The 72,089-nt window shown below is 39.7% G+C and overlaps 2 long non-coding RNA genes across 3 annotated transcripts; both read right to left on the reverse strand.

The window, feature by feature from the left end:
• Window positions 1-2,979: 2,979 nt before the first annotated feature.
• Window positions 2,980-24,048, reverse strand: LOC129051638 (uncharacterized). 2 transcript variants are annotated; one of them, XR_008516039.2, is made up of 6 exons: window positions 22,618-24,048; window positions 13,992-14,117; window positions 5,763-5,951; window positions 4,495-4,589; window positions 4,035-4,181; window positions 2,980-3,158 (listed from the first exon to the last, which is right to left on the reverse strand). It is a non-coding gene; the product is annotated as an uncharacterized LOC129051638 (long non-coding RNA). The 2 variants fall into 2 exon arrangements; XR_008516037.2 differs by lacking the exon at window positions 22,618-24,048 and having other exon boundaries at window positions 3,021-3,158; window positions 4,035-4,245; window positions 13,992-14,282.
• A 29,301-nt stretch (window positions 24,049-53,349) lies between these two features.
• LOC134760311 (uncharacterized) lies at window positions 53,350-56,407 on the reverse strand. The gene is made up of 2 exons (XR_010137634.1): window positions 56,059-56,407; window positions 53,350-55,687 (listed from the first exon to the last, which is right to left on the reverse strand). It is a non-coding gene; the product is annotated as an uncharacterized LOC134760311 (long non-coding RNA).
• Between the last annotated feature and the right edge of the window lie 15,682 nt (window positions 56,408-72,089).

Consider the following 72,089-nt stretch of genomic DNA (forward strand, 5'->3'; position numbering starts at 1 on the left):
AGAAAATATACATATGAAAAACAAACCTTTTCTTTATACCAGTAAAATTCTAGCAGAAGATATTACTAAAAAGAGATCCCTATCACAATTCCAACCAAAACATATGCCACCAAGAAATAAAACATAAAATTTTAAAATTCTGAAGATTTTAAAAAGCCTTGAAATACATAAAATTTTGAAAAAAGGAAAACATACAGATCGTGTTTATCTATGGGATGCATGAACGTTTGAAATGATATGCCATTTTCCCACAAATTAAAGCAATTGAAATCAAAATTATAAATTACCTAGGGAATAATAAACAGGTGAAAATATAAAGAATATTTTGGGAACAAAAGTATGAGGGAGGCATACAAATGACTTTGCCAAACATCAGTTGATAGTCTTAAGGCAGGACAGGCATAATAATGGAACAGAACGGAAGGCCATGAGCAGGTCAGATTCTCTGTATACTTTAGCACTTAACAAGGCATGCATTTCTCATCATTGAAGAGACTATCAGTTAATTAAGGAGAATAAATGTACTGTGTACCATATTCCACAATAAACAAAAGAAGGACCAAATAGTTCATTGTAAACCAAGAAAACAAAGATATAACAATTTAAAACAGCTAGAAGAGTTTAAGGAGAAAAGGGCTTTTTAGCATACGATTAAAGGAAGAATTAATAAATGAGGCCAGGCGCGGTGGCTCTGTAACCCCAGCACTTTGGGAGGCCGAGGCGGGTGGATCACCTGAGGTCGGGAGTTTGAGACCAGCCTGAGCAACATGGTGAAACTCCATTTCTACTAAAAATACAAAACTTAGCTGGGTGTGGTGGTGGGCACTTGTAATCCCAACTACTCGGGAGGCTGAGGCAGGAGAATCGCTTGAACCCAGGAGGCGGAGGTTGCAGTGAGCCGAGATCACACCATTGCACTCCAGCCTGGGTGAAAAAAGCAAAAGTCTATCTCAAAAAAAAATAAAAATAATTAATAAAGGAATACAAACATCACAAACATTTGGTTGCAATGTTTTTAATTAGCCCCCCAAAAAAATCCCAATATGAACAAAAATAGAATGTAAATGGCAAACCTAAAAGTTGTAAAAATTTTTGACAAATTGAATTGTTTCCTTAATATATAAAAGATTTTACAAATCAAAGGCCAGGGAAATAAAAAAATATAACAATTGAAAAAATAATGATTACCAAATTGCATCTTTTTTATGTTAATTTTATTTTAAGTTCCAGACATGCAGGTTTGTTACATAGGTAATCGTGTGCCATTGTGCCATGGTGGTTTGCTGCACCTACCAACCCATCACCTAGGTACTAAGCCCCACATGCATTAGCTATTTCTCCCTCCCACTGTGCCCCAAACCAGCCCAATGTGTATTGTTCTCCTGCCTGTATCCATGTGTTCTCATTGTTAAACTCCTAGTTATAAGTGATAACATGCGGTGTTTGGTTTTCTGTTCTTGTGTTAGTTTCCAGAGGATAATAGCTTCCAGCTCCATCCATGTTCCTGGAAAGGACATGATCTCATTCCTTTTTATGGCTGCATAGTATTCTATGGTGTATGCGTACCACCTAGAACCAGAAATACCATTTGACTCAGCAATCCCATAACTGGGTATATACCCAAAGGAATAAAAATCATTTTATTATAAAAAGACATGCACGGTATGTTCATTGCAACACTATTCACAATAACAAAGACATGGAATCAACCTAAATGCCCATCAATGATAAGCCAAATGGCATCTTTTTTAAAATTGGCATTTTTAAAACAAATCTAGAGTATTACAATTATCAAAATATAATTAATTTGAAATTAAACAAATATTACATGCATGTATGTGTACATACACATATACATATAGATATATATGCATGTTTACATATATATATTTAATATTATACAAAGTTTGTATCTTAAATATAACCAGGGACCACAGCATTTTACTAAATGACAAGGGTAAAAATTATTGTAATTGATAAAGTCCAAAAATGATACAATTCAAAAAGAAAATATCCTAAATGTGTCGTGACTATTGCTGCGGTGTTGAGGAGGAGTTGGTGTCAGATGGTACAACAGGGTTGTATTTTCTCCTGTTGAGTAATTGTGTTGCTGGTGGACCCTGATCCCCCTGGGTGCCAGCTTAGGTGACACATTGGAATCACAACCCAAAAAGAGTGACTCCATCAAGCTGTGGGTCCCCATGTCCAGGCAGCAGAGATAAGATGCCACAATGAGCTGCTAGAAAGTGAAATCCTTAGACTGTTCATGCAATGCCAAGTGGCCAGTTTGTCCCTTTACTTTGCACCCATAGCCTCCATGAGGACAGAGGCTGCACATTCTCATTTTGCCTTCTCACCAGGAGGATCCTGGATTCCCTGACATTCTGGGCCCAGACCCTTGCACCCTCTCTTGTTTCTCATTGCGTGCATTGACTATTCCTTTTTTCTTTTCTTTTCTCTTTTTTTTTTTCTGTGTGTGAGACAGAGTGTTTCACTCTGTCACCCAGGTTGGAGTGCAGTGGTGCAATGTCAGCTCACTGCAACCTCTGCCTCCTAGGCTCAAGCAATTCTCCTGCCTCAGCCTCCCAAGTAGCTAGGATTGCAGGCACCTGCCACCACACCCAGCTAATTTTCATATTTTTAGTAAAGATGGGGTTTCACCATGTTGGCCAGGCTGGTCTCGAACTCCTGACCTCAAGTGATCCTCCTGCCTTGGCTTCCCAAAGTGCTGGGATTACAGGCATGAGCCACTGTGCCCGGTGCATTGAATATTTCAATATTATCTCTGTCAAGTATGAAACTTCCTCTCCAGTTATTTTTACCTATTTTACCAATTAAAAAATGCTATGTTTTAAAACATGTCCCTATATAAACACAAGCCAAAATATATTTTGGTTCTTTTAAGTATCCTATGCTTATATAAAGTTTTTATTTTAAAAGTAGAAAATGAATGGAAATAGAGAAACAGTAATTTGTTCTCCTATAAACACAAGAACTGGATATTATTTTATTGTATAATGGTAGGAATAAAATAATTTACTCATCACGGTCATCGTAGCCTTTCAGACGAACACTTCTGCACTCCAGGTTTTTCCACATGGCTCCTTCTCTTCGTGTCTTATCTTTTCCTTCCTGCTCCTTCCTTTCACCTTCCACACCTGTTAGAAATGACACAGGAGGCACTTGGCAGCCCGGACTCTTATGAGACACCACACAGGTGCATTTAGAGAATCTTCCATGGAGTTTGAAAGCACTATAAACAAGGGAGCAGCCGCGAGATGGGAGAAAGTTGTTCGTCTGTCAGTTTGTACCTGACTGCACATCGTAATCGAACCCAGATTTTAGAAATAACTCTTGGTGGCGCCGGCTGTCTGCAACACAGCCCATTTCCTGCTGTTGCTGGAGTCTCAGCTCTTGCCCATTCCCCCACCCCCGCTCTCTCTCTGGAGGCTGCCTGGTCGCACGTCAGCCAGGAGAGTTACAGGTGCGGGCTGGCCTCCCGTGAGCCTTTAGATATGTCATGAGAGTCAAAGCTTCCTCCACGGAGATCTGCCAGGCCGTGGGGTTTGTGACACATGACACACAGTTTCAGCCGGTCTGGTCACGATCGTAACATGCTTCCTTTTCCCCCTAGCTGTCCCCCCCTCTTCTCTTCATGACTGCCAGGCTGGCCCACAGCTGACATCACACGCAGGAGGAGGACAGATTTCAGCTGTCAGCTCAACAGTGCAGAAACATGCTCACCAAAAAGAAGAAGAAAAAAAGAACTATAAACTTTTAGTAGGATAGGAAATGCTAGTTTCTCGGTGAAAAAATGGTGACCAAGACAAGGAGAAGAATTTCTTTATTGCAAGTAAATTCACCCATTAAATCTGCTCCCCACCTCCACACCCCTTGCCCCTGGGTATTGACACACCTGGGGCAGGAGCTGTCGTGGGAGAGAGTGAACAGATGCACGGACCTCATCAATCAGCTCCCTTTTATGCTCTTGATGGAGATCCCTGAACACCATCAGGGGCTCATCCCTGGCTTACCTCACCAGCAGAGCGTTGGCAAAGTTAGCTCAAAGCAGCCTCGTTCCCATACACTCGCCGTGCGGAACAGCATAGCTAGAGGGGCCAACCGGAATCTCATCCGTCTGACCTTCCTTGCACAACAGGGTTTCCTTGCAAAAAAAGAGGCTGCAGAGAACAGAAAGCATAATGGGAGTGCTTCACGTTTTTTTCCATCAAGGATAGAGAACAACTGGCAGGGGACAACAGAAAAAAAATAGAAAAAAAGAGAGGTAAGTTACTGAAATCTAGCAGAGACAAGTACAAATCAATTATACAAAAAAGCACATGTAAAATGAGGCCGCATAAATATATAAGGCACTTGCACTGTATTAAAATAATGCTGAAATTATAGAGCTGTCATCCACAGACTGTCGAGGTGCCTCTCCCTTCTTGATGTACCTCTCAGGGAAGGATGGGGTGAGGATGACATAAGACTCACCTGGGTAGGCCAGGTGCGGTGGCTCATCACTGTTAGTCCAGCACTTTGGGAGGCCAAAGTGGAGGATGGCTTGAGCCCAGGCATTCGAGACCAACCTAGGCAACATAGAGAGACCACATGTCTATGAAAAACTAAAAAATTAGCTGGGTGTGGTGGCATGCAACTGTCCTCTTAGCTACCTAGGAGGCCGACACAGGGGGATTGCTTGAGCCCAGGAGATCAAGGCTGCAGTGAGCTGTGATCGTGCCACTCCAGCCTGGGCGACACAGGGAGATTCTGTCTCTAAAAAAATGATTTTAAAAAAAAGTTGAAAAGGCTCACTGGGCAGTGGTGATTGGGAAGCCAGGTGGGGCGTGCCCCTCCACTGAACTCCAAGATCAGGTGTGAAGGGCCCCACATGGCGGCCATACCTCAACACCAGATAACGCTTTCTGCCAGCCAGTAGAACACCCTACTTGAGATGAGCCGATCCACAGCCCCCACCAAGAAAAACAAAATAAAAATAATTAAAAATAAACCCACAACTCAGCCATGAAGCTTGAGGAAGGTAACATTGTGGAAGTGCTATTTTCTTAGGGAGGAGAAAAAGGGTTCTTGTGAAAAGGGACCATTGTTTTCTTTCTCGAAATTTAAGTGCAAACGAAAAGGACAAAAAAGAGGTTAAGGATCTGACACAAAGACGAACACGTTCCCTTCTCAACTATCAAAAGCAAGAGGAAAATTTTTAGACCTCCCAGAGATAATGTTTCTAAGTTTTATTTTCCAAACTTCACTCTAATTAAAACAACCCTGGCAGATCATTTTCAAAGTGAAGTTTTTTATATTCTCTTCACTGTTTGAAAAGAAAATATCACGCTTAGTTTTCCAATAAGTAATCTTTAGTCAGAGAAACAACTCTGTCATTGAGACTAAGGGAAATGATGCTCCTCTCACGAAGGACCTGCCAAGTGTTGCTTTTAGGGAGCCAGGTGATCGCTGGGCTCCACTGCGGAGAGGACATCCAAATTCCACAACCCGGGGAAAAGCTCCGTCTACCCTGACACACGCAGCCTGCTTTGTGCTGCACAGATGTCTCCCTGACTGGCTGCGGTGTTATTGTTCAATGAAGAACTGGTTTACAGATAAAGGTGGCCCTGTCAGTTCTGAATAGCTCCAAGCTAATTGCTGACCCTAGCAGGCCCAATTAGCTGTTACACACTCAGCAAAGCGGCCCCTGGGACCCGCCCCTTCTAACATGCCACATTGTGAAACTCTCCCTGCGTCGGTACCTTGGCTATCAGCTTTGTAGTCACCTTTCAGCAGATCAAAGATTTCTTGGAAAGAATGACGGCTGTATCAGCCCCAACAGGCCCATATACAGCTGCACACACATCACAGTGAAACCCAAAGCATTCGTGCGGGTGAGCAAGGACTGGACGCGGTATTCCAGTGCAGGTCTCAGAACAATGCCTTGATTGCTGTAATTTGAAGAAATAATCCGAAACATTTAGTTCCAGTAAACTCCCTGAGAAGCAACATTCGCGACAGCTCACTCACAGGCTCTGTCGCTGACACTGGATGTGCATGTCTTAGGGTGGGATGGTTTTCCCATCACCAGACCCTCCTGACCTAGAGGACACGCTCATCTACACAAACACACACTCGGGTGCTGGCTTTCCTTCTCCTCAAAACTATGCATGTTCTTGTTCTAGAAGTCACCCAGGATCATGTTAGACAATGTGGAAAACAGACGGGTAGAAATAGAAAGGGAAGGAAGCAAACCCCAATGTCCTCTTGCAACAGGTAGACTTTGGTGATGGAATTTCCTCCTGTTATAGAAGATGCCTTGTAAACGTCATGGGCAGTGACGACACAATATTCTGTCCTGTGCTCGTTCATTTCCTATTCTCTAATGCTTGTGGCCACTTAGATAGTAGTCAATGTTGTTTTGCCATTATGAGCATTATTATACATAAAATTTTCCCCATATTTTTGGGTAACTTCTTAGGATTTATTTCAAAAGCAAAATCAGGTCGAATTTTAACCTAATCAAAACTAGGTCAAAAGATGCTAAGTCAAAGGATATTGATGCATGTCACTAAATTGTTCTCCAACGTAATTGAAACAGTCTAGCAATCTTTAACACTGGTTACCAGATGTTCACCTGCAAAGTATTATCATTTTTTGGAAATATTTATAAAATTTTATTAGATTATTATCATAGTTGAACTTTCCCCATGTGTTTGTTCGTAGGTTATAAAAATTTTCCATGTGCTTCCTCCATTTACCAACAATGTTTATGATGGTTTTTCTAATTGCTTGCATGATTTCTTTATATAGTATAAATATTTCTCCTTTGCTGCTATTAAATGTATCAACATGTTTCGTTCAATTTTGATTTATTTTGTACGTGCATCTCTTTTTACATTTTTGGGTAGTCAACTATATCAGTTTCTGTATTTATTGTCTTACTTTATATACTAACCTATATTTCCTCTTGGTTATTTGTTAATTTTATTTATTTATTTATTTATTTTGCTTTGCAAATGTATCTGGAGTCAAATTTGTGAAGATTCTGTTTTACAAATACCAAAGCAATGAACATTGCACGTGTCTTTTCAGTTGACTTATTTAATTATTTATTGGAGTATATACCCAGTAGTGGGATTGCTGGATCAAATGGCAGTTCTGTTTAAGTTCTTTGAGAAATCTCCAAACTGCTTTCCACAATGGCTGAACTAATTTGCATTCCCACCAATACTGAATAAATGTTTCCTTTTCCCCTCAACCTCACTAGTGTCTCTTGTTTTTTGGTTTTTTCATAATAGCCATTCTGACTGCTGTGAAATGGTATCTCATTGTGGTTTTGATTTGCATTTCTCTGATGATTAGTGATGTTGAGTATTTTTTCATATGTTTCTTGGCTCCTTGTATGTCTTCTTTTGAGAAGTGTCTCTTCATGTCTTTTGCCCACTTCTTAATGGGTTTATTTGGGTTTTGCTTGTTGAATTAACTTCCCTATAGATGCTGGATATTAGACCTTTATTGGATGCATAGTTCGTGAATATTTTTTCACATTCCGTAGGTTGTCTGTTTACTGTATTACTAGTTTCTTTTGCTATGCAGAAGCTCTTAGTTTAATTAGGTACCATTTGTCAATTTTTTGTTTTTATTGCAATTGCTTTTGAAGACCTAGTCATAAATTCTTTCCTGGGGCCAGTTGTGCCCAGAATGGTGTTTCCTAGGTTTTCTTCTAGGATTCCTATACATTCCTTACATTTAAATCTTTAATCCATCTTGGGTTAATTTTTGTATATGGTGAAAGGTAGGGGTCCAGTATCATTCTTCTGCATATGGCTAGCCAGCTGTCCCAGCACCATCTATTTATTAAGTAGTCTTTTCCCTATTGCTTATTTTTGTTGACTTTATCAAAGATCAGATAGCTGTAGGTGTGCAGCTTTATTTCTTGGTTCTCTAACCTGTTCCATTGGTCTGTGTTTTTGATTTTTTGTTCGTTTGTTTGTTTGTTTTTTACCAGTACTATGCTGTTTTGGTATAGTTTGAAGTTGGGTAATGTGACACTTCCAGCTTTGTTCTTTTTGCTTAGGATTGCTTTGGCTATTTGGGCTCTTTTTTGGTGTCATATGAATAATTTTAGAATATCAACCTAGGTTCCCATCAATGGTACACTGGATAAAGAAAATGTGGTACATATAAACCATGGAATACAACACAGTCATTAAAAAATAATGAAGTCGTGTCTTTTGCAGTAACATGGATGCAACTAGAAGCCATTATCCTAAGCAAATTAACACAGGAACAGAAAACCAAATACTGTATGTTCTTACTTATAAGTGGAAGCTAAACACTGGGTATTCATGGACATAAGGATGGCAACAATAGACAGTGGGAACTAATAGAAGGGGAAAGGCTGGAGAGGGATAAAGGCTGAAAAACTAACTGTTGAGTACTATCCTCACTACCTGGGTGACACTTGCACTGTATTAAAATAATGCTGAAATTATAGAGCTGTCATCCACAGACTGTTGAGGTGCCTCTCCCTTCTTGATGTACCTCTCAGGGAAGGATGGGGTGAGGCTGACATAAGACTCACCTGGGCAGGCCAGGTGTGGTGGCTCATCACTGTTAGTCCAGCACTTTGGGAGGCCAAAGTGGAGGATGGCTTGAGCCCAGGCATTCGAGACCAACCTAGGCAACATAGAGAGACCACATGTCTATGAAAAACTAAAAAATTAGCTGGGTGTGGTGGCATGCAACTGTCCTCTTAGCTACCTAGGAGGCCGACACAGGGGGATTGCTTGAGCCCAGGAGATCAAGGCTGCAGTGAGCTATGATCATGCCACTCCAGCCTGGGTGACACAGGGAGATTCTCTTTCTAAAAAAATAATTTAAAAAATAAAAGTTGAAAAGGCTCACTGGGCAGTCGTGGTAAGCATCACACAATATACCCATGTAATAAACCTACACATATACTCCCTGAATCTAAAATAAAAGTTGATATTGTTTTTAAAAATTGTTGAAAGGAAAAAAATAATAAACAAATAAATACAAAGAAAATTTCTTAACAGTACTGTGTAGTCCACTTTTTCCTCCACTGATGTGGATTACTTTCTTTAAAATACCATAAGTATTTACATGAACTATACTCCATCTCTGAATGATCTGTTCTCTTCCAATAGCTGTCTGTTTAGTCTCATACCATATCATCTTAATAATTATCTCATAAATTTTAATACCTAATTAGTATGACTTCTTTACTCTTCTTTTAAACTTTTATAAATATTTTAATTTTAATTATTTAAGACAACTTTTAGAATCATTTCATCATATTCAAATAAAATTATTGTTTGGATTTTGCCAAAATTACTTTTAAACAAACACATTGATTGTAGATAGGTTGCTCACAACCATAATGAATGATTCCCTCTCTACGTCCATACCTCCTTTGCAATTGACTTTGCTGTTCCCCATATTAAGGGGTAGGGGCTACTTCCTCACTCTGAATTTTGGCTGACTTGTGACATGCTTTGACCAATACCATTTGGTGGAAGTGGCCCTGTGGCAGTTCCAAGCCTAGACTCCTGGAAGAGACTTTGAGTGCTTCTACACTTCTCCTTGGAACCTGTTCAGTTGCAATGTGATCAAGCCCAAACTAGCCTGCTGGAAGATGAGAGACTCCATGGAGCAGAATGGAACTGCTCCAGCTAAGGCCATCCTGGACCAACCTGCTCCAGCTGACCTGGAAACTGGCTTCAGATATGTGAGTTAGCCCCATGAGACAAGATAAGCCACCCACTGAGCCCCACCCAAATTACACACATAACAGTAAGGAAAATAAATGGTGGTTGTTTAAATCTTCTGCAATTTGCAGTAGTTTGCTTTTCTGCACAAGATAACTGATACATATAAAATATTTTATATTCCCATTATGGATTGAATTATGTCCACCCAAAATTCATATGTAGAAGCCCTAATTCCCACAGGGATTATGTTTGGAGATAAGGGTCTTTAAAGACGTAATTAAAGTTAAATGAAGTCAGAAGGGCAGAACACTAATCCAATATGACTGGTGTCATTATAAAAAGAGATGCCAGGGATGTACGTGCACAGAGGAAAGGCCACATGAGGACACCCCGAAACGGCACCATCTCAACCAAGAAGAGAGGCCTTAGGAGAAACCAACCCTGCTGGCACCATGATCGTGGACTTTCAGCCTCCAGAACTGAGAAAATAAATTGGTGCAAATAAAACATCCAATGTATGATCTTTTGCTATGCAGCCATAGCAAACCAATAAAATTTTCTGTCAGAGCATTCTGTGCCTCTAAAGTTGTTGAAGTCTTCTTTTCTATTTCTCATTAATTCTGGCAGGCATCTTTTATGGGTTCTTAATGTTCCTAAAACTATTAATAGACATTTTATGCTTTTTCTTGCTTTCTGAATGGAATCCAGTGGATTTTTTGATTGGTCAATGCTTGAATGTAGAAAAGTTAAGGAAATTCCCATTATATTAGGGATAAAACAAGGTTATCACCATTATTCATTAACATTTCTGGAAGTTTTGGCCAAAGCAGTAAGAACCAAAACAAATAAAAGATGAATAAATACTTGAAAGATATGTGTAGATGACAAGGTTCATTTTGATATGTTTATCTTGGTAACATGCTACTTTAGTAAACGTCTACATTTGAACATCATGTAATTCTTTTCTTGAATTTTCTAGGTACACAACTGATATAGTTTGGCCGTGTCCCCACCCAAAATCTCATCTTGAATTGTAATCCAAATTGTAATCCCCACATGTTGGGTTGAGGGATCTCAACGGAGGTGATTAGATCATGGTGGCAGTTTCCCCCATGCTGTGCTCATGATAGTGAATGAGTTCTCATGAGATCTCATGGTTTTATAAGGGGCTTCTCTGCCCACCCCCCTTTGCTTGGCACTTCTCTCTCCTGCGACCATGTGAAGAAAGATGTGTTTGGTTTCCCTTCTGCCATGATTGTAAGTTTGCTGAGGCCTCCGAAGTCATGCAGAACTGTGAGTCAATTAAACCTCTTCCTTTACAAATCACCCAGTCTTGGGTATTTCTTCATAGCAGCGTGAGGAAGGACTAATACAACGAACTTGTCGTCTACACGTATCTTTCAAGTATTTATACATTTTCTATTTGTCTTGGTTCTTATTGCTTTGGCCAAAACTTCTAGAAAATTTTACTGAATAATGTTGGTAATCTGTTTTTCACCCCTTAATGTAACAAAAATTTCTCTAGAGATTCTACTGTAAAACATTATGATAGAGAGAGTGCAAGGATTAAACCAGCAGACTCCAGTGTCAGACAAGCAGGATCTGAACTTGGACTGAAGTTTCCCACAACTACGTGCTTTTTTCTCCTTGCCAGGTCAAGCATTAGTAATTCAAATTCTTCCAGCTATGACCAACATTATCCTGGGAAAGTCCCTGAACCTTTCCATTTTGTGATTTCCCTCCAAGGGTGGAATCAGCCCACACCCAAATTTGGTGTGGAGGTTGTATTAGTTTCCGAGGGTTGTCATAGTGAATCATTTTGTCACCCTAACCCTTCTTTGGTTAGTAATGCATCTGTTTTTTCTTCTCTTTTGTAGTTTTGTAAATTTTAATTTTTGAAAAAAGTTTCCTTTTTAACAAGACTATAACTTGTTAGGCTATAGTTTTGCATAGTACTTTCCTGTAACAGCTAAACGTCTCCCATGTATCTATTTCTTTTTCATCATTTTTTCATAATTTTATGATCACTGCATTTGTGAAACTTAAGCTTTTCCATTCATCACTATACCACAAACCAGATGGCTTAAACAACACAGATCATTTTCTCAGCGTTCTGGAATATAGAAGACCAAAATCAAGGTGTTGGCAAAGCAATGCCCTCTCCACAGCCCCTACAGGAGGATCCTTTCTTGAGTCTTCCAGCTTCTGGGTGCCCTGAGTGCTCCTTGGCTTGTGGTCACACCACTGCAGTCTTTGCCTCCACTGTCACATGGCCATTTTCCTTCAGTGTCTGTATTTTCCTCTTCCCATGATGACAAAATTCATGTTAGATTAGGGCACACTCTAATGATGTCTTCCTATCTTGATTATGCCTGTAAAGACCCTCTTTCTGCATAAGGTCACCTTCACAGGTCTAGGAGTTAAGATTTTCATGTATCTTTCTCAGGGACACAAATTCAGCTCAAAACAGAGATGGAAACTGGGGATGCCACACGCACATCAAACATGCATGGCAATGTGTGCCACTTACACAATGGGACTCACAGCAGGGCAACCACCCGCACTTGTCCAGAGAGGTGAAGGAAGCGATGAGTGGCTGTAGCTTTTACTGTAGTTGGGGCTGGAGTCTTGGCAAGGGCTCCTGAGTGCCGAGTGGTTTGCATGGTTTGAACTTCCCACCAGTACCAAAGCATGGGGCACATAGACTTCATGATGGCATTGCCAAACGTGAGGTACAGAGGGAAAAAGAAGGAGTGGGCCACGTTTTGTCAACAAACAAGAAGGAACATTTCCCTAGCCTATAAGGTCGAGTTAGCTATATTACCTTAGACCCTATTTGTGATGGTTAAAGGAGCTGATGCCTGTGAAACCCAGCATTGCTCCTCTGCCCCTCAGAGCAAGTGCTCAGTCAAGTAAAGCCATCAGCCATTATTATTGCATGTTAATTATGAGTTTAGATATCCTAGATAACATCAAGGAAGGATTTTTTGTTCCAACATATTTAACATTTTTAAACATGGGTACAGATCATGTATATTTCACTCTATATTCTGAAAAAAAGTTGAAGTTTCTGAGATTTATCAGTTTCCTAAATCTTGAAGTGATCTCCTTTATCACTTGTGAACTTTTCCTATTTCTTCTTTGGTTATTAATGCGTCTGTCTTTTCTTCCCTTCTTCTGCAGTCAGTTCTGTAAATTTTGATTTTTGAAAAACGTTTCCTTTCTAACAAGACTATAATTGCTTAGAATATAGTTTTTCATAGTGCCTTCCCGTAACATGTAAAAGTCTCCCACATATCAAATTCATTTCTTTTTAGTTATTTTTTCATAATTTTATCATCACTGCATTTGCAAAACTTGAGCTTTTCCATTCCTCACAAGTTATTCCCAAAGACCAGTTATTGAATTTATCATTTCTACCGTCTTACTATTTTTCAGTTTATTGGGTTTTTCCCTGTCTCTTTTTCCTTGTTATTTGTTTTAGGTGTTGTTTGTTTGTTTGTTTGCTTGTTTTGAAAGCCTGAAACAAAATCTTGGTCCATTTATATTGATCCTTTTCTTTCTCTAAAGTAAAATAATAAAAAGAAAATAAAACAGGTACTTCAGTCTGAAAACTGTGTAAGCAGCTTTTGAAAATGTCTCTCCGATGTTATTATCATTGTCATAATTCAAATACTCCAATGACCATCTTTTCAACTGCCTGCTTGATCCAGAGTACATTCAGAATATTATTTATTTCCAAGTGCTTTCAATTACTTTAACAATCACCATTTCCTTCTACATTTTGCATCTAAATCTTACCCTGGAGAGATGCAGAAAAATAAAAATTCCTCAGTGCTCAACACCCTCCCCCCACCCCAGAACTTCCCTTTACTCTTCAGCGGGTTCTGAGTGGAATTCCGTCCTCTCCAACCCCGGAAGTGCTCTTGCCAGGCCCATCAGGGGTCTCGAGGCTGCTCCTCATTCTACCTTAACTTTCTGAACTTTCCTTCCTTCTCTTCTTTTTCCTTTCTCCTGTAGGCTCCCATGAGGACAGGAGACTACATCGAACGGTTTCCCCTCCTCCCCAGCTGGTTCCCCCCTCTCACCGGCTTTTCCTCCTCTAGCTGCCTTCCATGGCGGGCTGCCTTCCATGGCGGGCTGCCTGGGCAGGCTCATTCCCAGCTCTCCTGAGGTAACTCTACCTGCCTCTGTGGTCCCTGCCTACGCAATTCTTCTCTAGAGACTCAGCGTCATCGTCAACTCTGAACTCACCCGCTCCACGGGGATACAACTCCCTCCAAAGGTCTTCACAGACCACGCCGTGAACAATTTCCTCAATCGCCAATTGCTCTACATCTTGTTACCTGCTCTCTTATTCCCTCCATGGCATTTGGCCCCCTGCAAAAGCAAATGAAAGCAGGGGTGATTTTCTCCTATTTACTACAGCGTCTTCAGCGCCTAGTGCAGTGTCTGCCGTAAAGCACAAGTCCAATAAATGAAACAATAAATGGGTACAAAAGACCTAGGTGGAAATTGCACAGGGATATTCTTAAAATTCTTTTCCAGGTAATTCCAATACAGAGGTAACTAAGGAAGCTACCAGCCTGAACTATCTCAGAATTTTGAAATTTATCGAGCCTTCTCTGTCATGTAACACACGATTAATTGTTGTAAATAATTAACAGATGCCAAAAAAGAAGCTATGATCTGTCTAGGTTAAAAATTTCTGTATATTTCTATTGATTCAGTATGTTTAATTAATTAAATAGTTTAAGTCATTTCTTCTTTTTTTATTACCTGTGTGATTTATTATAAATGGTTATTAGAGGTATTCTTTTAAATGCTTCCATAAGAATTGTGTACCTAGGCCAGGCATGGTGGCTCACACCTGTAATCCCAGCACTTTGGGAGGCCAAGGCAGGTGGATCACCTGAGGTCTAGAGTTCGAGACCAGCCCAGCCAACATGGTGAAACCCGTCTCTACTAAAAATACAAAAGTTAGCTGGGCATAGTGGCAGGCGCCTGTAATCCCAGCTACTCGGGAGGCTGAGGCAGGAGAATCGCTTGAATCTGAGGGGGTGGAGGTTGCAGTAATCTGAGATTGCGCCATTGCACTCCAGCCTGGGTGACAAGAGCGAAACTCCATGAAAGAAAGAAAGAAAGAAAAGAAAGAAAGGAGAGAAAGAAAGAGAAAGAGAAAGAGAAAGAAAGAGAAAGAGAAAGAAAGAAAGAAAGAAAAAAGAAAGAAAGAAAGAGAAAGAAAGAAAGAAAGAAAAGAACGAACGAACGGAGGGAGGGAGAGAAAGGAAGAAAGAACGGAGGGAGGGAGAGGAAGGAAGGAAGGAAATGTGTACCTACTCATTTCTCTTTGCTGTACATATTTTGATGCTTACTTGTATAAATGTTCATAACTAATATGTCTTCTTACACATTTTACTTTTTGGTAAAATAAAGAGTACAAATGGGTATTCTTATTCATACCTAATGCTTTTGGCTTTAGATATCAATATTATAATTCTTGGGTATTTGTTTTTCGTTTATTGGTTGTTTGTCTCTTGGTTGGTCTCTACTTTGTCTCCTGTATTTCCAGACATCTTTTTAAAGTATTTCTGAATTATTTCATTTTGATATACTCACTGAAAATGGTACAGTGTAAGACATTGTACTTCATTTTTTCACATAAAATATTTACATATGTACTCATTTCCTGGGCTGCCCTAGCAGAGCACCACATACTGAGTGGCTTAAACAACAGAAACTGATTGACTCAGAGATCTGGAGGCCAGAAGGCTGAGCTTAAGCTGTCAACTGGGAGGGTTCCTTACAAAGGCTGTAAGGGAGAATCTGCCCCACACCTCTCACCCAGCTTCTGGTGGTTGCCAGCACTCTTGGGTGTCTCTTGGTTTGTGGGAAGATCATCCCAGTCCTTGCCTATACTTTCACGTGTGTTCTCCCTGTAGCATGCTCTGTGTCTCAACTGCCCCTTTATAGAAGTGCATCAGTCATGTTGGATTAGGGAGCCATCCAACTACAGTTTGACCTCATTTTAACTTAACTAACGCCATCTGAAGTGATCCTATTTCCAAATATGGTCACATTCTAAAGTACTGGTGGTTAGGATTTCAACATGTGTAGGGGCACCATTAAACACATAACGAAACTCTCAGATTTGATCTGACTCTGATCCTCATGTTTTATGAATTTGCATTTTATAATTCCTTCTAGTTTTCAATCTAATACTTAGATTCTTGTTTGGTTTTGGCTTTATTTTTCTGTAGAGACCTGGTGGCTATTACATTTCTGCATTGATTTGGGAAGTAGACATCTGTTACTGGTAGACTAATTTACAACAGCTTATATTCAAGTTTTTAAAGAATACATTTAAACCAATATTTGACTAATTATAGGAGTCAATCATAGACAAACATCCCATGTTTGTCTAAAATCATAAAACAATATTTTTGTTCATCTTAGGAAAATGAGTTAGGCACTTTTATTATTTTCTCTTCTTCTTTATTAATTTTAGCTGATTTGTAAATCTTATCTCTCTTTTTCTTTATTTTTTTAAAAATAGATAATTTAATAAAAATAATGGTGGAGACAATATATTTTAATCATGTTTAAAATAATTGTTTTAACATTTAATAGTATCTTGACAAGTTCTTTTTATAATTGAAATATTGTTGAGATATTTGTAGATTCACACGCAGTTCTAAGAAATATTATGAAGAAATTATTTGTCTACTTTACCCAGTCTTCCCAATGGTAACATTTTGCAAAGTCATAGCATAGTATCATAACTAGGATACTGACAATGTAACAGTTTCACTTGTACCCATTTGTGAGTGTGAATGAAGTTCTGTGTAGGTCATCCATGCACCATCTCTGTCAAGACTGATCAGGTCCAAATCACAAGCACCACAAGGGCCTCCAACTTGCTCTTTCGTAACTCCATCCACCTAACATCTTCCAGCTCCTACTTCCCCAACATGTCCTCCACTTATAAAATGCTGGCATTACAAAAATGTTTTATAAATGGGATCATAGGATATGTTACTGTTAGGGATTGACTTTTTTCACTCAACATAAATCCCTAGAGGTTCATCCAAGTTATACACACACACACACACACACACACACACACACACACATCTATATAATCACATATTTGCAAACTATATCTGACAAAGGACTAGCCATGTTAACAATTGAGTCCCTTTTTGCAGAGTAGTATTTTATGTACAACAGTTTGTTTAGTCATTCACCTGTTGAAGACCATCAGGGCCAATTCCAGTTTTTTACCATCACAAATAAAGATACTATAGACATTCCCATACATATTTTTATGTTAACATAAGCTTTCATTTCTCTGGGATAGAGTCCAGAGAGTACAATAGCTAGATCATATGGTAATTGCATGTTCAGTTTTACAAGCAACTGCCAAACTATATTTCAGAGTGGCTGTAACATTTTACATTCCCACCAGAAATGTCAGTGACTCTGTTTCTCTGCATCCTCACCATCACCTGGTGTCACCATTTTTTATTTTAGCCATTTTGTTGAGTTTACCATAATATCTCATTGTGGTTTTAACTTGCATCTTCCTGATAACTGATGATACTGAGCATCTTCTCATGTGTCTATTTGCATCCGTGTATCCAAAACATGAAATGCCTCTTCATGGCTTTTGCCCATTTCCAATTGGATTACTTTTGTTTTTATGATTGATGGGGATTTTTACTGTTCTGCATATATTCTAGTCCTTCATCAGACATAGTTTGCAAATGTATAACAATATATATAATAACAAAACCAAAATCAATGAAGCAAGAACTGATGGAACTAAATAAAAAATTGAAATATCCACAATCATGGGCAGAGATTTAATTATTTTTCTCTCTGTGCAGCTGAAAGATCAATGTAAAATAACTTAAAAGGATATTTACAAATCTAAACATGACTATCAATCAACTTGACCTAACAGACGTATGCAAATCTCCCGCAAACTACTCAGAATAAGCATCCTTTGCAAGTGCAGGTGCACAGATGTATGCTGAGCCAAAAAATAAGCTTAGTAACATTCAAAATATTTAACTCTGCAAAATATAATTTCTGACTTAAACAAAATCAAGCCATAGTTTAATAACAATGAGAAATCTAGAAAATTCAAAAAACATGAAAAATAATAAATATACTTCTAATTAACCATTGGAACAAAGAAAAAAATCTACAGTAAATTTAAAAATCCTTCAAACTAAGCAATAAGTAAAAAAAGTAGATCAAAATTTGTGAGATGAAGCTAAAGTATTTCTTAGAGGGAAATGCATAGCTCTAAATGCCTGTATTAGAAAAGATGAATTTAATCATCTGAGTTCTCACCATGAAGGTAGAGCAGAATGAGAGTTATCAAAGGCTGGGCAGGGAGGTATGAAGAGAGGTTGATTAATGGGTACAAACCTACAGTTAGATTGAAGGAATAAGTTCTAGTGTTTGATAGTACAATAGAAGGACTGGAGTTAATAATAATTTATTATATATTTCAAAATAACCAGGAGAGAAGATTTGAAATGTTCCCAACCCAAAGAAATAATCAACGTTTGAGGTGAGAGATATTCTAAATACCCTGATTTGATCATTACACATTGTATGGTGTGTGTATCAAAATATCACATGCATTCCATAAATATGGACAATTATTATGTATCAATAATAAATAAATTTTTAAAAAGAAGAAAAATCTAGAAAACAAAAAATCAAACAAAACCCAAAGTTGAAGGGTATACATAATAAAGCTTCTGAATGGAAATCATTGAAATAAAAATCAAGAGAAAATTAGTAATTATTCAAGATGATTTCCAGAGAATTAATAAAATTGTTAGGCTCCAAGTAAAAGTAACCAAGAAAAGGAGAGAATATGTAAATTACTAATATCAGAAATGAGAGTGTTCATCACTACTGATTCCATGAATATAAAGAAAGTAAAAGAATATTATTAACAACCGTATACCTACGAATACAGTAACTGAGGTGAAATGAATCAATTCCTTGAAAGACACAAGCTATCAAAACTCACACAAGGAAAAATAGATCATCTAAATAGGCCTATAACTATTAAATAAATTAAATCACTAATCTTCTAAAAAGGAAAGCAGCAGGTCCAGATGATTTTTTTTTTTTTGGTGAATTCAACTGAACAGTTTTTTAAAAGATGATTCAAATTTTTGTAATTTTTTCCAGAACATAGAAACAGAGCAATTCCTAATGCATTCTATGAAGGCACCATTGGCTTAATGCAAAAATCAAATAAAGACATTATAAGAAAGAAAAGCTACAGACCAACATTGCTAATGCACACGAATACAAAAATCCTGAACAAAATATTAACAAATCAAATCTAATGATGTGTAAAAAGAATTACACACCATGACTAAGGGATTTGTTCCAGGTGTGCAAGTCTAGTTCAACAATTGAGGAATCAGTGAATGTAGCCCATGACATCAACAGGCTCAGAAAGAAAAATTACATAATCATATCAATGCATGCATAAAAAATATTTGAAAAAAAATTCAACACCTTTTTATGATAAAAACTCTCAGCAAATTAGGAATAGAGTGGAACTTCTTTAACTTAACAAAGGGTATCTACAAAAACCTAGAGATAACACCATATTTAATTAAGAGAAACTAGATGCTTTCCCTTAAGAGTGGAAACAAGGCAAAGATCTCATTTCACCACTTTTGTTTAACATCAAAATGATAGTAGAAGTTAATGCAATAAGATAAAAGGAAATAAAAGGCATACAGACTGGCAAGCATGAAATAAAACTGTCTTTGCTGACAGATGACATAATTTTTTTATGTAGAAAATTCTTTTTTTTTTTAAAAAAAAAGCCCCAGAACCAATAAGCAATTATAGAAACATTGCAGAATACAGACTAATACACAAAAGTCAGTTGTGTTCCTATATACCAGCAATGAACAACAGAAATTTAACATTTAAAATGCAATACCATTTATGTGAGCACCAAAAAATGAAATATTTAGGTATAAATATAGGATACTATGTATGGAATCTACATAAGGATAACTACAAAACCTGATGAAAAAAATCAAGGAAGATATAAATAAACAGGAGCTATTCCATGTTCATGTATAAAAAGACTCAATACTATTAAGATGTCAATTCTTTAGATGCAGTGGAATCTCAACCAAAGTCTCATCAGGTTATTTTGTGAATATCAACAAACTGATTCTAAAGCCTATATGGACAAGGGAAAGAAAGAAGAGTCAACACAACCCTGAAGAAGAAAAAAGTTAGCAAACTAACACTACCCAACTTCAAAAATTACTATAAAGCTATAGTAATCAAAACAGTGTGGCATTGGTGAAAGAACACACAAGTATATCAGTGAAACAGAATAGAGAGTCCCAGAAGTAGATCAATATAAATATAGTCAACAAGTCTTTGGCCAGGGGGGAATAAAAACAATGAAGAAAGGATAGTCTCTTCAACAAATGGTGTTGGACCAACTGGACATCCATATGAAAAAAAAATCTAGACACAGAACTTATACCTTTCACAAATATTAACTCAAAATTGATGATAGATTTAAATGTAAAACATGAAACTATAAAACTTCTAGAAGATAACAGGAGAAAATGCAGCTGTCTTTGGGTTTGATGATGAATATTTAGATACAACACTAAAGCATAATCCACGAACAATGTTAGTTTATACTTACTAAAACTGAAAACTTTTGCACTGCAAAATGCACTGTTAAGAAAATGTAAAGACAAACCACAGATTGGGAGAGAACATTTGCAAAACACCTATCTGTTAAAGGATTTGCATTCAAAATATACAAAGAACACTTAAAAAAAATACTCAATAAAAACATGGACAAAAGATCTGTGCAGACATCTCACCTAAGAAGACGGACAAATGACAAATAACCATGTAAATGATGCTCAGAATTATGTTATTAGGTAATTGCAAATAAACAAACAAGATATCAGTAAACAAATATTAGAATGGGTGAAATCCAAACAACTGATAACACAAATACTGACCAGGATGTAGAGTTACCAATTAGCTTGTTTTTTTGGATTTTTCTGCATTTTCTAGTTAATTTCAGTGGGATCATTAGTCTACAGCAAGTTCCTTTATATAGCTAACGGGTGGCACGATTTTGCTGACTTGAAAGTGCTACTTTAAAGTTTTATTTCATCATGTACTTACTAAGTAACTAGTAATTGGGAAAGAATTGTCTATGATATCTAATGAATTGAGCAGTAACCAATAAGACCACCCAAGTTACATTTATTTATAATGTTTTTCTTTCAGGTCAGTTCAATAAATGTTCATTGACTGCTCACTATGGCATTATTTCCAGGACTATTTGTAGTCCAACCATGAAATCAGACCCACGCATTTAGTTAATGTTACAACATTAAAATGTCATGAACAGACAGACGCCTTTCTCCACTGTGAGCTCCAGCTCCACTTCTTGCCCTATTTCTCAGATGGACTATACAGACTCCATTTTCCACAGCATGATTTATTCTGCAACCCAAGTAGCCAGTGAAGTCAGAGCTTCCCAGAAAAAAAAGAAAGCATTTTCAGGTTTTGTATTATTGAGTTCCCATTTTCAGTATTAGGAAAGGAGAGAGCAACAAAGATTCAACTTCTTTTTGCATCACTCATTCTTGTTTATCTGAATCTCTCAAGACTGGACAGTATGTACATAACCAATAAGGCACTTTTCCTTTACACCTTTTGGGTTTGGATATCTGAGAGAAGGAAACGGTCATCACTGTAAGGACACAATTATGAAACAATGTGGAAAAAATCTATAGCAATGAAACTAGAGCGCTTCCTCCTGACCTAATAAAAAGATACTCTCTGTGTAGAAGAAAGAGTTTAGTTTATGAAGTCAAACATGTCAAGTTCAAATGCTATCAAGTTAAAATGCTAGCTCTAGAACTTCCAAAATAACAACTTTGAACAACTATTTAACTTTCAATTGATTATTTACCCATCTGTATGGTGGGAATAGCAACATCCACCTCACAGCATTTTTCTTACTATCATCTTTTACTTGAGGAGTGAAAATAATCACCAAGGTTAACTTTGGTTGAATTAAAAATAGTAATTTGAAAAGTCAAAGTGCTGTTAGGTTTACTTTCAGCTGCTTTGGAGAGCTGCCATGTTTGATTATATAGAAGGAGAAAGGTCATACACATCTCCAGGCCAATCAGATTTTTCCCGAGATGCAAGACTTTCCCCTGTTGTGGGTCAACTTTTAGGGAAAAATGAAAGCTGTTGTTCGCTTGGCCATCTCAGTGCCCCTAGGAGTATTCCGGAGTTTTCTGTTTCCGATGCTGGATTCAAGACAAGACTAAATAATTCACAATGTTACACCAACAAAATCAAAGACTTTTCAAAAATTTATAAGGATGAGATATTTGTTGCACTTAAAGTATCTTTTTATTGGATGTTGGCGTATGCATAGAAGCAATCAATAGTAGAGAGAAATAATTTCTCTAACTAGGCTTCTACAGAAAAGTGAAAGCATTCTTAAATATTTCGATTATACTAACAAGATTAATATACCTCAAAATACTAACAGTTACATAACAAATACCAGTTTCAACTGAAAACATATAGAAGCAATATTTTTCCATCTACTATCTGAGCAGTTCTACCATAAACTGTGTAAAGAAGTAATCATGTTTCACTAAGACTTGCAGGATCAAACCAATTGTATCCTCTGCATTGTCAGTATGTCTGAATACATGTGTTTCAAATTTATATTAAAAATAAGAAGCATAATTTACTTATTTTCTGATTCAAAGCAGTGGATTCTTAGTAATCTGTCTGCCTTGGAAGCTGTACTAACCTTTGGACTGATAATAAATTGTGGAAGCAAGAATTTAACTTGAGGGTTTCAATATAAGAATATTCTAATCCACAAGCCCCCTCCTACTTGAACAAACGTTGATCTCTGAGATTTCCAATAATTCTTTAAGAATACAAACTATGGCCTAATCTTGCTCCTCAAAAGAGGAGCCTACTTCCACCAGCTCTATTTCTACAAGAACACCTTGAAATGTGACTTTCAATTCACACTCTCCTGAAACTAGTGTCTCGTTAGTCCCGGGACTTCTCACTCCCATGACACTAATAACGTTTTCTTAGCGTTCATTCTCCTGCCTCTGTGATAAAGATGGCCTCCAGTCTTCCGTAAAGATGGCCTCCAGTCCTCCGTAAAGATGGCCTCCAGTCTTCCGTAAAGATGGCCTCCAGTCCTCCGCTGCCCCTCTCATCTGGGAGTGACATCGAGTTCCCCTCCTTCTGAATCTGCACTAGCTCCCTGTGTCTCTACCAGCAGGAGAGATGGAATGAGGCTTGGCCAGGTCCAGGCTGTCCTGGGAGCGAGCTGCAGCTACCGCCTTGGTGCTCGGGAGTCCTGAGGAGCTACGTAAGGAATCTGGCTACACTGTTGGAGAGGCCTGAGGGAGAGGCCAGAGGATGTGTGAGAGGGACCCAGGGGAGCCCGCCCTCCGCCCTCTTCACCACAGTGCCAGGCATGAGTGTGAAGCTGCCTGGGGCACTCTGGACTATGCTAGCTGCCAACTAAATGGTGTCGAGCACCCCATAATGAGGTATTAAAAACGGTTGTTGTTTTCAAACCATTAGGTTTTGGGGTAGTTTCTTAGACAGCATAAGATAACAGGAACAACGCTATGCAGCCTGTGACCCTACTGGACAGACACTACTTTAAGCTGTCATTGCTGCTGCGTTGATTATGGTAATAACTCCAAATGATTTCTTCCCTACAGTTCCTTCCGCTCTGTTCTTAATGATGAAACTCCCAAGGCTGCCACATAGGTTTAAACTTTAAACTTGGCTGTCCCAATCCCTGATGTAGTCATCAGCCCCATCCCTTAGCACCAGGGAGCTTCCAGATGATTCCTTAGTTGGGAACTGTCTCTGGAACATTTCATTCCATTTTCATAGAATTTTGACTATATAACAAGATGTGTCTGTTTGCTTTTGGTATTTATACCTATTCTGAAGTGTAAAGCCCACTGCAAATTGAAAAACATGGCTTCATTTTTCTAGATAGGATTCTTCCAGTAATAAAGACTAAATGCTCTTATCTTTAATCCTGTTAGCTACGTTGCATTTCAGATTGTTTTTTTGGATTTGTGTTGTTGTTGTTACTCTTGTTGCTGAAATGACTGCTGTCTCGTACTATTTCTTCCTTCTTTGCTTGCAATGTACTTTATTTGTATCAATGAACAACGTTATGTTTCTGTTAAAGTGAATAGATCAAATTAATCTTATTGTCCCAAATTTTTAAACTTTTTTTATCTTAATTTCATTATGTATCATGCATTCCTTTAATGATGTAAGTTCTATATCAAGTCATTAGAAATATATGAACAAGATAAAACCTATGGTCTTACACCAAGAAACTCTCAAAAAGTTAGTATAAATATGTTCTACATATATATCCATTCAATATCTGTGTATTCATTTACTTACGTATAATAAGCCTGATTTCTGAAAGTTTCTAAGCCACTTAAATTAGCACGTGTATAAGTAAAGCTGTCTTAACAATGTGATCCAGCGGCTCAAACAAATAAAGGAGCTTTTCTTTCTTTAAATAGAGCAGTCACCCCATATGTGTGCAGGATGCATTCCAGGACTTCTAGTGGGTGCCTGAAACCATGGCTAGTACAGAATCCTATATATATCATGTTTTTTTCCTGCACACACATATCTATGATAAAATCTAATGTATAAATTAGGCACAATAAGAAATTAACAACTTCTCTTAGGCATATATTTGGCTTTTCTTTGGCATATCCAAATTGCCAGCATCACTACTCTTGTGCTTTGGGGCCATTATGAAGTCAAATAAGGGTTACGTGAACATAAGCACTGCGATATCACAACAGTGGATCTGATGACTGAGACAGCAGCTAAGTGACTAATAGGCAAGGAGCCCATACAGCGAGGACATGCTGGACACAGGGAGGAGACATGTCCTAGGTGGGACAGAACAGGACAGTGCGAGACTTCATCACGCTACTCAGAACAGTGCACGGTTTAAAATTTATGAGTTGTTTATTTCTGGAATTTTTATTTAATACTTTCTGACCATGGTTGACCTCAGAAAACTGAAGCCATGGAGAGCAAAACCTCAGATAAGGGGGGACAGCTGTGAACAGCTTAGCAAAGGAGGCAGGTGATCCCCTGCCATCAGGCAGGGCTCCTCGGGTCATGCTGTGTCACTCCTTGTGCTAGGTGAAAGCTGACTCACCTGGTCACATGCGTGGAAAGAAGAGGTTAAAAGCAAACACTTTCCTTTCTAAGGAAGTGATCGTGAGTTTGCTCACGTGGCTTCCTTTCACGTTCTGCTGGATGCAACTCAATCACATGGTCTCACTACACTGGAGGGAGATGGGAACATTCCTTCTCCAGGTGGGAGAAGGCAAAGCAGCAGGGGGCCTATTGTTAAAGAACAGTCTTCTGTCTGAAAGACAGGCAATAATAAGTGCTAGCAAAGATGTGGAGAAAAGGGAACCCTCATACCCTGTGGGAATGTTCACTGATACAACCACTATGGAGAACAGTTTGGAGGTTCCTCAAAAAACTAAAAATTGAGCTATCCTATGATCCAGCAACCTCACTGCTGGGTACATACCCCTCAAAAAAGAGATCAGTCTATCAAAGAGATATCTGCACTCCCATGTTTGTTGCAGCTCTGTTCACAATAGCTAAGATTTAGAAGCAACCTAAGTGTCCATCAACAGATGAATGGATAAAGAAAATGTGGTACATATACACAATGGAGTACTATTCAACCATGAAAAAGAATGAGATCCTGTCACTTGCAACAACAGGGATGGAACTGACGGCTGTTATCTTAGGTGAAATAAACCAGGCACAGAGAGACAAATATCACATGTTCTCACTTATTTGTGAGATCTAAAAATCAAATCAATTGAACTCATGGACATAGAGAGTGAAAGGATGGTTACCAGAGACTGGGAAGGGTATTGGGAGGTGGGGTTGGGTGGATAGGTGAGGAAGGTAAATGGGTACAAAAAAAAATAGAAAGAATGAATAAAACCTGCCAGGCATGGTGGCTCACACCTATAATCCCAACACTTTGGGAGGCCAAGGCAGGTGGATCACTTGAGGTCAGGAGTTCGAGACCAGCTTGGCCAACATGGTGAAACCCCGTCTCTACTAAAACTACAAAACTTAGCCAAGCATGGTGGCACACGCCTGTAATCCCAGCTACTCAGAAGGCTGAAGCACAAGAATAGCTTGAATCCAGCAGGCGAACTTTGCAGTGAGCCGAGATTGCACCACTGCACTCCAGCCTGGGCAACAGAGCAAAACTCTGTCTCAAAAGAAAAAAAAGGATGAATAATGAATAAAACCTATTATTTAATAGAACAACAGGGTGACTATAATCAATAATAACTTCATAGCATATTTTAAAGTAGCTTAAGAAACATAGTTGGATTGTTTGTAACTCGAAGGATAAATGCTTGAGGAGATGAATACCCCATTCTCCATGATGTGCTTATTTCACATTGCATGCCTGTATCAAAACATCTCATGTACCTGTAAATATATACACCTACCATATACCCACACAAATTTTAAAAATAATTTTAAAAAATCAGTTTTTAAAAAACAAAGAGGAGCAGGAGGGAGACTGTGGGATGCTCTTTCATCTCTGCCACAAACCGTTCATTCAATCATCACCTGATGTAGCTCATTTTCCTGGGAAGCAGTTGCAGTTTCCCCATGCCGACGTCCAGAACACCCACAGTCTTCCTAAATGGTCTCCTGGTGTGGACGGCATGCCCTCCTCTGAATGCACTTGTTCTTTCAGCTTAATAATGCCTTCAACAAAGGGACTGAATTTAATCAGACATCGTTAGTTCTTCACAAACTTCCTATGGCTTCCTGCAATGAAACCTCCTGTGTATTTACAGATGCTTTAAAATTCATTACAGAATTATTTTCTGGATTGAAACCAAGTCCACCAAGCTTTGTTTCATAAATCCTACCTTCCCTATTACTCTTTCTGAAAGTCAGATATTTGCCTATTCTCTCCCTTGCAGCCCCTTCCTCTTCCCAGATCTCCCTCCAGGGTGGGTCCACATGCAGTTGATCTCTTACTTAAGTCCCTTTGATACACAGGAGTATATAAACCAGGAGTCAAATTATTTAGAGTTGTCAGGTGCTCTTTATCCATTCTTGCACCAGGCTGCCTTGAAGCCTGGTTTTGGCTACCTTGAAGCAACATTCATTTTTACCCTTTTCAGTTTGAGAATGATTCTCCTTGGCAGAGAAGATAGGGGCAAATAGACATGGAGACGTTTTGCTTTTGTTATGTCACTGGTTTCAAGCTACAGACCTATTTGTACCCAAATCTCTTTTCTCTGGTCATATCTAAAATGTCTTTGATATTTCCTAATATGATTCCTACAGTTCCACATCACAGTCTCGTCTAATTTTTCTCTTGTCTAAGTGTCCATTAGCATACTTTTTTATATCTCCTTTATTCTTATTATCAATTCATATTCAGTTGAAAACAGTAACCCTTTAAACATGTAAACTTATTCCTCCAGCCTCAGGTTTAAATTGTTCTAATGGTTTCCCATTGCTCTTAGGATTAAGAGGGCATTTCCCTGAAGTCACCTGAAAGCCCTCTCCGCCTTTGCCTTCAGCATGTTCTCACTCTCTGCACACTCCCTGGTGTGGCCAACTCTCACCATGCTCCTGCTTACCAAAGGTCCTTGGCACAGACTTTCTTTGAACGTGAAATGCCTGCAGTTTTTGTCTATTCTGAAGAAGCTGTCACAGTCCCTGCATGCCTCTTGACCTCATCACAGTTGCTATTTCACCTTTGTTTATATCATTATAGGATTACGTTCTGTCTCTCTCTAGCTAAACCATAAGCTTTACAAGGGCAGTCACTGTAGCAAATAGCACATTGAAGATACTAAATATTTGTTGATTAAGTAAATAATCAAAGTACGTTATTTGGAGCTTTCTAATCATCTTGATATAGAACTTCAAAGAATGTTTAATAAACTAATTTGCATTGAGAAACTTCAAGAATAGGCCATGGAATTTAGTCTCACATTAATTTGACTATTGAGCTACTTTATTAATGTGTGATTTATTTCAGAGAAATAACAATCCAAGGGAAACATACTGGAAAATGCTTTATGAAAGCTGGGATTCAGGGAAAAAATTGATTAATTATAAGGTATGAACTTCATTCCCTGGGATATTCTAGGTAAACAGTCATGGAAAAATAATGACTATCTCCCTTCTTTTTCTGATGGCATATTATTTAATTTTCTTATCTTATTACAATGGCTGGAATTTCCTGGAAAATATTAACTAGTAATAAAAATGAAAAATATTTTATTCATTTTCTTGCACATTCTTTTAATTCTTTTAATTCTTGGCTTTTTAATCAAATGTATTGCACATTGAGTACAATGATTTTTTTAGTTGGAAATAGATATTCTTTTCCCAGTATCTTCTTACTCTTAGGTTACACAGAGAGTTCTAATTTTAACTTTTAAGGTTATTATAATTTATTAATATCTTTTGGACATTTGCCAAAGTATTATGTGTTTTTTCTCCCTTAAGATACTAGTAATTGTAAACATTTGTTTATCATTGGCAGACAAAGTGCTAACTGCTGTATACTTGTTTCATTTAATTTGAGGGCAATAATACACTTTTTTAATGTCTCTTTTCCAAATGACGGACATATTAAGTAGGCTCAGTATCTGGTAGGTTATAAAGCCAGAATGTGAAGAAGTTATGTCTGAACCCAGATGTGGCTTCCATAGGAAGGCGATAAATTAGATTATTTATTTTTTAATATTGACTATGCCTGTAATTAATTTTCTGATGTTCCATTTAGGATTTCTAAACTTATATTTTTAGACTTTTTTCTTTTTGTCTTTATTTTTAATTCCTGCTATAATTGACAGGTTTGATATCAGAGTATAAAATCTTTATAAAATAAATTAAAAATATTTTCATCACTTGGAATTGCTCTATGATCATTTATAATTCATTATATTTTTCCTTTATTTGTAGTAAAACAAAAGCAATTTGAGGGGTAAGTCCTTCACAGATATTGTCAAGGTCTTACACAGTTATTTAACTTTCACGCCTTTGCACTTTTCCTGAACTAATTTTAGAATTTATATTTTCCAAGCAAACTGTTCATTTTCCATGAGATATCTTGTTCACTAACAAACTTGTATGTCATGTTACTTTTTAAAAATATTTATAGTAAAAAAGGTTTTAAACACTAATTGAAATAATGGTAAAATAGACACATATATACACACCAACTTAACTGACAAGTGAATATTTTGCAGTTTCCAAACATAATGTGACTTCATCAACAAACACTTAAGCATGAAACTCCTGAAAAGGGGCTCTATTCCAATATAGGAGCAATTCATACCCAATAAAATGAACAATAATTCCTAATACCATAAAATATAGGGTTTATGTTCATATTCCCTCTGTTGTAGTAATGATGTCCTATAAGCTTTTCAAATACTTTACGTTCCAACCAAGGTTTTGTATTGGATATAATTACATATGTCCCTTTAGTCTTTTTAATCTAGAACAGGTCCCGAACTCTCTTTATTTTCCTTCATGACGTATTTTTTAGTGTTAAGTCTCACACAATGTTTCATATTCTGGTTTATTTAAGAATGTTTTTTATTCTGTATTTATCTAAAGATGTTGTCTAATGTGTTTTTATCCCATATATTCTTTATACACTCAAAAATTAGGTGTAAAGGCCTGTTTAGATTTAGGTTCAACATTTTTGGCAAGAGTACATCATAGGTGTTGAGACATCTCATATTCCAATACACAAGGAGGAACATGACATCAGGTGTTCACCTTTTAGTGATGCAAAGTTTAATTATTTCTCAAGGTACATTTTTCAGTTAGAAAATAATCTGTCATGGTGGGAGGGGTAATCTATGGCACTAGCATCTAATTATGATCTTTGCCTGAATAAATTATTTCAACTGGAGTTATAAAATGATGTCAGAATCACTGTCAGTGATGGCAATTGTTTAAACAATCTTCCTTTCTCTCCCTCCCTCTCTCGCCCCTTCCTCCCTCTCTATGTGTATGTACAGATGGATATATACACACAGACAGAAAGTATATGTATATATGTAAATATATACATAGAAAATATGTGTATATATAGATATATACATAGAGAGAAAGAGAATATATACATATATTCTGAGTATCTTTAGACACATGGATTTTTATATATCCTATGTTTTTAAATTAAACATAATTATTCTTCTTGTTGCTCAAATATTCCCAAATGTGGTTAATAAGAGTCTCTTTGGGCTGGCCCATTACGTGACTGTGACTCCTCCATTAGTCCACAAGCACTTCTTGGCTTTCTGGCATGACAAGATTCCCAGGCTCACCTTGTAATTTACCTGCCTTGGGCCTTGAATTAACTATTCAAGAAACGTTGGTTCCTTTCAATAGGGAATGGTGTTAGTAACCATAATCTGGGTACGAGAGATGCTCATTGCTGTTGGGGTATCAGTGCTCACAGGTCTAATTGGTAGGGGATGGACAGGCAGATAATCGACACAAACACATACATTGCTCATAATATTAATGTTTTCTTTATTATTTAATATGTGTAAATTATTAAAATTTCACCATACCAACATTATGACTAAACATAAAGTTACTGAGTAAAAATCAAGACTACTTGGCTGTTATTGCCTTATTTTTAAAAACATTTCCCAGTGGCATTTTGCAGTAAAGTTTTATGTTCAAATGCCACTTGAAATAGTTCAATTGAATATGCCCTTAGGATTATTTGTTTCAACCTCTTTTCTATTTAAATCTGTTTTGTTTTCCTTTTTAATTATATTCAAACATTTATATGATACATAAATCAATATTATGTTTAAAAGCTTCATTTCCAACCCCATCTTATTTTTGCTTTTTTCTTACACAAAGATAGCATAATATACTTAGTGATTTGCATGTTGCCTTTTTCACTTCATATCTGTATGAGGAAACGAGTTTAAACAGATCTTTCTCATGCTTTTGAAGCTGCCAATACTCTATAGTGGGGTAAAATCATACTTTATTGAGCCAGCCACTATTTCCGGATATTGGGTTGCTCCTGATATTTTATTTACAGAATTGTGTTTCCTTGCATTTAAGTTTGTTCATATTTGTGGAGGTATATCTTTGACTCAGATTCTTTGAGACAGTTTTGTTGGGCTCAGGGGTAAAGTTATATGTAATTTTGTTAGGTATTGACAAATCATCTCTATACATTCTATATATATGTGAATGTTTGCTTTTCCACCAGTATGTTGTTAAACTTTGGGTTGTGCATCTCAGATATGCAATCTAATGAGGAGAAATGAATCTCCATGTAGTTTTAATTTGCATTTCTCTTTTAATAGATGAAATTACACATTTTTTCACATGAAGAAGGGTATGCAGGATTCTTCTGATCTTTAAATATTCTATTAATTATTGTTGATACTTTTTTTTTAAGATGGAGTTTTGCTCTTGTTGCCCAGGCTGGCATACAACAGCGTGATCTCGGCTCACTTCAACCTCCGCCTCCCGGATTCAAGAGATTCTCCTGCCTCAGCCTCCCAAGTAGCTAGGATTACAGGTGCCTGCCACCATGCCTGGCTGATTTTTGTGTTTTTAGTAGAGACGGGGTTTCACCATGTTGGCCAGGCTGGTCTTGAACTCCTGACCTCGTGATCCACCTTCCTCAGCCTATTGTTAATATTTAATAGAGCAAGTGTTTGTTTATATCACTGACATGTTTTCTATTTTTTGTTTTTTGAAATTTATTGAGATTTTATTTTTATTGAGATTTTGTAACTTGGCCAATGTTGGTAAATATTCCATGGGCACTGGAAAAAAAAAGTGGATTCTATCTTAGGAAAACAGAATTCAGTACATACTTAACAATTACTTTGAATGTTTACTTCCTTATATAAAGAAAAAAAAAGTGCATATTATTCTACCCCACTGCTACTTTCCTTCTATGTCTATACACTTCTGCTTTCTCATATTGTGACCATTCATTTATTGTAGACCACTGCCTACTCAACATCTCCACTGTGGTATCCAATAGCCAGCCATATGGAAGTGGAAAAGCAAACAAAACCCCCTCTAGATCCTCCTATGGGCTGTTCCTGTGGTCACCACCATCTCAGTCCATGGCAATTGCACACCTCCATAGTTCTGCCAGACTGAACCACAACCTAGAGTCCCCTTTGGCTTCTCTCTTTCTCTAACATCTCTCATTCATTTCATTCATTCATAAAAAATCCCTATGCTTTGCATTGGGTTGAATTTGTCCCCCCAAAAGATAATCTCCATGTCCTAACCCCTGGTACCTATGAAGACGACCTTTTTTGGAAATAGGGTCTTGCAGATGTGATCCAATTAAGATGAAGTTCTGCTCAATTAGGGTTGTCACTGTTCCAATGACCTCTAAGTGAAAGGAGAGGGAGATTTGGACACAGAGATGCACAGAGCACACAGAGGGAAGACGGGCATGGGAAGATGGACCCTGGAATTGGAATGATGTAGCCACAAGCCACAGAAGCCAATAGGCCAATAACCAGCAGAAATTAGGAGAGAAGCCAGAACAGATTCTCTCTCAGAGCCCCAGATGGAGTCAATCCTGCCAACAACTTGATTTCAGACTTCCAGCCTCCAGAACTGCGAGAGAACAGACTTCTATTATTTCAAGCCACTCACTCTACAGCAATTTTTTATGGCAGCCACAAGAAACTAATACATGCTCTACTAAAATACTATACCCAGAATATGGCTCACCTGTAATGCAACCGAATCTTCCTCAAAGCCTCTTTGCTTCTTAGCAGCCAGAACACTCCACTAAAAAGTATGCCAGGCCATGGCACTGCCCCACTTGCATGGCCTTGGTTCTCCCATTTCACTTAGAATAAAGACAAGGCTCATTGTAAATTAGGCCACACCCCATCTGAGACTTCAGCTCCTGAGACTCTGCCGCCCACGCTAGCCCCATGACTGCCAAGCATCATCCTTCCCCAGGGCCTTTGAACAGGCTACCCCTCCACCTGGACCACTTTTCCCACTGATCTCATCACTCTCTCACCTTCAAGTCTTGCTCAAATGACAGCTTCACAGTGACAACTTCCCAGCCTCTCCTAATTCAGATTACACCTCCCCTCTACTCACCCCCTCCCCTTGTTTTCTGCCTTATTTTTCTTCATGTCGTTTATCACTTTCTAGCATTTTTTTAAGTTTTAGATATTTATGACGTTTGTTGTTTCTTAAACCCCCTAAAATGTATGATCCAAGCATGCAGAGACTGCTGTTTGCTCTGTTTCCTGCTGCAACGCTCACACCTAGAGCAAGCTCACCGCGAATCTCTTTGGTTCAAGACTCAGTGACTTGAATAAGTACTTTTCGATTTAATATCTTGATCTGGTCTGGTCATCCATATCTTTTCATGCAAAAGTAAACACTTCTATAGTTAATGTCATTATTGAAACTTTTGTCGTAAATAAATTTGTTTCCAACCAGCTTTATTGTCCTTTATTTTCTATCTTATAGATGTTTGAACGTTTTCAATTCTTTATTTGGCACTTTGGAGATTTGATGTTTACCAATCTTGTTTTTATTTCTGAAACTGATTCACTTTATTGCCAAATGCATTATATTTATCAGCCTCAAGAAGTAAATAATGGCTGATTATTCCGATGGAGAATTTAGCAGTCAAAGAATATTCCTCTGATAATCATTTCTCACTTTCCTCCCTTTTTAAATTGAAATTATCTTGGATTTGTAGACCCATTTTTTTAATTTCACAATTATGAATATCAATATGCATCATGTCTTTTTGAGTTATGATTATTTAGTTTTGAAAAGTATTTATGACTATAACAATTGTTCTACAATTACATGTCTGTGTAGTCCCATTGCTTGCCATAAACCTTTCTACCCCTTGTTTCATTCCTGCTTCTTTTAAAATTCACCATAATTTTCTGTATAATTCTCAAAGTTACTTTTTTACAAGGAAAACGGTGGGAGATAAGTTTATTTAATTCCTTCCTCCTATAATCTTATCAATGGAACAACTTTGCCAGGCGTCCAGTTACTGGATAGCAGTGTTTCCTTTCTCTGGCCACTTTTTGTGCACTGGCTCTGAGTCCCAGAGATGCGGTGCCCTCCTCTCCCAGGACTTAATGCATGGAGGGTAGCCCTGCCATCCCTTCGTTTAGTAGGTAATGTTTTAGTAGGGTTGGTCTTTGTGATTGTTGTTTTTCTATCTAGACTTTTGCATGATTTTCTTCTTCTTTTTAACTCCACCTTTTTCTTCTTCGCTTTCTAAACTCAACTTCTCAATAATTTGAGAACGAAAAACATCTTTACTTTAAGGCATCAGACCTTACTTCACTTTAACTCATTTTCCCACAGTTATGTTCCTGATTGCTGCTTCTGCCTTATTCATTGTTGCCTCTCTTTTTTATTTAATTTATCTTATTTGTTCTTTTATTCTTCACCCTGAAATATTTTTTCGTATACTAACAATATATTTAAATTCTGATCTTTTCTGTATTAAACTTCATTAACATTGTTTACCTTAATTTTATTTTCTTGTTTCATATGTATCCTTTTATATTTATACCTTCATCTAATCTACCTCCTTACCTTATCTTCTTGTCTTTTATTTCTCATACATTAGGACTGTTATCTGCAAGTGACAGAAACTGAAATTGAATTGAACCAAACATACAGAAGGAACTTAGTGGCTTCTGTCACAGAAAGTGTCAGGAGGCACATTAAGAACTCAACAATGAGAACACATGGACACAGGGAGGGGAATATCACACACCGGGGCCTGTCAATGGGTGGGGGGCTAGGGGAGGTTATAGCATTAGGAGAAATACCTAAGGTAGATGATGGGTTGATGGATGCAGCAAACCACCATAACACATGTATACCTATGTAACAAACCTGCATGTTCTGCACATGTATCCCAGAACATAAAGTATAATTTAAAAAAAAAAAAAAAAGAACTTCAGGTCCAGATACACAGCCTGGGGAGGACCTGATTTCTTTCTTGACTCTTCCTTCTCAGGCAGGTCCTCCCTCCCAACATGAAGTTTGTTGTCTACCATTCTTAGCAAACTCAGCAGAAAGTACTCTTCATCCAGTAGCACCGACCAGCATCCTAGCATTGATTCTGATTGGTCCACCATGGGGCCTATGACTACAGGAGTGCCAAGTTTTATTATCAAGCAGAGGAAATGTGCCCACTTTTGGAACAAGAGGGTGGAATCAATGCATTCTATTAATAATAAAAACAAGAGACTGGGGAGGGCTAGTACCCCCAAGGTAAAATCAGAAGGAATTCTCAACACCAGGATTCTTCATATCAGAAGAAAGGATAATGAAGAAGCAAACCTCACAGAGTTCCATCATCTTTTTCAATAGAAAGAGTGTTCAATGGACTGATTTGTTGTTCAGTTGAAGTATGTCTTCTGCTAAGGAAAAACCTCTTGCCTCAGGAAAGTCCAACTGCTGGTGATTCTGCCTCATTGTTTATAGTGAATGGATAACCAAAACTGTGGCTAGACTGGAGAGCAACTCCTATCAAAAGTGAAGTCTATTTTCGAACGCCTGGAATCTTCCACGAAGTGACTTGCTTGGATCCAGAGACTGTGGCAGAAATGATGAGCCATCTGCAAGCCTCACTCAGGAGCAATGTTGCATCTCTCTAGCGCCCCTGAGCCCCATGTCACAAGATCACGCCTGGGCTGGCCTGCAGGATGAGGAGAGGTGGTGGCCCAGTCGTCCCGTCACCCTCAATGAAAATCAGCTGACCACCACATGAATGACATCCCCACAATTCTGCCTGCCTCCACCAGACCCACCAACCCACTGCATAGGCAGGAACAAGTCCAACCTGGGTCATCTGAGAACAGCCCAGAGCAGAAGGCCATCATATTTGTGGGCAAATATTGTTGTTGTTGATAGCCACTAGGTTGTGGGTGGTTTGTTACGCAGCAGTAGATAGCTGAAATACCATTGGTGTGTCCCTGTTTACTGCAGCCCTGTGAGAGCTGAGCCTCTCCAATTCCCATGTCTTCCATCAGCAAAGAAAAATGAGACTTCAAATGAGATGTTTTCTCTGTCCATTTTACAGCCTAACCTGTTCCATCCCTTTTCCTTCCTGGGTGGATTATGGAGTTCCTGACTTCCATTAACTCTCCTTGAGGCTATTTCATTCCTTGGGGCACTGATTTGCAAGGCTGCCTTGGGTACCCTGCATTATCTGTTCCCGTAGTCATTTATCTAGCGGGAATGTCCAGACTTCCATATTTGCCCGACTTTTCTTACAGCTCCCAGGGCTGATACTCACCATCTCCCAGCACTCCCATGCGTTCACAGTTACCAGGTAATTTCTATACTCAAAAGAAGTTGAAATAACGTTTGTTTTCCAAGTCACAGTATAAAAAAAAATCCCTTATCCATGCTCTCCTTGCTCATCTCTGCCACCATAAGTCATTCCTCAAAACACTTTAAATTTTCAGGTTAGGACACTTTCTAGAGGCATGTACTACACAGGCTTATTTTCTGGTGGAATTTATTTAAAGAAAACTTGCGGCCAGGCATGTTGACTCACGCCTGTAATCCCAGAGCTTTGGGAGGTTGAGGCGGGCGGATCATCTAAGGTCAGGAGTTTGAGACCAGCCTGGCCAACGTGGTGAAACCCTGTCTCTACTAAACATACAAAAAATCTGGGCATGGTGGCACACGCCTGTGATCTCAGCTACTCAGGAGGCTGAGGCAGGAGAATTGCTTGAACCCAGGAGGCGGAGGTTGCAGTGAGCCAAGATCATGCCACTGCACTCCAGCCTGGGCAACAGAGACTCCATCTCAAAAAAAAAAAAAAAAAGAAACAAAGAAAGAAAGAAGAAGAAAAAAGAAAACTTGCAGAGTGTCTCGATGCTATGGAATTCTGGGCTTAAAGAACAGACTTTGTTTTGTTTTGAGGCTGAATAGCTTTATACTTAACAGCTCAGATTTAGACTTTAAAGTCAGACTGCCTGGGTTCGGATTTCAGTTCTACAGCTTTGTAGCAGCCTAGACTTTTGCAAGTTAAATACTATGTGCCTCAGTCTCTTCATCTGTGAAATTAGAAAAATATCAATACCTGTCTCATGGGGTTACCCTGAGTCAATTAATATCCACTCTGAGAATATTGTCTAATATATTGATATTCCCCTATCAGTTAACAATTATTGTCAAGTTTTATAATATTTTATTGACTTTGATATTATTTCCATCAGTCATTTTTTCCATAATGAAGCATCCTAATTTTTTAAAGTTTTATTTAAAATATTCAAATATTCTAGATATTCCCGCAGATAATTTAAAACATAGTAACCCAGTATAATTGTGTGTGTGTGTGTGTGTGTGTGTGTGTGTGTGTGTGTTTGATGTATTCTATACCCTTCATCAACAATAAAACAAAGGACTATCCTAATAGATGCCATAAGCAAAAAAAAAAAAAAAAAAAGGAAAAGCATGTGAGGGAAAAGAACAGGTGGGAAACAGTTTTTTTCCCTGAACATATTTATACTTTCAAATATCCAAAATCTTTTGCTTAACAGAAGTGTGCTTTCTCTTGTTGCTCATCTTTCAAATTCTTCTAATCTTTCAGTATCCAGTTTTACAAAGCTGCTGAAATGAATTCTACTCTGTTCTAATACCCAAAGTCCTTGAGGTGCTAAAGAAATACTGCATATAAAATGCATGGACAGGCAGAATAGGTTTACATAATGTTAATGTAGACAAATGACATACACAAAATTATATCTAGCTGCAATTTAATTAGATTAATTAGATCAATATAATTAATAGGGCTGTATTACCCTAGTTGGACTTAGGAGTTTTCTCTCACTCTCTCTCTCTCTGTTTCTTTCTCTCTCTCTCTCACACACACCAGCTTAAAAATGGTTTACAGCCCTAAAACATTATAATAGCACATGGAGCACCAATGCAATAACACATCAATTTCACCATGAACACACCATTAAGAGTGGGAGTTTGTAGGACACTCAAGAGACACATAAAATGTTACCCTACTAGGGGAAAATTTGATAATATAGACTGAAAAATATCCCTACTGTCAAAAAAAGTGCTTATTTCACATTAATCCCAAGTTTAAGTCTGGTCATGATTACACAAAAATGAATTTAACAAACAGGTTCTGGAGTTCACCTAATGAATAAAACAGACTTAGTGTGGCTTTAGTTAAAAACTCCATAGACGTTGCATTTCGAACACCCACTAAATCACAGATGTTAGTGAATTATTGGGCCATCCGTTGAATACCTTGCAGATGGTATGGTCCATAAGCATCCCAAACCTTTAGGAACTATGGTGAATTAACTTCTCAATCAACAGAAGACCGATCACCAGGCCAATTAGTATTCTGGGTCAGGGGAAGGGGCTGCTCTGCCCCAACCTCTATGATTTGTTCTTTGAAAATGATACTGTCCAGCTTCCCTAATTATGAAAACTAAGATGTGCTGTCATGGTTACCTGCAGGAAAACTTGATGGAGATGAGAAGGTGAGTTGACTAGCCCAACAAAAGTCCACCCAAGGCTCATAACAGCTAAGTTGTTAATATTCTGCACTAACATTTATTATTATGGTTGCAGATGAACTGTCTGCCTTTCCATTTGGCCTTCAAGTGGAATCCATAATGGTAGAAAAATTACAAAATGGCAGTGCTGAAATTGACAGAAACTATGAAAAAAAAACACTCATCAATATTCACCAAATCATAAAGATTTTCCTGATTTTAGAATTTGAATCAACAACTACAGGACTTGAAAAGAAGAAGAAATCAGGGAAGGAGAAAGGGAGGTGGATAACAAAAAGTTTTGCAATTAATTTATATAGGCTAAGGTTTAACTTACACCAAGCCCCAATGCTGTCTATCCCATGAAGATCAGAAGACAAAGATTTCCTTCCTTTATTGTCCTCACCCTACCCTGGACCTCTGGAATTCCTCATGCCCTGAAGGCAGTATCTCCTTATTATTGTGGTCCAGTTTGTACTTTGACAAATATTGACATCTACTTCAAAGAAATGGCAAAGAAATCTGGTGTTCATCTGATTTTTGTTTTCATCTTGCCTTTCTCAAGCATAAATTAAGATATTCTGTTAAATGTTCGTTTCTGTAGCCTAATTACACCAAGTACACTGTGGTTGATAGTGTTTACATACTGCAAACTACTTAACATCTTATATATAGTCGGAAAGATGTGTTTAAATATGTTTGCATGGCTTGTACTTGTATATCTCTAAAATAGACTTGAATCGTTATCAAGCATTGCCATCATGATGCTTTTTTGAGTTATAATTAAAATGTATCATTTTATTATACTTTCAATTTTTGCTCTAGAAAATGTTGAATTGTAACTGCACATTCAAGTTTAAATTAATGCACTGCTTCAAAAGTAATTTAAGCCATCTTTTACCTATAAATATTATAATTTAGTGGTGTATGTGGAACAGAACTTGTATAAATATTTAAATGAGCGCATGGAAAATGTTAAACATTTCTACTAAATTTAAGATTTGAATGGTACATATTCCCTCTAAAAGGGTGACAAACATATCAATTTATATTTATCCATAGCTGACAATCCTAAATTTGAGCTGCCAGATTCTCTTCCTAACCCCTTTCTATGCACAGAAGTGTAGTCTCTTCAGTGAAATTACATCTCTGATAATCATTTAACTCCTTAGATCGACCTGCAACATTTTCTTACTGCGGAACTTCATCTGGAAGGCGTTCAGAAGGTGGCATGACTGAGCTAGAATATGGTTTCTAATTGCTAGTCAGTAAGAGCAGAATTAATATGGGATATATTGAACATTTTATTCTTAGAAGCCAAATAAAATAAGAACTAGGAATTTTTTCTGTTAGGTAAAAATTTATATTACCAGAATTAGGGCTGTTTGTGTTGGAAGGAACATATCCCACATGCATTAGAGTAAGCAAAAATGAAAATTAACTGCAAGCATTCAGGGCTGGAAGGTGGAGGTGGATTCTGAGGGTTTGAATCTGGTTGAATATCAGGTAGGCTTTCAATCAGGAACTCATGCCACCAACATGATCTCGCAACTCTGCTCCTCTCTGACAATCTGTGTGACTCTCCTTTTCTGCAAATGCATTGACCAGACAGAAAACATGATGGCTGGCAACTCCTAACTTGATCAGGTTCTGAAAACTCTCATCTTCTGCCACGGGAGAGTGAAAATGCCTCAACTCTCTGAGTCCTTGCTTAAAAGCCATGGAGAAGGTAGGTCCTAGACTGAGCTATCCAAGCACAGGTGGAAGTGCCAGGAAAGGGAATATATGTTCCCAGCTGACCCCAAAGAAATGCATGAATGGTGAGTGTAGTTAACCCCCAAGTGGAGGCCCTCTTTCTGGAATAGAAGGGAGTGTGACAAAGAACACAAGTGAAGTCCCCATCCCTTGCTCTAAAAATACCTGTGCAAATCGCTATCACTGGCCACCTCTGCTGTTGTGTGAGTATTCACTAGACCCTAACTTCAGGCTTCTTCAGGACTGCTGCTGCGTCATGGTCATCTCGTTCCTGCTGAAGCCAACACAGTGACCAAAGCAGCTATCGGAAGGGAGTGAGAAAGGGAAGAAATGAACTTTTAATCTAGATATAAAGCTGCCTGAAAATTCTGAGCCCTACTTGTTTTCATCTCTGTTTAAGCCATGGGAGCTTCTATTGCAGAATGATTCAAAGGCAACAACATATACTACTTAAATCATGGCCTCCTGAGCCAGAGGTAGCAGGTGCAAGTCCCCCACTCCAATGCCACTGACGAGAATGGCACCTTCTACAAATCAATTAACCTCCTTCTACCTTAGTGTCTTCATCTACAAAAGAAAAAATGTTGACACTAGGACACTTCTCATGAGTTGGTTTGACTTAACCATTTGTAAAGCAATTAAAGCAGTACATAGCAGAGAGAAAGCATTATATTTTTAGCCATCATTATTATTATTCTGGATTAGTATTTTCTATTCAATTTTAGTTTCAAAGGAATTGGGAGCAATTACTTATACAAATATGGTTTCTGCATCTGATTTTTGGAAAGCAGAATGGGATTTGAAGGACAGTCAACACTCAGATGGAGTTTTGTTCCTCACACCCCATTATTCCTTAAACTAGGGAATAAGGTTCAGATAAAATCGTATCATCAGAACATGGAAAAATAGCTATTTAAACCCAGTATCAGCCACTTGGGCATGTAAAACACTGCACTGGAAGAAAACATATTGTAGGACAAAGAGTGTATGGTTAGTGTTGAATACAAGCTCTGGTCAATTAGTGGCTCTGGAATTTCCTTACCTCCCACCCACAATTTACTAACTTCTGTATGGAGAATAATGATGACTTCAAAGAAGCAGTTAGAGGGCAAATGAGTTGTTGAAGAAATTAAATTTCCATACGTATATAATAGAGTCACAGTGTGGTATCTGATTTGTAATAGATATTTAATAAATATTAGCTGTAGTTATTATATTCGGCTTGCTTTTTTTTTTTTTACTTAGTAGAAATGGAAGTGAGAAGGACTGTAGGTTCCTAATCCCCAGGGAAGAAAATTACAATCCAGTCATTAATGCTCTGGGGTCAAGGTTGACAAGAGGCAACTACCATCATTAGAGAAAGACAGCAGAAACTCTCCTGGCTCTGGATGGAAAGGGGGCCTATGGGATGAGAGGAGGAGCACCTCAGCTCCAGGGTTTCCAGTCAGACCACCTGAGATGGAAATCCATATGGGGGTGTGGCTTGGACTGCATACTCTTCAAAACTGAATAACGACTTGATTATGGAATGCCCACCCCAAAGATCAGTGGTCAGTACACAGAAAGAAATCCCTGCTTTCATCCAACCTACATTCCGATTAGTTAACCTCTATAAAGAGGGAACAATAATATGTCCTACCTCATCTGGTTGTCATAATAGTTAAACAAGGTAATGCATATAACACATGTCACATCATGCCTGCCATTTCTAAGAAATATCAGTGGCTATAATTATTGTTACTAGCATCATCAGCATAGTTATTTGTTAGCAATGGCTCAGGGGCCCACAGGAACTTACCCACCTATTGGTTTCTCTTCTTGCCCCACAGCAGTGAGCTTTGTGTGACATTCTCTCAGCGGTACCATAAAATAAGGTTAAACAGGGCCCTAATAAGAACTATTTGATACACAGATAGCCCAGTATTGACTGAGATGTCTGTCTTATTTATCAGTATATTCAGGTGTCTAATCTCACATTCTGAAATAGAGATAAATATGTAGCTTCTTCTAGATACGAATGTATGCCATATACCAGAAATGATACCACTGAATTAATGTGTGTGGGCTTGACATGAAGTCATAATTAACGATGTTTATAGTCTTAATTTTAACATAATAATGTGAAATTAGAACATTATGATCTGAAGTTAGAAATCAAGACATTGTAATGTGTATATTTTTTGGTAATGCTGTTTTAAGGTACCTTAGTTTTTAATGCACATATGACTGAACACCATTTAATAGAAATATTAAATATTTCATTTCACTTTGTTTCTATCATTTTAAGTTGACTTTTAAGATATTGTTGAAAAGTGACATTCATGATGGTCTTCTTTTAAAGGAAAGTTAAACAAATTTCAGATTTTCAAAGGCATATACTGAGTTGTTGAATTAAGAATGAGCCTAACATTGAAAAGGCGTTCTCTGAGATCATGTCCTTTGCAGGAACGTGGATCGAGTTGGAGGCCATCATCCTTAGCAAACTAATGCAGAAACAGAAAACCAAATACCGCATGTTTTCACTTATAAGCAGGAGCTAAATGATGAGAACACATGGACACAAAGAGGGGAACAACAGACACTGGGACGTACTTGAGGGTATAAGGTGGGAGGAGGCAGAGCATCAAAAAAAATAACTACTGGATACTAGGTACCTGAGTGGTGAAATAATCTGTACAACAAACCCCCATGACACGGGTTTACCCATGTAAGGAACTGCCATGTGTACCCCAAACCAAAATAAAGTTTAAAAAAAATTGAAATTTGCCTTTTGGTTCTTAGAACACACACACATACACACACACACACACACACACAGAGAGAGAGAGAGAAAGAGAAAGAGAAAAGAAAGGGCATTCTCCATTTTCTCCATTTTAATATATCCATGCAGTGTTGCTGAACCTTTAATAAACCGCATAGGCGTTAGTCTGGCCATTTCCATGATGGCAACCAAGCATCATTAACCAAGGCCAAACAGACAACTACCTAAAATGCAAAGCAATGGGAACTCAGGGCCCGGGATCACAGGATGAAGCAGAGGAGGGAAACAGCCATGTCACAGGCTTTGTGTTCTCATGACCAGGCAAGTAGAGACAGCTAAGGAATTATTCTTTTTGCTGAAGATATTAACTAGAAATAAAAAATTATCTGAAGGCTTAAGGTTATGGTCATACAGAAAACTCTAGGCTCCTGAAAAATCTCACTGGTAATTGGCTGAGCACAAAGGAGCATCTTTAGTGATAGGGACACAATGGGGATGAGGGATGATGTGGACAAAGATCTCACGTCTCTGGGGACTTGCCCTCATCTTCCCGTGCCACAGTGGGCGTGTTTGACTTATGGGAACTCATGTTTCCAGCCATGAAAATCAAGGCAGTCGGATATTCTTCATCATAAGTGTTTCAAAGCACTGGTTTACAATTACAGAATTTAAAATAAGCTTCTCAAAACTGTTTCCTTGGGGAAAATTCCGACCTAAAAACCACAATTACAAAAAAGAGAACATAATCTTAAATTGTAGTATTTTAAACAGCTTCCCAACATGGATGATGCAAATATCAAAATGTGGAGGGCTGATCACACCCCATCCCCATGCACACGCCCCTCAAGGACCGTCTCGCAAGGAGTTGCCCACAGCTTTGGAGAAACTCAAAATGCTGGGATGTTTCAGATAGACGAACACTCAAACCCAGGCTGAAGAATGCAGGAAGTCATCGCCATTTGTAAACTCCACCTGGAAAGCTTTGTCTCAGGTCACACACACACACACACCTGCACAATCACACGCACACACATACACACACACACAAGCCCAATTTTAGGAGCATTGCATTTTACTTGTAATTCATTTCTAAACTTTTGAAGAGCCTGGAATCAGCAGGAGATTGGACACTAGAAGTAATAAGCGAATTCATCTTTTAAGAAAAGTTTCTTGAAGCAGGAAAAACATTTTCAAACTCCCTTCCCCTTAAAGTCAAAAAGCTTCTGGTTGCTACTTGCTCGGTGCCTGCAAGGGCTGCTGGTGACCAGCTGAAACAAAGTTGAGGAGCCCCAAGGAGGTGTCCCAGGTCAAGCTGGAAGAAAGTGGATGAAGAGGAAGAAGCATCCAGGCCGTCATGGAGGCTCTTCTAAGAGCAGAGGGGGCCTGGGAGCACAGGGGCTCCTGCTGAGCTCTTCTGCAGACTCATATTCGGGGACAGCTCTGACTTTGTCACTTGCCAGCCCTCAGATGGCCATGTGTCCCACCTGAAAACACCTCTCTGGCCCTATGCAATTCTCTGACCCTGCCAACCACACAGCTAGTTGTTCCTGGCCAGCTAAGAATACTTGTGTTGGTTCTGGAAAGTGGCAGGTGCCCTTGAACCTCATGGAAAGTTCAGAGGATTTCATTGCTGGAGCCTCTTTTCAATATTGTAAGAATTCTTGCTCTGAGATGGCTGAAAAGGCCCTTGATGCTGGGAAAATTACAAGTAGTACTTTGATAAGAAAGAGTCTAATATATCAAGTTAAAGAAAATTCTCATCAAGCTGAAATTTTTGTGGCTCTGTGGAATTGAAAATTATCTGGTAAATAATCCTCATTTCACAATATTTCAATATCACCCTTCTTTCAACTCACTAGATATATGAAAACTTTTCTCATCTCTTATCTCAATACTAAGCCCCCACATTAAAATCCCTTTGCTTCATGCCAGAACATCTGCCATGTTTACGTTTCTCTTTGTCTTTATCAAATCTTCCTTCAGTTCCAGACCATCTTTTCCTGACATCCAATTTAATGAATCTTCTCTGAAAGTCTACTGTGGACAACCTATCCTTTTGGAAGACAGCAAGATTCTCAATGAATGAGATGCTTAAGAATTATTCAGCAATTACACAAAAATGCACCATGTCTAGGCCCTGTCCTTAAAGATTTTGTTTCGGGGGAGTGTCTAGAAATTCACATGTTACCAAAGTAACATACATGGTATTTCGGGGGAGTGTCTAGAAATTCACGTTACCAAAGTAACATATATGGTGTTGAGTGGTAGTCACAGTCCATGTGTGGGGCTTGCTGCCATAACAGCTGATGCCTATGGTAGCCTGATGACAGTTTTTCAATTCTTCTTGTCTTTCACACCCCAGTTTATTTACATTAAGTTATAAAGCTGTAGGTGTGGAGTAACCAATAGCCCTTATAGCATCTTTGGGAAAATTAGATTAAAACTCTCTAATTTCAAAGCGCAGTCACCATTCTGGGAAGCAGGGTTATACTGGCAGCACTCCATACAGACCTCAGTCTCCACCGGGCTCTTGGCCACCAAACAATGTGAACAACAATTGTGGTGTCCCTGGCTAGGTTTATGGGGTAGAGAGTAAAAATCCCCCTTAGCTGATCAATTTTGCAGTGTTTTGATCACCTGAATGGCTTAGTTTTTGAAATTTAGCCAAATGTTAGAAAACCTTGGCAACACAATTGTACTCATAGAAATAATATTCATCACTACGGCAAAAAAATGGGAAGAAAGAAGCATCAAGGATAATTTTTGAAAGCATCAAACTGAGAGAAGAAGTAAAGGCAGGAAAAAGAAAATCTGACTTGCCAAGTTTGGTTAATCAATTCACAAATATTTTTAAGCACTGACTGGGTGTAAATTCTATCCTAGGCACTTGGGGAAAAACAAGTAAAAAATGTGGCACCTGCCGCCAATAGTGCATAATCGAATTAGGGAGTCAGGGTAATTAAGATAATGAAAACACCTTCATTTAGGTTTCCATAGCAGTGTGCACATCCCCATTTTAGCTCTGATCACCTAGCTGTGCTGTTGTTTACTTATGTCTTTCTTCCTTCCCACTCTGTGAACACCTCAGGAGCAGGCCAAGAGCATTTCCATTTTAGAGTGCAACGGCCACTGCAATCCCGGGCTCATGGGGAAAGTTCGGGAGGGAATCAAAGAAGCTAATGCCAGGGCCACCTGCTTTAGACATTGCTTGAGAGGGAGGGGAGCAATAAGGACACCAGGACAGGAATGCGAACACCCACTCATAAGAGCACAGACAGACCAGGCACAGTGGCTCATGCCAGTATTCTCAACACTTTGGGAGGCCGAGGTGGGTAGATCACCAGGTCAGGAGTTCGAGACAAGCCTGGCCAACATAGTGACACCCCATCTCTACTAAAAATACAAAAAAAAATAGCCAGGTATGGTGGTGGGTGCCTGTAATCCCAGCTACTCAGGAGGCTGAGGTAGGAGAATCACTTGAACCTCAGAGGCAGAGGTTGCAGTGAGCCGAGTTCACACCATTGCACTCCAGCTCAGGCAACAGTGCAAGACTCTGTCTCAAAAAAAAAAAAAAAAAAAAAACCACAAGAGCACAGAGAAACCAAGGGAGACCAGAAGGCTCCCTTACAGAAACGGTTATAAAGGCATGCAACATGAAGTCAAAATGGCAGGGCTCCACACTCCACCTGTGTGACCTGGGGACTGGCTCTTGCCTCTCTAAATGTCAGTGACCTCATCTGCTAAATAGGGGATACACTTTCATCAGCACAGTCATGTGCGGATTAAAGACACCTTGATTGAAGAGGTGTCTGAGGACGTGGCTGGTACTCGACGCGGGGCCATAGCACTAGTAGAGGCTGATTTGTCAGTTGTCTGCTCCACGAGAACACAAGCTCCACGAGAAAAGCAGCTTTTACCTTCTTGTTTCCTTTTGGGTTCCATGTACCTAGAACAGAGCCTGCCGTGGAGTGAGGACTTTACAAAGGGGGATGAATGGAGGAGTTATTCGTGGTAGCCATTGCTGCCGTTGTTTTTATTACTATCATGCCCTGCTGTTAAAACCCTGGCAGGCAGAGTCATATGTGATGGATGCAAGGACTGAAAAGTTGGAAATTAACTTGTCCTTGAAAATCACGTGAAGGCCTAGAGATGAAAAAAATCACTGTAACCTCAAGAATGGTGACTGTCATTTAAAAAAAGATGAGCCAATCCAACAGGGAATGTTTTCTCTCCAGCCCCTTCTTTCCTCTGTTATGCATTCCCCCACCTTTTCACTTTTAACATTATGCATGTTCAAAATAAAAGGTCCCACAATTTCATTTTAAACAATTATCATAGGCCCTACCTTAGGACCTAAGCTGGAGCCATTTCAGTTTTCGTATCATACCCTGTAAAATCACACCGTTGAGAAAAGATTGACTGCTTAGTGAATGGGTCAACCTGATGACCACCAGGATGCACACAGATTAGAAGACAGCAGTGCAAAGGGCCAGAGGGGATCCCGGGCTGCCGCGCTCTCGTTTCTTTCTTCCATGTCCTGGAGGAGGTCACCAGTGCTAAGCAAGCTGCTCGGATTAGGATCCCTTCCCTTCCCACACCCAGCGGGACTGCTCATCAGTGATGTTCACCAGGTCCAGTTCAGAACCTGCACTGTGTCATCAGGATGGGCCACTCTTAAGAAATAGCCATAGCCTTTCTTTTCTGAGTGCACAAGCACAATCGTGGCTGGCATGGCATGGAATGAGGACCCCAGGAATGGACATGTTTACTCCTCACCATCTAACGGTTGTAGGGTCAATGTACAGTAGTTGGCTCATTGAAGAAACAGTCAATTCAACCCAAACTCCCAAGTGGCTGATTTCCAGTGGTCCCTCTGAAATTTTGAGACATTCTTTTTCTTCCATCCTAGGATGATCTGTAAGATGTTCATTAGCAGGGCGTCTATGATAAGCCATGACCTTGAATCCTTTCTGAAAGGCACTAAGTCCTTGTTCCAGTTGGTTCAGGGGCACTGTTCTGAGATGAGCAGTTACCTGTGCACGAAGACGGCTGTCTGCAAATGCTTAGTAAAGTTGGAGATGCCCCTAGTTAGACACAGTGTTAAACACAAACATAAGGTGATAAGCCTTACATTTCATTAGTTGTGGTAATCTTAAAATACGTGTGTATTTACAATGAGATACCATCTCACACCAGTTAGAATGGCAATCATTAAAAAGTCAGGAAACAGGTGCTGGAGAGGATGTGGAGAAATAGGAACACTTTGACACTGTTGGTGGGACTGTAAACTAGTTCAACCATTGTGGAAGTCAGTGTGGCAATTCCTCAGGGATCTAGAACTAGAAATACCATTTGACCCAGCCATCCCATTACTGGGTATATACCCAAAGGATTATAAATCATTCTACTATAAAGACACATGCACACGTATGTTTATAGTGGCACTATTCACAATAGCAAAGACTTGGAACCAACCTAAATGTCCAACAACAATAGATTGGATTAAGAAAATGTGGCACATATACACCATGGAATACTATGCAGCCATAAAAAATGATGAGTTCATGTCCTTTGTAGGGACATGGATGAATCTGGAAACCATCATTCTCAGCAAACTATCACAAGGACAAAAAACCAAACACTGCATATTCTCACTCATAGATGAGAATTGAACAATGAGAACACATGGACACAGGAAGGGGAACATCACACAGTGGGGACTGTTGTGGGGTGGGGAGAGGGGGGAGGGATAGCATTAGGAGATATACCTAATGCTAAATGACGAGTTAATGGGTGCAGCACACCAACATGGCACATGTATACATATGTAACAAACCTGCACATTGTGCACATGTACCCCTAAAACTTAAAGTATAATAATAATAAAATGAAATAAAAAATATGTGTGTATTTAAATATGTTCCTCAATTTACTCATCAATTTTCAGTACTGCTTTTTTACAGGTGTGTAAAGGCAACTTAGCTTTTGAGAAACATGAGATGTTTTGCTGTTATTTTATTCTCTTTTAGAAAATGCCCCACAAAGGTGTGGGGAAAGTATCAACAGAAAGATGGAATTCTTTTGTTTTTTAAACATATATAAAGTTTTCTCACAGAATACTTCTCTTCTGGTTTTAAAAGTATTGAAGACTCATTATAACATTTAATTAACGGTGAGAAATTCATCACATTAACAATACTCAGTTAAAATCCAGGCCCCAGGAAGGCACTCAAAATGTATAGGTTGAGCTCTATTCAACATTAACATCCACCACTTTGCACTGTTGTGTAGCTCTCGATTAAATACATTTTGGGATTATAATGTACATGGAATGCAACCAACAACTGGTGCAACCTTGGAGAAACCAAATCTGAAATATCTCCTCCTCTCTGGGCAGCTACCACCCACCCATTTACACACCTTGAGCTGTCCATCTGAGCTAAGGTTAAAATGAATACACACCCGTTCTGTCCCAGGGTTCACATGAACAGGAGAAATAACTTAGAACAGAGATTTGAAACAGAGTCAGTTTGGTGGCTTCTTTTTCGCCTACAGAGAGTTTCAGAATCCTTTCAAACACTGTTGAAAGCAGGGGAAAGGCTGCTTTCTGTATTGCTGCAATTTCCAGAAAACATTAACTTTATAAAGCACAGATTCCAGCTTTTGGTATCTTTTGACAATCTCAATAGGGGTAAAGATCAAGGATTTCCCTACCAGCAATTTGCAGATGCTGCTTGAAGCTCTTTCTTTCAGAAGAGATGAGGAAAACAGAATAATAAAATTCTTTCCAAAAGGAAACAATAGTTAACTGTATTGAAGCTGCAGCTAATTTGGGTTTGTGAGCATTCCTGCACTATTTTTCTGGGTTTTCTCTCTAAGATAGTATTCTCCCCTCCCCCATTTCATGCATATATTTATATGTATCATTTTCTTTCTGTCTGTCTTTTAGGTTCTGTTTGTACTGCAGCTTCAAATATAGAGCCAAGTCTTGTTTATTTCCTGCTATGCAGTTATCCCAAGATTGTGAGCCTGTTTTGGAAAAAAAAAAAGAATTTTTTTTTAATTTGGAAAGCATCCTGTTCTGTAGTATTTCAAATTTAGAATTCCATTTAGCTGCAAAATGAAAACAAAGAGATAAAGCGCAGTCCTGTGTGTTTCAAGTTCAGATGAATCTCAGCCACATTCCATAGATTATTTTGATTTAGTTTTAACAAAATACCACATTAAATCACTCTAATGAGCTGTTTCTGTTCCCCTCTCCGCACAAGGTCATTAGGTACAAGACAGCATCTTTCTGCACCGTCTTCCCTATTTCATGTCAGAGATGTCAAAAAAGACTTTGATGGTTTTCTATCGCAGAGAATAGGACACAACTGTTCCTAAAGGGAAAGGGTATGTACCTTCGCAGGGAAGCGATTTGTCATGCTTCTCCAGGACTGGTTCCCGACACTCACGGCTGAGAAGTATAGGCACACATCTCATCCTGGGAGGAAAGTTCACCACCCCTTCCCTCCTGCTCACTCACAGATAAGCTCATCTCACACACTTCCTTCCAGCAGCCTCCTTCCACGTCTGTGCTTCCGGGGGATGAAAGGAAAAACCTGAAATTAGCATACACATTTAAAATACCTGTCATTAAATGAATTGTGCCTCTTTTTTTTTAGGGTACCAGCTGTCTTTTTAATTAATGAGAGTTGCAGGTACATGATGCTCACAAATATTGCACCACACATCCTGTACACCCATGGCAGGCCAGACGCTCACTTCCATTGTGCCTTGGGATGCAGACAAGGTGAGGGCAGCCAGGTATCAGAAGGTGAGCAGCTCGGAGTTACACGTGATACACTAATTACAGAGCAACAGCTCCTGTTCCGGCTTCCAATAAGGGGTCTGAACAGCCTCGTCAGTGCTTTCCGAGGTTGTTAGCGTGACTAATTATCTCCTGGTGTAGTTTCTGTGAAGGCTGGTATTCAGAGGAACAATAAGCAGGTGGACGCCCATTGAGGGCTAGGTAAACTGAAACAAGCTTCAAGGCAATGCATCGGTGGATACAGAGCCTGGGTTAAAGTTCAGCAAAGTTTCCCAAAACGGAAGATGAAGTCAAAGTCTAAGGACCTGAGCCACGAATTAACATGAGTGAAGCTGGCAATGATCTGCATTACTAAACAACTGTGTATTGCTGGTTGGTTGTAACACTTTGCTGGTTGATAGGCATTTGCAAGGTCCTATCAGATAATTCTTAGGTATATTTTTTATTTTGTGGCTACTGTCTCTTAGCCAAATACCATTTGTGGACACTAGGGTGTTAGTGAATAGGGTATCTGTGAAAATGATATCTGTGATCAAATCTCAAAGCACTTCCACCAAACGAAAAGATAAGATTATGCCAAATGAGGTCACGTGGAGAGATTTGTGACTTTTTGTACAAATAGTCTTGAGGAACTTCATGGAAATGGGTTTGTAGTCGAAGTTGTTTTAAAGTGATTTTCCACCTTTCTCTTGGATCCCACCAAGACATTCTGAAATGAAGAAAATCAAGCCCAGCAGCCATATTTTTTTTTAAGAAAAGAAATTAGAATCTCTTCTCTCTGCACAGATTTCACAGCACTGTGCTTTGTTTGCCATCTGATCCTTGTGACAACCCTGGACCATGAGCAGCAAAGGTGCCACCACCCTCTGATGAGAAAGATGTGGGGATGTTGGGGGCCGGAGATGGCTGAGGCAGACCCAAGCCACGGGCACAGAGTTGCAGCCAGGTTAATCACAGGGAGTGCGTAAAGGAATAAGGAATGAGAAGGGGCTCATGCAGATGCGGGGGCAGGGGGTGGCACCCTGGAGGCCATGCAGGAGTGCTCTTTAAGAACCTGGAAATCGGTTTTTGCTTTGAGAATTAAGCTACACAACCAACACAGCATGATCAGAGCTAAACAAAACAAAACTCCATCAATGAGATGGACTGCCTTCATATCCAGCATGAATTAAAAGCAGGCTTGTCAAACACATCTCAGGGCGAGAAGGCCCTTTGGCATGATACGATGCAGGCCTAAAATGGAAGCACCAGAAAGGACAGTTATGTGGGGAAACTGCTGCAAAGCCTACCTAAGTACTGACCCTGGGAGCGAGTCCTCTGCCCCCAGCCCCAGCGCCTGCCCTGCCTAACAAGTGTATCTTACTGGGGACCTGAGTCACGAATTAACATGAGTGAAGCTGGCAATGATCTGCGTTACTAAACAACTGTGTATTGCTGGTTGATTGTAACACTTTGCTGGTTGATAGGCATGTGCAAGTTCATATCAGACAATTCTTAGGTATATTTTTTATTTTGTGGCTAGTGTCTTCTTAGCCAAATACCATTTGTGTACACTATTTGTGTACATGATGCTCACAAATATTGCACCACACACCCCGTACACCCATGGCAGGCCAGACGCTCACTTCCATTGTGCCTTGGGATGCAGACAAGGTGAGGGCAGCCAGGTATCAGAAGGTGAGCAGCTCGGAGTTACATGTGATACACTAATTACAGAGCAACAGCTCCTGTTCTGGCTTCCAGTGAGGGGTCTGAACAGCCTTTGTGTACCATTTGTGTGGCTGGACGTTGGAATCATCAAACTCCATGCTCCTGTTCTGACTGCCTGTTCCCTAAGCATCCTTCTGATTGTTTGACTTCCCAAGTAGCTTGCCTACAGGGAGAGAATGTGTTGGTCAGGATGAAGCCAACATCTGGTCCACTTGACACTTATATTACTCACTGTAAATTAATGAACTGGCACTCTGGTTTCCTGTGTCAGTCTCCTCTGAGATGTGCTAACACGAGTCAGTGTTCTTGAGCCAGACCAACTCTGAGACCCTGAAAAATCCAAGCCTGCAGATGGAGGGACTGCACCAAGCCAGGCCGGAAGACCACTCTAAAGTTTCTGCAGACCCCAGTTAAAGTAAATGCCATTCCCAAAGGTAAGCACATAAATAATCATCCTTCAATCAAAAATTGACCTGAAAATTTTAAGGCAGTGTATGTAATCCAGAGATGCCAAGTCAGCAGCAGACTAAGCCGGAGACCTAGTGGTGATAAATGGCTAATACCACAGATAAAAGTATGGGGCAGGCCTGGGTGAGCACTGAGACTTCAGAGGCCTTTGCCCAACCCTGTCAAGGTGGGACAGGGACAGGAGCATCTCACTCATAAGAAATGATCTTGTAGGTGTACAGGGATTAGAATCAACGGAAAGGGAGCCTCTTAAAAGAATTTTTTAAATAGCTGCAGAGTTTTTTCCCAATCGACATTTTCTTATATGATCATGATGACAATGTGACAATAACATACCAGGTGTCATAAAAGAACCACACTGACGTAAGAATGTTTCACACAAATGAAGTCACTGTTGAAATAAGAAGACAGACTGTCAGAAATGAGAACGCAGAGCTGCACTATCCTCTGTTGGGGTCCCTTGCAGTCACTTGGTGTGTTACAATCCATAGTCCCAAGTGTAGGCAGATACGGATACACATGTACGTACAGCCCCAAGTGTGGGCACATGTGGATACACGTGTATCTACAGCCCCAAGTGTGAGCACATGAAGATACATGTGTGTACACCCCCAAGTGTGAGCACATGAAGATACACGTGTGTGCATAGCCCCAAGTGTGAGCACATGTGGATACATGTGTGTGTATCGCCCCAAGTGTGAGTACAGGAAGATACACGTGTATGTACAGCCCCAAGTGTGAGCACATGAACATACATGTGTGTACAGCCCCAGGTGTGGGCAAATGTGGATACACATGTGTGTATCACCCCACGTGTGAGTACATGAAGATACATGTGTGTGTACAGCCCCAAGTGTGGGCACATGTGGATACACGTGTATGTACAGCCCCCAGTGTGAGCACACGTGGATACACGTGTGTGTATCACCCCAAGTGTGAGCACATGAAGATACGTGTGTGTACAGCCCCAAGTGTGAGCACACGTGGATACACGTGTGTGTATCGCCCCAAGTGTGAGTACATGAAGATACATGTGTGTGTACAGCCCCAGGTGTGGGCACATGTGGATACACGTGTATGTACAGCCTCAAGTGTGAGCACATGTGGATACAAGTGTATGTACAGCCCCAAGTGTGAGCACATGTGGATACACGTGTGTGTATCACCCCAAGTGTGAGTACATGAAGATACATGTGTGTGTACAGCCCCAGGTGTGGGCACATGTGGATACACGTGTATGTACAGCCCCAAGTGTGAGCACATGTGGATACACGTGTGTGTATCACCCCACATGTGAGCACATGAAGATACATGTGTGTACAGTCCCAAGTGTGAGCACATGTGGATACACGTGTGTATATCACCCCAAGTGTGAGTACATGAAGATACATGTGTGTGTACAGCCCCAAGTGTGAGCACATGTGGATACACATGTATGTATCGTCCCAAATGTGAGTACATGGAGATACATGTGTGTGTACAGCCCCAAGTGTGGGCACATGTGGATACACATGTATGTACAGCCCCAAGTGTGAGTACATGTGGATACACGTGTATGTACAGCCCCAAGTGTGAGCACATGTGGATACACGTGTGTGTATCACCCCAAGTGTGAGTACATGAAGATACGTGTGTGTACAGCCCCAAGTGTGAGCACATGTGGATACACGTGTATGTACAGCCCCAAGTGTGAGCACATGTGAATACGTGTGTGTATCGCCCCAAATGTGAGCACATGAAGATACATGTGTGTGTACACCCCCAGGTGTGAGCACATGTGGATACACGTGTGTGTATCGCCCCAAGTGTGAGCACATGAAGATACGTGTGTGTACAGCCCCAGGTGTGGGCACATGTGGATACACGTGTGTGTATCACCCCACGTGTGAGTACATGAAGATACATGTGTGTGTACAGCCCCAAGTGTGAGCACATGTGGATACACATGTATGTACAGCCCCAAGTATGAGCACATGTGAATACATGTGTGTGTATCACCCCACGTGTGAGTACATGAAGATACGTGTGTGTACAGCCCCAAGTGTGGGCACACGTGGATACACGTGTATGTACCATCCCAAGTCCTCCGGAAAGTGCGAGGTGGAGGACAGCAGAGCCAACTGCTCTGGGTCGTCAAGAGCTTTCCGAGTCAGCATGGATTTGCAGCAGAGCTGCTTTGCTCCTGCAGTGCCAGATAAGCTCCCCGGGAACGCCACTGGTGTGCACCGAGACATCAATGGTGGCCCGGAGCCCTGGACCCAGACCGGTGAGAGCAACACCTTTCCTTGGTACATCTTCCTGAATTACAGCGTGAACCCCACAGGCATGGGAAGAGAGGAAATAAGAAGGCCTTCCATTCTTACGGCTCTATTTCCCATTTTCACATCCATTACCTTCCGTGGATTGAGTCATTCCAATTCTGACAAATCTCAGAGAAATTGCAAATGTGCTTGTCTCCGACTGCCGTGTGGATAGTTCACTACGCTGTGAGTTCACAGAGCTATTTAGTTTACCTCGACCAGGCGCCATGGTCCGAATTGCATACATTTCCGACATTAGGAGTAACTGGTGAATGATGACTGCCCTCCTACTTCAGAGGAGTGTGGTCTGTTTGGGTGCTGGCCACATCCTTGTGTTGTTCAGATGGTTGTCTGTTTGGAAGAGCTGAAGTAAATCACATCCACAGATAATAGCACAGTAGGGACAGTGCCTAGGGGAGGGAAAAAAGAGAATAATACCTGAGTCATTTCATGTGCTATTTTCAGGAAAGGATATTTGAAAATTTCAAAGACATTTGATAATTCTAAACAGCTCGTTAAATTACCCCGCTAACTGTAGAAGAGGAAGAGTGTCCAAATCTCTGCTCATACTGCTAAGGGGGGGAGGCATTAGGAAGAACTCGTGCACAGATTTTTGGCGAACGCCAGGGCCCTTTTTTTTCTAAAGACATTCCCTCTATTGCCTGCTGCTTGCTGCTTCATAACACTTGACAAATTCACAGTTCTTAAAAGCCCCCATAAATGTTTTGTAAATTGCTCCATTTTATCAGGGAGTTCTCTGAGCCTTGTCCCTGATACTCACCATGTTTTCATTCTCCATTCCTTGTTTATCTTTATTTTTATGCATTTTCCAACATATAAAGGCTGTCGTTATTAGTATCAGCATTCTCGTTATTACTATCATGACGTTAACCACGGAGAAGACTCAGCATCTGGGAGCTAGAAATTCCCGCAATCGTGAGATTCTCATCACTTCCCCAAAACTAATAAAAAAAAAGTATATAAAACCATCTAAAGAAAAAACTAAGGCATCTTAAGCTGTTATGTGCTTTAGGAAAAATCCATGTGCATATCTTACTTCTTACAAATCAGCTTAAGCTGGCCAGGAGCCGGAGCATGGCTCGGTCACAGATATTGAGAAATCCTTCACCGAATTCCATTTGGACAGGAGGAGTAATTTAAGGGTATGTGGGTGGGAGAGACTTGGAGGAAGGCAGACCAGACAGCATAGAGTCCCTGATGGAGTACGGGGGAGGGGAGGAGGAGGAAGGGTGGAGTGAGTTAGTAAAATTGCACTAGAGACCTAAAATTATAGATCTGTTAGGAATATTAATCCCCACAGCTGCTAGAAGGAGGCCAGCCGATTGAAACTTGTTTGGAAGACTTTCTTGGACAAGTTCTATTAAAAATGAGATAGTGTACTGTAAATACAGGATCATGTGCTCCAGCATTTTGTCAGCGCTCCAGCACCTGATTCATTCCCAATAGCACAATCTACTGGATATTATACCGGGACTGTTAGGAACAGCCGGTACATGTTTCCATCACTCAGAATGGCTACCTTTTTAAACACAAGCATGTAAATGAAATATTTTCCCCAGTCAAGCCAACCCCAGGCCTGGTACCAAGCAAACACGGGTGCACTGCGGTCTGCGTGCAAATCGGAGTTGATGCTAACGCTGGGTATCAATCTCTTCCGGTCCAGCATTGATAAGAGAACTTTAATACCAATGAGGAGTCGGACCAGCCAAGCAGCATCGGCATTAAAAGAAAAAGAAATCCAATGAGAAACCAATTTTCCTTCAACAGCTGTTCGCCGGTGTTTAATTTCTACCCTGGAAGTCCACTTTTCAGAGATTATCTAATAATCGTGGCTGAGTATGGGCTAGATAATAATACATCAATAATATTTCCCCTTCTCCTCCAATCTTGCAGCCAGTAGTCGCGGAGATCACTAAGATATTTCACAACACTTTTGAGAGCGCCTAGACTTTTAGGGGGTTCATGGGTAGTGTCAGAAGATATTCTTCCCCAAATGACACAGAGCGGGCCCCTCGGCTTCCAGCCAATCCACTCATCTCAGTGCCACCCGGGGAAATCTTGGAGCTGTTCTCCGAATTCCTCATTCATTTCCAGGATGGCCGTCTCTGACGTTAGTGGCATTAGCATTAAATCACAGCCTGGATGCTAAATCACACCCTGAGAGGGAACAAAAACCATCGTGGCTGGGATGGAATAGCTTCATGGGCTCCGAGGCAGCATGCACAGCGGCACCCAGAGCAGCTGCCAGGATGGTAGGTAGTTAATAAAGAAAACAGGTGATGCCGGCCTCGGTAAGAGGCATTTGGAGCCAGCCGGGTGCGTGCATAGAGGAGGGGGTATACAGATATTTAAAAGCTACTGACATGTACTCACAACCTAACCCATTTCCTCCTGCACCCCAGCTCTGTCTCTAGTTCATTGAACGGCCTCTTATAGCTCGGACAGGTGCACGCGTGATCCTGACAGAAAATCAAGGGACATTTTGTCTGATCAGCCTCCTATCTCCCCTCTTAATATAAGAGCAAAGGCACCCCGAAGAGCAGATATTTAAGGGGAGAGATTTCAACAAGGGAAAAGGGAAGTCTTCCCAGCTGAGGGTGACACTTGAGGCCCATCACTGAACAAGGGGGCTCTGGAAGATGCTAGAAGTAAATGTGATGAAGATAATAGAATGATATTATTGAATGTGGGATGAGAGAGAACGAACCCACGCCTTCTCTATCATATGAATTGCCTGATCATGGCCGTGTGTCCATTGTCCACATGCACACACATAACACACCTGAGTGCACGTGTGTGGGAGTGAGGGTGATGCTCTTGTTGGAACAAGGGAGGCCTTCCTCTTTAAGACTTTCTGTCCTGGTAGTCATTCCTTCTCAAAAGCCCCAGTGACCCTCATCTCCTGGTTGTCAGAGGTGGCATCTGACATGGGACACAGAGTGCGTGACTGCAAGGCACCTTGTGGTTGCGGGACTCAGTTCATATCCTGTGAGTCCTCGGACGCTCCAGAGTTATTACCGGATTGTAAATCCAGGGTTTTAACATATATAAAGCTGAAACCAGAATGTGGTTTCAGAAAAATCACACTGATGCAACTGTTTGGAAACAGCCTCATTTCCTGAGGCGTCCTCTGAGGTGGCTTCCCCGAGCCTGCAGGCAGGGCGTGCAGCCCCCTCAGAGGACGTGCTGGCCTAGTAGCCGGGAGGAAACAGCGGCCGAGAGCACACCCAGCTGTTTTCTAAACTCAGTTACCACCTGCAGGGTAGGGTGCAGGCCCCCCAAAGGGATGTGTCCACGTCCCAACCCCCAGAACTTATAAATGTGCAAAGAAGGACCTTATTTAGAAAAAGTCTCTCTGCAGGTGTAATTAAGTTAAGGATCTTGAGATGTGGTCATCCTGGACTATCTGATCAGGACCTAAAGCAATGATGAGTGTCCTTGAAAAGAAAGGTGGAGTAAGATTTGGGACAGAGAAGAGAAAGCCATACAGAGACAGAGGCAGAGATGGGAGAGAGGTTGCCACAAGCCAAGGAACTCTTGGAGCCACCAGAAGCGGGAGAGGCAAGGAAGGACGCTCTCCTAAAGCCCCCACGAGAAGCAGGGTCCTGCAGAAACCTTGATCTCAGACTTCTGGCCTTCAGAACTCTGAGAGGATGAATTTATGTTGTCATCAGCCACCGGTTTGTGGTAATGTTACAGAAGCATAGGAAACTTAATACCCTACCGCAGAAAGGAAGAAAGCTCACTTTGTCCTAGGCAATAACTTTTATCCAGAAAAATTCTACCTCAACAGATATAACTAAGATTTCACCTGGAAAAAACAAACAAAAAAAAAAAGCATAATGCAGATTTATTTGTGCCACCTTCTCATGAAACAAACAACTCTCAAATAGACACGTTAACATCTGTTTTGAATTTGCAACCAGAAAGCACAGGTCGTACCAGGAACACGCTGCCACTTACTGCTATGGTCTGAATTTTTGTGTAGCCTCCAAATTCATATGTTGAAATAGTCACTCCCAGTGATTAGATTATGGAGGTGGACCCATCATGAATGCAATTCGTGCCTTTATGTAAGAAGTCCCAGAACCCTCATCCGTATCCCATCCTTCCACCAAGTGAGAAGATGGAACCAGGAAGCAGCCCTCACCAAACACTGAAGCTGCTGCTGCCTTGATCTGGGACCTCCCAGCTTCCAGAACTGTAAGAAAGACATTTTTGTTGGTTATAAGGTTATAAGTCACCCAGTTTATGAAAGTTTCTTATCACATCCCAGTCAACACTAAGACACTCACTAATGTACACCTAATTTAGGTTTCCAAATGGAAATCTTAATTTCCCATTTTAAAATATCTATGTTTCTATTATTTTTCAGTTTTCTCCAAATACACAAAATGACCAGTGCTGTATATTCTCAATAATAAAAGTATTCAGATGCTAAGCCCAAATAAAAACTCTGGGTCAAAAGTGAATTTTTGCTGGCTCCTTAAAAGTAGAATGGCCATGAGGAAGGAGAAATGACCAGTTTTTGAAGCTTGCATACACTGAGAAATCTAACAAAAATGATGATTTTTATATCCTCCCTCATGATACTGAGCGAGTGTTCAGTGGAAAGCGAAGGGAGCGCCCCATGTTTTGCCTGTGTGTCTTGTGTAATGTGGGTCCTGGAACCAATAATAGGAACGCTCCACAGAAGCAGAGGAGTTGAGTGGTCCAAGTGCCAGATCTGGAGCTCTCAATCTGTAGCTGCAGGACCAACAGGCTGTTTAACTTCTCTCTGCCTTGATAGCCTCGTATTTCAAATGGGGTGAATGAGAGCAACTAATTTAGAACGTAATTGTGAAGATTAAATGAGACATTATATGCCAATCCCTTAAGACAGTGTCCCAAACAAAGTAGTGCTCAATAAAAGTTAGCTGTTACTCTGAACCCTCAATAGATGCAGGATCTTATGACACTTTTACAACGTTGGTTCAAAAGCCTCGGAAATTCTTGAGGAAAGTAAGATTCACACACTGCCCCAGGGCAGAGAGAACCTAAGTTCTACGATTGCTAAATTTCACTCAAAAATCTTCGGGCAGCGCCCTGATTTCCAATGTTTTGTTAGTATGGGATTGTGTTTGTTTCATATTTATGATATTTTACATTTTGCGAATTTCTCTTTGAATTTCTTTCAAATATTTGTTATTGTTTCTTAATTGAAGTGAAATGTTTACAACAGGAAATTAACCATTTCAAAGTGAACCATTCAGTGGCACTTAGTACATTCGCCGTGTACTGCAACTACCTCCTCTATCTAGTTCCAAAATAGTTTTCATCACCCTAAAAGGAGGTCTCATACCCATGTATAAGTTAATTGCCAATGACCCTGCCCATAAATCCCTCAAAATCACTAATCTCTTTTCTGTCTCTATGTCTCTACTTTTCTATTCTGAATATTTCATATACTTGGAATCATACAATAGATGACATTTTATGTCTGGTTTTTTCCACTTAGAATAAGATTTTTGAGGTTCATCCAAGTTTTAGCCTGTATGAGTATATCACTCCAAAATCCTTTTTAGGACTGAATAAAGTTCCATTGTATGGATATACGACAATTTCTTTATCCATCGTCTCTTGATCAACATTTGGGCTGTTTTCACCTTTATGCCATTGTGAATGGTGCTGCTATGAATATGCATGTATGTGAAGATGTTTGAGTCCCTATTTTCAATTCTTCACCGTATATACCTAGGAGTAGAATTACTGGTTTGTATGGTAATTGTACGTTTCACTTGTTGAGGATGCCAAACTTATAATTCTGTTCACTTGTTGCAGATTTTCACAGTGGCTGTACCATTTTACATTCCCACCAGCAACATATAAGGATTCCGGTTCTTCCACATTCTTTCCATTGCTTGTTATTTTCTCTTTTGTTTTTTTGGTTGGTAGATTGGTTGGTAGGTTGGTTGGTTAATTACAGCCATCCCATATGGGTGTGAAGTGCTATTTCACGTGGCTTTGACTTGCATTTTCTTATTGACTAATGAATGATGTTGAGCATCTCTTCCTGTGTCTGTTATCCACTTGCATATCTTCTCTGAAGAAATGTCTATTCAAGTTCTTTGCCTATTTTTAGCTGGGCTGTCTTTTTGTGATGGAGTTGTAAGAATTCTTTATGTATGCAACATACAAATCCCTTATCAGATATGTGATTTGCAAATATTCTATCCCATTACATAGGTTCCCTTTTCTTTTTTTGATTCATTAAAATTTTATTTTATATGTCGTGCTTAATTTCCTGCTTCCCTGATAGACACAGCAGCTTTGGGTGGGGTCTCTTAGTCTTTTGCCCAAGTGGACATCACAGGCCCCTATCTCCTTCACTCACAGAAAAGTGAAGAATTAGGTGAAAGAGAAATTATGAGAAAAGTAGATTCTTAAGTTTAGAACAGCGACTTCATTATGGACCCTGGGATGTAAATTCTAGCTCCATGTCTCAGTAGCTGTGAGACCCTGGGCTAACTCTTGGGCCTGCTAATCCTATTTCCTCTTCTGAATGGTGGGGACAATGACAGCGCGTGCCTCCTAGGGCTGCTGTGAGGTTCATGCAGATGATCCATTTAATAAAAATAATGAAAACAATATTAGCTATTCATAATATTTTTGGTGAAGAAATATTTTCAAAATAGGTACAAGTCAGCATGTTCACTTTTTTATTTTTATTTTTTATTATACTTTAAGTTCTGGGATACATGTGCAGAACATGCAGGTTTTTTACATAGGTATACATGTGCCATGATGATGTGCTGCACCCATCAACCCGTCGTCTATAGTAGGTATTTATCCTGATGCTATCCCTCCCCTTGCCCCCAACCCCCGACAAGACCCAGTATGTGATGTTCCCCTCCCTGTGCCCATATGTTCTCATTGTTCAACTCCCACTTATGAGTGAGAACATGCAGTGTTTGTTTTTCTGTTCCTGAGTTAGTTTGCTGGGAATGATGATTTCCAGCTTCAACCATGTCCCTGCAAAGGACATGAACTCATTCTTTTTTTATGGTTGCATAGTATTCCAAATGCCCATCAATGTTAGACTGGATAAAGAAAATGTGGCACATATTTTTTATGTAGCCTCTTCAGCAATAGGTCTAAAGCACAGTCTCTATGTCAGAATGGCTATTTCCTTAATTTCAACATATCAGCACTTACTTCTTTTTTTCTTTCCAAAGCTACTTCCTTTCCAGGAAAAAACTCCTTCTCCAGGCTCCATTCCTTTTAGCACTACAGTGAGCATAGTCTGAACAGCGACAGCCATTCTTGAAGCCTCAGCTGTAGCCAGATGGAATGGGGTAGCTAAACCACCACAGCCCCAATACCTAATGAGATTTTTTTGTGTCTATTAGAGGCTTGGAAGGAAAATAGATCATCATAATCATAATCAATTAATCAAAAACTTTAATAAACTATGAAACAGCATTTCCTGAGTACCTCTTGTGTTTCTATAATCCTAAGAAGAAGAAAAAAGAGGTACAGAACTCAGACCGGCAATAAAACAAGTAATCCACAATAAAGTATCAAGTATCAAGTATAATAACCCTTTCAAAGATAGAAAAACTAAACTTTGCTGAACAGGAAATTAGAGAATTCCGTATAGCAAGGTGTCAATTGCAAGGCATCCACGAATAGTTAAAGGTGGACGAAGAGAGAGCAGAGGCTGGTGTTCTGATGAAAAATGCAACACAGTGGGTGAACTTCAGCATCCGTGTGTTACCAGGCATTTGCGGGCGCAACTCAGTGATAGTCAACCAAGACCCTGACAACATAAGCGACAGAGGATCTACCTACTCAGTGGAGAGCTTACTGCTTTCTTTCTTTATTTCTTTCCGAGGCTACTTGCTTTCCAGGAAAAACTCCCTCTCCAGGCTCCCCTCTTTTTAGCACTACAGTAAGAGTAATATGAACAGTGGCTGCATCTGGGTCAAACATGAGTATGGTGGATTCGAGGCTTTTCAAAAATGTCCACCAAAGTGTCCCAAATAGCAGAGGAATAAGATGCAGCCATAAGATAGCAGGGGCATATCCCAAAACAGTCCTACAGAAAACCAAAGTTTCCTGAACATTTTTGGCCTCTCTCAGAAGGTTGTCCAAGATCTGTGTTTAATTCCTTGATATGTTAAAAAAAATTGTTTGCATGAAAATGTATTAGATAATTTTAAGGGAAAAAAGGTGGGTAAAAGTGCTGCTCTAGACCTTTTCTCCTCTAGTTTCCCATATTTTTTTTTTTTTTGGAGGTGGAGTCTCACTCTGTCACCTAGGCTGGAGTGCAGTGGCATGATCCTGGCTCACTGCAACCTCCGCCTCGTGGGTTCAAACGATTCTCATGCCTCAGCCTCCCAAGTAGCTGGGATTACAGGCACGCACCACCGTGCCCAGCTAATTTTGTATATTTAGTAGAGACGAGGTTTCATCATGTTAGCAAGGTTGACCTCCAACTCCCGACCTCAGATGATCTACCTGCCCTGGCCTCCCAAAGTGCTGGGATTACAGGCGTGAGCCACTGTGTCAGGCCAGTTTCCCATACTCCTTGGCACACTGATTTGCATGCCAGTTTCAATAGCATGGGTTTCAAAAAAGTTAAATTCCACAAAGAAAGTGAATACAGAAAGATCTTAGGAATTACGGGTGTGCAGAGGAGGCAGCATTTGCTGAGGTTGGGCCCAGGGATGGGCCGGCCTGGAATGTGGGTAGAAGTGGGGAGCCCTTGGGAAGGGATGGCAGACAAGTGAGCAGGCATCCCTTCTTCCCTGCTGCAGAGCCTGGATCTTGTTTAGGCAGCAACGTGGCCAGCACTAGGGGTTTGGACTAAACTATTCAAGACTATCCCCTTCTCTCTGTCAGATGCTCTCTTTCCACACCTTGTCACCAGAGAGCCGGAGGAAGTGTGAAGCCCATCGGCTAGAAGGGGAGTTCAGCTGCAACTTCTGTAAAAGCTATTTCATCCCTCATTAAAGAAAAAAAAGCAAAAAATCCCAGCAGACTGGCACCGTGCACACTCTTGTGCACGCACACACACACATACACACACACACCCCTGCAGACAGTTCTCCCTCCCTCCCGTGCATTGGTGTCTCACTCCTCTGGGCCTTTGGAGACATTATTTTTTAAAGCCATAGCTGATGCCTTGTTGCTGGAAGGGAAAGGCCAAAAGAACTGTAGAAAATGTGAAATCCAGTGCCTGGAAATCACTCAGCCATTTGGCTGAACTTGGAACCACCAGTCTCCAGCATTTGCATGATCTTATAGGTAAGTCTTCCTCCCAGATCATGGGAGCAGCCTCTGAACGTGCTCCTGTCCCCATCCTCATCCCTTCCCAGTCCTGCACTGCAGCAAGAGTAACCCCATTAGGGCCTAAGGAAGGTGAAGGCAGACTCCTTCTTTGCTCAGAACCTGCAAGGCCTCCATTTTGCTCATTCAGAACACAAGCAAAGTCTTCCCGCGGGCAGCAGGCTTACCTGTCTGCCCTCCCCTCTCACCGCTTTGACTCTGCTTTCGCCCAGCCCTTACTCCACCCCCACCACACCTGGCTGCCCAGGCTTCCTGCAGCGCCTGGAACCTGCCAGGCAGGCTCCTCCCACAGGACGCTTGTCCTGCCTTCCCCTTGTGTCTAGGCTGAGATAAGCACATGACTAACTCCTCAATGTCCTCCAATCAGCTGCTATGATCATGCTGTTTTTAAAATGCAAACCACACTCACTCTCACCTCTCAGTAGCTGCATCCTCCTACCTTCCTCTACCCCTTCCACAGGCTTAGCACTTCTTCGTGAACATAATTTACTGATTTATACCGTTATGGTTAATTATCTATCTCCTCCTCCTAGAATCAAAGTCCCATAAGTTTTTATTTCTAGTCTGTTTGTTTTGCTGATGTAATCAAGGTTAAAGCACAGTGCCTGGCACAGGGTGGGTGCCCAGCAAATATGTGTTCAATAAAATATGTTGTCAAATACTATTTCTGCAGTAGGGCAGTGACTCTGACAAACCCTCCAAAAATGTGCGATGATTGAAGGAAAATATAATTTAGCAAACAAAAATTTACATTCTACCACCTTTTTAAAATGTATCTGACACATGGAACAAGATGATTTTCCGATACAGTCACAAATTCCATGAAGTGCAAAATCAGAAGTACATAAAATGTAAAACTTAAAATGTACTTGAAATATAAAATGTACTTAAAATGGAAAACTTCATCAGAATTGTTGTGAAAAATATTGCTGCATGGACAATGCCAAGGACGTGTTATAAAACTATTGTTCCTTATGACTCTATGAATATTGCTTCTAGGTCTCAATCTCCTTCTATCCAAAAGAGAAAAAAACATGATTTGTTTGAACAGCACTCCAGGTCACCTCCTCAAGGGCCCTCTCTTCATCCTCCTGCCCTATGTGCATATTAGCCCACAAACATGGGTAAACCCTTTCATTTACTTTATCTGCTTGCATTCCCATCTGCCTAGCTTTTCTGGGAGAAAGTCCTAAACTAGGAGCATTGGCTGCATGAAATAATATATTTTCTAGTCCCAACTACTGTCTTTGTAGTCACCCCAATGAAAAACACGTATTCCTTTTATTCCATTCAACACTGAAGCTGCATCATTGTCTCGGGTCAATACCCGAGGTTCATTGTCTCACACCAAGGAAGTCGAGGACGTGGACACACAAGAAGTGAGTTTAAGAGCGGAGGTTTCATAGGTGAGAGAAAAAAGAAGACAAAAGCTCTCTCTCCTACAAAGAGAGGGGGTTCCCAAGTGGGTCTTCAGCTTCCATGGTGAAATGCAAGGGGTTTTATAGATGAGCTTGAGGAGGTGGTGTCTGATTACATAGGGCATGAGAGACCAGGCATACCATTTGCATAGCGTGCAAAGAAGCTGACCATCCCACCCTAACCTTTAATTATGCAAATGGGTTCTCTACCTGGCTGGTGCCATGGTGCCTGCTTCTTTACTGCACACATGATTGACAAAGAAAAGGAAAATGAAGCCTCCATGTTGAACACGGCTGGCCCTCGGGTAGCCATTTCCTATTGGCACAGCTACCAGCATTCACCTGTTCGAGCTTCTAGCTTGCTTATCTCTGTAGCTCAATTTCACAGGCTGCTCTTTGTTAGAAAAGAAATGATTTGGGGGCTGCTTTTTGATAAAAGGGAGGCCTTACCGAAGACTCTCTTACCTTCACTATTTGCCTAAATAATTTCGGTCTAGCTCCTGCATCAACACCATTTCCAACCTCCTCTCGCTCCTTCCACACTCACAGCCTGGTCCCCACTTGCTGATTCCCTGCCTTCAATTTTGCTTTTTCAAGAAGATGCAGACCAGCCTTTGCACAGATGTTGTTCTTTGTGTCTTCACCTTTGGTACCACTTTTCCGTTTCTTGTTTTTCAACTTTTCCATTGCTGTATAACCTTCATCTAGCAAATTATTATCAGTTTTTCTTTTTTTGTTTTGAGACAGGGTCTCACTCTATCATGCAGGCTAGAGTGCAGTGGTGGCATCATAGCTCACTGCAACCTTGAACTCCTGTGCTCAAGCAATCCTCCTGCCTCAGCTTCCCAAGTAGCTGAGAATACAGGCACATGCCTCCACACCAACCTATAGAGCAAATTATTAAAATCCAAATCTTCTATTTGCTTCCTAATTTATGTATTTTAAAATTATTATTTTAGTGCATATCCTAGACACCTAAAGATGACAAAAGGCTCTCCTGACTTACCACAATCCACTGTAAACCAGTTAACTTACCACTACTGAAACATGACAAGCACCTTAAAATTGTCCAGTGCCTTTACTCTTCTTTTGCCCTTTGCGCTATTTTGATACACTACTATATTCTACATGTTATATATATGCACGTGTGTGTATTATAAACTACATAAGATAGTATTTTTGTTGTTGTTTTAGAAAGCCAATATATTTATCCTTTTCAGTAGAGTCCTTCCTTCCTGCAGTGTTAACCTATCTGGAGTCATTTCCTTTTTAAAAAAGTCTTTTTAAAAATATCTATTATTTATTTATTTATAACTGTCAAATACTAATTATGTATAATTTTGGAGTACAATGTGATGTTTTGATCTATATCTATATCTATGTATCTATATATATACATATGTGTATATATATACATATATATGTATATATATATGTATACTTTTTTTTTTTTTTTGAGACGGAGTCTTGCTGTCACCCAGGCTGGAGTGCAGTGGCGCGATCTCGGCTCACTGCAAGCTCCACCTCCCAGGTTCACGCCATTCTCCTGCCTCAGCCTCCCAGGTAGCTGGGACTACAAGTGCCCACCACCACGCCCGGCTAATTTTTTTGTATTTTTAGTAGAGACAGGGTTTCGCCGTGTTGGCCAGGATGGTCTCGATCTCCTGACCTCGTGATCTGCCCACCTCAGCCTCCCAAAGTGCTGAGATTACAAGCATGAGCCACCGCACCCAGCCTGATCTATGTATATATTATAGAAAGATTCAATTGAGCTAATTAACATACCAATAACCTCCACCAATTTATTATTCTCTTTTGTGCTGAGAAAATTAATAATCTATTCTTTCATGAATTTTGAATTACACAGTACATTATTATTAACTGCAGTCACCATGCACTGCAACAGATCACTAAAAACTTATTCCTTCAGTCTGATTGAGACTTTTCCCCTGGATCAACATCTTCCTGTTCCCCACACCCACCCCTCCTCCAGCCTCTGGCAACCACCATTCTACTCTCTGTTTCTATAAGATTGACTTCTAAAATTCGACATATAAATGAGGTCATACAGCATTTGTCTTTTTATTTGTGGCTTATCTCATTTAGCGTATGTCCTTTAGTTCCATTCACATGCCCCCAATGACTGAATTTCCCTCTTTTTTAGGCCTACATAGTATTCTATTGTGTATATACACCATTGTCTTTATCCAATTGTCCACTGACAGACCTTTAGGTTGCTTCCATATTTTATTTATTGTGAATAATGCTGAAATGAACATACAAATGCAGATATTTCTTCAACATAATGATTTTAATTTCTTTGGCTAAACACTCAGAAGTGGGATTGCTGAATTTTATAGTAATTCTATTTTTAGTTTTCTGAGGGACCGTCATACAATTTTCCAAAATGAGTACTAATTTTCATTCCAACCAACAGGGTACAAGATTTCCTTATCTCCACATACTTCACCAACACTTATCATTCATCTTTTTAATAATATCCATACTAACAGGTGTGAGGTAATAGCTCATTATGGTTTTAATTTGCATCTCCCTAATGATTAGAGATGTCAAAGGTTTTTAATATATTTGTTGCCTTTCACATCTTTTCTTTAGAGAACTATCCGTTCAGACCCTTTGCCCATCTTTGAAATCAAGTTATCTATTTTCTTGCTGAGTTTATTGCGTTCCTTACATATTTTGGATATTAACCCCTTACTAGATGTATGGTTTGCAAATATTTTCCATGGATTCTCTCTTCACTCTGTTGATTGCTTCCTTTGCTATGCAGAAACATTTTTGTTTGATATAATCCCACTTGTCTACTTTTGGTTTTGTTGCCTGAGTTTGTGTAGTCACAACTGAGAAATTATTGGCCAGACCAGTGTCATGGAGCTTTTTCTCAACATATTCTTCTAGTAGCTTTATAGTTTCAGGTCTTATGTCTAAGTCTTTTTATTCATTTTTGAGTTGTTTTTTATATAGTGTGAAATAGGGCCCAATTTTATTCTTTAGCATATGGATATGTAGTTTTCTCAAGATCATTTATTAAAGAGACTGTCCTTTCCCCACTGTGTGTTCTTGGCACCTTTGGAGAAAATCAATCAACCCTAAATAACTAGGTTTATTTCTAGGCTTTCAATCCTGTTCCATTGGTCAATGTGTCTGTTTTTATGCCAGTACTATCTTGTTTTGATTACAATAGCATTGTATGATATTTTGAAACCTAGAGGCTGGAAACTGAAGTTATTTTATTTAGCTTCAAGAACTACCTTTATTATTTCTTGAAATAAGTCATGCTGTCATTGAATTATTTCAACTTTTGTTTAACTGAATTATTTATTTTGCTTTTATTTCTGAAGGATGATTTCTCTGACTATAAAATTTTATATGTAGTTTTTTCCCCCTTTCACACTTTAAACATGCCATTCTATTGTCTTCTGGCTTTCATAATTTCTATAAAAAATCAGTTTTAAGTCTTATTATTGTTACCTTGTGTCTTCTAACTCTGGCTACTTTTAGTTTCTCTCTCTGTCTCTCCTCTTTCTCTCTCTCTCCTCCCAACTTTTTTCTTTGGAGGGTGGGTAGGCAGGGCAGTGGTTTAGTACACTGAATTGGAAGTGCCTAGGTGCTCAGGCATGATTTGCTTTATATTTATCAAAACTGAGGTTTTTGAGCTTCATAAAATCAGTAAGCTGATGTTGTTTATCAGTTTTGAAAATTTCTCAGCCATGTTATTTTCATATTGTTTCTTTTCCAATATCTCCCATCGTGCCTTCTGGAACTCCAATTACACATATGTTCGACTTTTTGACTTTATCCCATGTCTCTTCTAGGTTTTCCTTTTTTTAAGTTTTTTTCTCTTTGCTTTAAGTTTGGATTTTTGTTTGTTTGCTTTTCTTCTATCTCATTAACTCTGTATTCTATCAAGTTCAATATTCTGTTACACTCATCCAATAACTCTCCATTTCAGATATTGTATTTTTCAGATCCGGAATATCTATTTGATTATGTTGTATCTTCCTAGTGCATGGTACTTACTCCTAAGAAATGGTATTTATTTCTAGAGTGTAACCTTGTCCTGGGACATGGACTCTGGGCCCTCTACTGATAGACCAGATAACATGTTGAGGCTCTTCCTCCAGGTCAGGGCTTGAACTCTAACTACTTTTCTCTCAGACCCTCAGTGGTTGAAATCTTTGTTCATCTCTTTATCCTGCCAGCTCTTATTTCTTACTAAGTTTCTTGAAAGTTTCTTTGCAAATATGCAGCCTAGAAATTGGCCAGTAATTGAGAGAAATGTTCTACAAATGTATGAGTGATTTCTTTGTTATTTCCTTCACCACGGTACTTTTGCCCTCTTAGACCAACTGCTTTAGCAGGCTTGGATCTGACCTGTGTTTCCTCAGCTAGTACAATTGCCACTGTCTTCTTGGATTCTATTCCTCCTGTGTTTTTCTGAGGTGAATATGGAGATAACTTTGTATATTTCCCTTCTCTGAGAGACGGTAGCCCCCGAAGTCTTATGCACAGCATTTTCCACCACTTCCATCAAACTGTTGCTTTACATAATTTGTTCAGCTTTTATGGTTGTTTTAGGAGAGAGGGATGATTATTCTAATTCGAGCTTCTCTATTATGACTGGAACCAGAGATTCCATTTTCTTCTTTACTTAGATAAAATAAAAAATAAAAAACAAAAAACTCTTTATTTCCAAAGCTAAAATCTTCCCTTAGGTTTTAACCCTATTTCTTCCTCCTTCTAAAATTTTGTTATATCTTCAATTCCCTCTTCCTTCTCCACTGGTTCTTTCTTGTCTGTCTGAAATCAAACAAATTGTAATCTGAAAATAAACAAACAAGCAAACAAACAAAATTTTGTTCCAGATCTTGCATCTGTTTCCAAGTTTATATTTTCTTCCATTAAACATCTTTAAAATAATTACACTACTTCTTCAGAGTCCCCTTCCTTGTCATTTACTGCCACTTCTTTCTCTGTCAATCTGGCTTTGCTTCCTATATGCTACAAGAATTTTTCAGTTATAAGAAAAAACATTTTTTCACATTTTAGCATGTCTGAAATAGGAATTAGTCTTATGATCAATGGAATCATAAATTGGATGAAATATGATAAAATTAGATATTTCAATATTACCTTTCACCTTCTAATCCCCAAAGCCAATGGCTTTTCTTGTGTTATGTTCTTCGTGATCTCTCTGAATCATATGGCATCTCTTCCTTCTCAAAATGTTCTTCCATTGCCTTGAATGATATCCACAGCCCTTTCGGTTTATTTCTGAAGCTTGTCTTTCTTCTGCCCCTAATATGTAAGTTTTTTCCTTAAACCAATTATCTTATCTCTACTTTGTCAATCAGACTCAAATTTTACCTTTTAGTACTGAAGTTCTACCCGATACATTATCTATCATTTTCAAGTAATCGTTATATAAACTTCTCCTAGAAAATTCTAAAGTTGCATAAACAGGCATTAGAGCAATTCCGCTCTATGGTCCATAAGCCTGTTGTTCGGATTTTCCTGTTTCTTACAATGGCATCAAAGCCTCCAGGACTCCAACATTTAATGCATGAGGGTCATTTCTTATCCTCCGAGGCTCTGCTTCCCACCCGTAGTCAGGATCCCAGTCTCTGCCCTAACGCTTGAGATCATTCCTTTCTCTCTTTCCATTTCTTTTATGAACATCTCAACTCAAATTCATATTATAATTGTCCTGAAAAATTGCAAAGCCTTTGTACTGGCTGCAGTAGATTGTATTAACTACAGCCCCATGAAGTGTACTTCCCTATATCTGTCCAAGGCCCTTTGCCATGTAAAGCTGTCACTGTTCTCATCAAGATGCAGTTGACAGCTTTACACTCTTGAATCTAGGCTGGCTCTGTACATTGGTCTGATTAATGCAATGGGTAAGAGTGACGTTTTCAGAGCTAAGTTCAGAGCAACTGCCACTCTGGTCACTTAAAACACTTCCTTGTGACTGTCTTGCAAAGATGGTTTGGCTACTGGGAAATAATGTATCACACCATGT

This window comes from Pongo abelii, chromosome 17 (genome assembly GCF_028885655.2).
Source record: "Pongo abelii isolate AG06213 chromosome 17, NHGRI_mPonAbe1-v2.0_pri, whole genome shotgun sequence".
Classification (NCBI taxonomy): domain Eukaryota; kingdom Metazoa; phylum Chordata; class Mammalia; order Primates; family Hominidae; genus Pongo; species Pongo abelii.